This window comes from Eurosta solidaginis, chromosome 3 (assembly GCF_040869045.1).
Source record: "Eurosta solidaginis isolate ZX-2024a chromosome 3, ASM4086904v1, whole genome shotgun sequence".
NCBI classification, from domain to species: Eukaryota; Metazoa; Arthropoda; class Insecta; order Diptera; family Tephritidae; genus Eurosta; species Eurosta solidaginis.
In genome coordinates, this window is record NC_090321.1 from 240457721 (window position 1) to 240529809 (window position 72089).

General features: G+C 36.8%; 2 protein-coding genes across 2 annotated transcripts; both read right to left on the bottom strand.

Moving 5' to 3' along the window:
- Nucleotides 1–10955: 10955 nt before the first annotated feature.
- On the bottom strand, nt 10956–11342 carry Lcp9 (Larval cuticle protein 9). The gene is made up of 2 exons (XM_067777209.1): nt 11321–11342; nt 10956–11228 (listed from the first exon to the last, which is right to left on the bottom strand). Exons 1-2 carry the CDS (start codon nt 11330–11332, stop codon nt 10956–10958), a joined length of 285 nt encoding a protein of 94 aa, XP_067633310.1. The 5' UTR covers nt 11333–11342.
- A 5874-nt stretch (nt 11343–17216) lies between these two features.
- On the bottom strand, nt 17217–18055 carry Cpr47Eg (Cuticular protein 47Eg). The gene is made up of 2 exons (XM_067778117.1): nt 17970–18055; nt 17217–17684 (listed from the first exon to the last, which is right to left on the bottom strand). Exons 1-2 carry the CDS (start codon nt 17979–17981, stop codon nt 17334–17336), a joined length of 363 nt encoding a protein of 120 aa, XP_067634218.1. The 5' UTR covers nt 17982–18055; the 3' UTR covers nt 17217–17333.
- Nucleotides 18056–72089: the final 54034 nt, after the last annotated feature.

Consider the following 72089-nt stretch of genomic DNA (forward strand, 5'->3'; position numbering starts at 1 on the left):
GTTCGTGTACTCCGGTAAACGGGAGCAATCTAGGTGTAAGGTACGGTAATCAAGGTAGGGTTACAGTAGAAAGAGAGGAAACCTCGGGAGGGGCACTCTGGTATACTAGACCTAAAAACTTTTCGAGTAAAGGCTATATGAATAGACAACTATCTATTAAAACCGCACCTGGGTCGTGAGCTAAGTTTCGGACCGGCTGCATTAAAACGTAGCCCAATGAAAAAATGAAGACCACGGCAAATTTTTGGATTTGTGAACGTTTATCTGACACCTCTGAACAATTATATAAAAGAAAAGCTTCCCGGCTAGCTAAGGCTCTCGTGAAGTCAAAGGGAATAGAAAGCGAAAGCCAAAAAAAACCTCGTTGCTAGGTAATGTCGCTCACGGCTTTGAACGAGCGTCCTACCGTGACTAGCATTAAGGCGAGGTTTTTCAATATCTGTACCTACGCTTCATTAAAAGATATAGCCAGAAAGGATAAGTGAACCCTTAAGCACAATTTTAAATAACGTATTAACGTTGCCCTGCCAAAATATCAAAATCAGGCTTAACGTTTTTGCCGTCAAGGTGGGCAAGGAAGGATAGCATTTCTGAGGGAGGGTGATCGAATATCGCTGCTGCTTGAAATATGTTAATTTAGGTTGAAGCAAAAAAAAAAAAAAAACCCAACAAGTTTCTTGGCCTCCTCCAGAGTTATAGCACCAGATGTGCAGCCTCTATCTTGTACAACTATCGAGTTGGATCATTAACTTTTGGAAGCAAAGATACACTCATGCCTGTGTGAAGTGAAGAAAGGAAAGATAAATGTGAAATAGCTGCTCACAAATAAGTCAGCTAATGATCTTTCTACACATCTGGTCACTCCGAGTAATCTTCGATCTAACGATATCACTAGGGAGTGGTAGCGAATTACTCACTCGGTACTTACCGCAATTGTGGTCATAATAGGGTTGAAGCGACCTCTAAAAGGAAGCTGTAACGATTAGGAACGTAGTGTGGTCTCGGTGAAGAAGGGAACTGATTAAAGGCTAAACTGCGGATGAATGCTTAAAATGCGATGAATGTAAGTGTAACTGAGATGCTTATACGGAAGAGAGACAGCTTGTAAAAATAAGGGGTTCCCCTGAAACGATAAAGAAGACCGGGAAACCGACATACTGAGCATCATCTAGCGGTTTAATGAGGTAAGAATGTGCAGCGTTAAAGAACTCCTAATATAAGAAGCGCCTAAAATCAACAGACCCGAGGGCTTGGGGATACAAAAAATCAAAACGTGCTTAAGTTATGGATGGACCACGAATCCCCATTGTTAAAGAACGAGGGATATGACGAACCCGCTACCTCGATGTCTGACCATGACATATATTATAAGCTTTTATTTATTTTCACTTGGCTGTTGCTTGTAATCAAATCTTGCAAGTTAAATTTGATACACTTCCCGGTGTCCGATTGAGCTGAAATTTTGATCGCATGTATAACTCCATGACAATGCAATATTACTTTGCGAGAATTCGATAAATTAATCGATAACAGAATTATCGGTAAAGATTTGTGCTCACAAGCAAAAAAGGCCTAAGTCCCAGACAAACCCGGCCTAGCTACAACGGTACCTATCCGTGGAGTCTGAGACATAAGCGATTGTTACTTGTAACCATAGGTATTTGTATTGCATATTAACGAACTGCGAGAACCACGGACACAAACCGCTGTAGCAATTCCATGCCATTACTACGCGGGTATGGAATTCACCATGTCATTTTATATGAGAAAATCTATATATATATATCTATATCTATATCTATGTCTATATCTATATCTATATCTATATCTATATCTATATCTATATCTATATCTATATCTATATCTATATCTATATCTATATCTATATTTATGTCTGCATCTATATCTATATCTATATCTATATCTATATCTATATCTATATCTATATCTATATCTATATCTGTATCTATATCTATATCTATATCTATATCTTTTTTTTTTTTTGTTTGCGGGGAGGCTGAAAAATGCCTAATGCACCATAATTGCTGCCGTCGCAGCAACCGTGTGTCCGTAGACTAAAAAACAGCCCCGTTCTGGAACCGTCGCCCACCCCGGCACCACTTTCGCATTACTTCAGGGTGGCGTTCCATATTTCTCATTTTTTAAGAGCCTACTGTTGTCCCTGCGTCCAGGTTCCCGCTATTTGCTCTGAGTGTCCATTTAATCGCCACTGCTTCGCATGCGCATTTCTCTGCGCTCCCTCTCAGCATCCATCAGGCGTGTCATTACTATAAATGCCATTTTGCTCACTGCAGTCCAGCATTCTTTCCTGCTGCATATATGTGAAACTAAATTTCTCGTGGTAGGTTCCTCCCCAAAGACTCCATGCAAGGTGAGTCTTTCTTCGTGGAAACGGGGGCAGTAGAACATGACGTGTTCTGCGTTTTCTAACTCTGTGGTACACATTGGGCAATGAGGATCTTCCTCTATCCTACGCTTCCATAAATACTCTTTGAAACCGCCATGTCCACTCATTATCTGCGTGAGATGGTAGTTCAGTTCGCCGTGCTTCCGCTCATTCCATTGAGCTACGTTCCAAACTAGTGTGAAAGTCCAACGCCCTTTACTCGAGGCCTCCCACCGTTCTTGCCACTTAGCTATTGTTTGTGTCCTTGCTCTTTTCTTGTCTTCTTCAGATGGTCGCTCGATATTAGTGTTATACATATCGGCCATTTCGCTTGCCAGTAAGTCCACTGGGATTTTCCGGGTTAGAACCAGGATCGCGTCGTCGGACACCGTCCGATAAGCACTTGCTATTCTTAAAGAAGCAAGTCGGTAAGCTGCTAATATATATTTTTGATGGGTCTGTTTAGATCCATACCACACTGGTGCTGCGTATAGTATTATTGAGCTGGTTACTGTGGACAATAGCTGACGTATAGCTTCGCTCGGACCACCAATGTTAGGCATTATTCGCATAAGTGATCCATTAACTTTGGTAATTTTCTCCCCCACCGCTCTGAAGTGCTCTTTGAAAGTTAACTTAGAGTCAATGTGCACTCCTAATTATTTTAAGGAATCCTTTGAGGTGATTTGATGATCCCCGACAGTTAATACTAACTCGTTCGCCGACCGTTTGGAGCTTACTAATACCACTTCCGTCTTTTGGCTAGCCAACTCCAGTCCTGTATTGGTCAGCCATTCCTTTATTCTTGCTACGGCGTCATTACATAATGCTTGAAGCAGGTCCAGTTTCTTGGCCACTACTACCACTGCAATATCATCAGCATATCCCACAATTTGCGTGTTTTCTGGTAGATCAATCTTTAGCACCCCGTCATACATTACATTCCAAAGCGTTGGACCGAGAACAGATCCCTGTGGGACGCCTCCTGTGATTTTGTACTCGTTAGCTCCTTGATCCGTGTCAAAAAGAAGTACTCTGTCTTTAAGATAGCTACCTATAATTCTGCGTAAGTAAGCTGGAGTGCCGAAGCTTTGCAGCGCTGCCATTATATGCATCCAGTTCGCAGTGTCAAAAGCATTCTTGATGTCCAACATAATCAGTGCACAGAACTTCCTTTTATTTTGGCCTCCAGAAATAGCTTCTCTAGCTATATTGACGACTGTTTGTATTGCATCTACGGTGGATCTTGATTTGCGAAATCCATATTGACTATTCGATAAGCCACCTGGTCTTTCTAGAGTCAGCTGTAGGCGCTCACTAATTATACGCTCGAAAATCTTCCCTAGGGAATCCAGCATACAAAGTGGCCTATATGAGGATGGTTGGTCCGGCTGTTTACCACGTTTCAGCAATAGGACAAGTCTTTGTCGTCTCCAAGGGCGAGGGAACACGCCTTCTTGCATACAGGCATTAAAAAGATCAGTAAATAATGTAGCCCTAGTTGTAATCGCGGCTTTAAGGGCTATGTTTGGTACTTCGTCGGGTCCTGGGGATTTGTTATCAGCAACTCTTTTTGCAGCGTCCAGCACCTCTTGCTCTGTAATTTGCGGAATTTCCGTACTTTCTAGATCCTCGCTTGGATAAGTCCAGCGATCTTGCGCCGGGAAAAGTGTTTCAACAATAATATTCATCAGTATCGGGCACGTAGGTTGCTGTGATATCGGTCCTTTAACTTTGGCCATCACAGTTCTGTAGGCTGATCCCCAAGGATCTAGGTCGACATTATCCAACAGTTCCCTAAAGCATAACTTATTGCTCTTTTTTATGGCATTTTTAAGTGCCTTTCTTTGTGCGACATAGGTGCTATGTAGCTCTGCATATCGTGGTGATGAGCGTGCCCTCTGCGCTATTCTTCGTGCTTTGTGGCATTTTCTACGCTCTTCCGCAATTTCGTCATTCCACCAATATACCGGAGTGCGCTGTGCTTTTCCGCGACTTCTGGGCATGGCAGCATCACATGCCACACATAGCAACTTAGTGATTTGAACCGACTGGTCTTCCGCATGCGATTCTCGTACTATGGCGTCCTTCCAGATAATGTCAAATATTTGTGGGTCGAAAAGGTGCTGTTTCCATTTCCTAATTTGTCGATGTCTTGCTGCTACCGTTCGTGGAGTTTCGAGCAGCTCTACGCTAATAGTTTTATGGTCGCTGTGTGTGTAGACGTTGCTTATGGACCATTTTGCTCGTCTTGCTATTTCGCTGCTAGCGAAGGTGAGATCTTCTGGTACCTGTATCGAAGGTATATATCCCTGGTTCATTTAGGAGTTCTAGCCTCAAAGAAGTAAGACTTTCGAGGAGAACTCTCCCTCTTTCGTTGGTTCGTCTACTTCCCCACACAGATGACCATGCATTGAAGTCTCCACACACTAAAAGCGGGTGTTTACCTCGTGCTTCAATGGTGATCCCGTATATCATGTCTTCGAACTCGGCGATGGTCATGCTCGGAGGGGCATAGCAACTGAAGACGTATATACCGTTGATTTTTGCCCACGTGAATCCTGCTACCGTTGGCGTCATAATTTCCTGTAGGAGAAATTTCCCTGGTGCCCAAATTGAGGCTTTCCGTGCTGAATCTGAGAGCCAACCCTGCTCCTGGCGATTTTTGTATTGTTCAGAGAGTACCACTGTGTCATATCCTCCTTCATAGACTGTTTGGGATAATAGCTCTTGGGCTGCCTCGCAATGGTTTAAATTGAGCTGCAATACCCTCATGAGACAGTCATTTTGCTGCCCTCTCGTTGTGGGCATTTAAAACTGCCTGCTGAATGTTGTCCCCCACATAGCGCGCATTTCGGTGCATTTTCGCAACTTGCAGCCTTATGACCTTCCTGGCCGCATTTCCTGCATAGGCTAGACCTATCTACAGTCTCCTTACATTTCTGAGCTATATGCCCGTAGCCCCAGCACCTATAACAGCGTTTTTCTTGCTTGAGCTCTCTAATTCGGCAGGAAACCCATCCTACCCGGATTCTTTGCGTATTAAGAACCGCCTTGGCATCATCCGCTGTAAGGCTTATAAGTGCCGACTTCGTGCCACTGTACCCTGTGCGTATGCTTTTTATGGCAGCCACATCTGGAAGTTTGATGTTGCATTGCTGGTGGAGGGCGTTGCAAATCTCCTCGGCCTTAGTAATCTCATCGAGATCTCTGCACTGTAGCGTGACCATTTGGGACTTTGTTATAACTTTAGCCGAGTCCTTTAGTACCGCTTCAATTTCTGCTTGGTACGCGCTTCTTTTCCCATCTTGCGATTTTTTCAGCTCTAGTAACAGCTCTCCTTTCGCCGTTCTTCTAATCGTTTTGACGTCATCACCCAGGGATTTTAATTCGTCGCATCTTCTCACTTTACGCAATATGTCGGCGTACGTCGCATCCCCCGCCTTGGAAATGATGATTGCATCCGGCCTAGCCTTAAGTGATTTTTTCTTGCTCTTCTTTTTGGCTAACTGCCACTCTCCCGTCTTTTGGGCTGCAGTTTCCTCTTTCCGCTCCGTCTCCTCTTGCGTTTCTTGCCGTCGTTTGTGACCACCCATATATATATATCTATATCTATATTTATATCTATATCTATATCTATATCTATATCTATATATATATCTATATCTATATCTATATCTATATCTATAAGGACTTTTATTATTGGTTAACAAAATTAACTAAAAAGTAAAAAATAAATTGACTGTAAGGAAGTATAACACTTTATAAGTTCATTGTAACCTTTAACGATAATTAGGCTTCTTCGTCTGCGACAAAAAAATTCCATATTGTACATACATAATTAACTGTCAAAAAGCTAGTTAATGAATGTAATATAATAAAGATTACTGCTTAGTGTTGCAGCCCAGGCGGAGCATTCTAGGATTATTTCGGGACCATTGCGAGATTGTTTTCTAGATAAATCGGGTCTATTTCGGCATCATTTCGGTATTGTTTTCGCCTTCTTTTTCCGACAATTTTCGAATTGATCATATTTAAACTCTTGCGGGACCAATTAACAATCATAGTTGCATCATTTCGGGAATGGAAAATTTTAGGGCTATGTCGAGATCATTGCGGGATAGTTTTAGTACTACATCATTTTCTTAATATACGTCGGCCTATATTTTTTATGGTATACGTACATTATTTTGTGGCTGTCCATAAAAGAAGGACCCCATAGTAAAGTATAGGCTTTTCTTCGCTCTCTCTTACACAAGGAGTTTCAACGACAACTTAATATCTAGTAAAACTGCTAGATATTTTGTGTTATATTTTTCTAGTAGGGTTACCCCTCGAAGCTTAGGCTTAGTCCATTTAGGAACCTTTCATTTGCTAGTAAGTATTTTATATCGGATGCCCAGTCATGATTGTTGTTGGGCATCTGCCGCTTATGATGGCTATAACGTCATCTGCATACGCCGTAAGTTTGACCAGTCCTCCGTCGAACCGCCTAAGCAATTGGCTGATGACGTACGTCCACACCCACATTGTAACGTTTCTCTGTTGAAATTATTTTTAGTTTATAATATAAATGTATCTGAAGATACCTCTCTCATGATCAAACTACTTTTAACATCAGCCAGTATGCTTTATTCTATTCGGTTCTTTTGAATTTACTAAACTATAGTAATTTAATAAAGAGATTATTGTGAAAGTCATCTAAATATCTTCAATACACTATTTTGTCCAATAGCATTATTAATCTGCAACAAAAAGTTCTACAGCATTGGTTTGAATGATTCCACAGACGGTACAAGAAACAAAGCAATTTTTGAAGTTATGAAGTAACTTTTGAGAAAAAAAATATTCATCCGTAAATACATAAATTATTTTTTAGATTTTCGGCTATGAGCTAAATTTTGTAGATATGGAGTGGAGGTTGAAAGACCAAAAACAAAAAACCAACGTCAACAAGACGCTTGTATTTTTATCGACAAAATTTATTACCCTCAGAGTTATGCAATAATTTACTTATTTATTGGTTTAACTAAAAAAAAAAAAAACACAACGAAAGTAAATAATTCTAAGCAGTGAGATATTGGTAACATTTTATGGACTAATTTTTTCAACGAAATTTATTTCATTTGTTTAAGAGCGGTGTTAGTTTTACCAGACTAATTATGATGCAGTTTTCTGGTTTTGGCAAATATAAACACAAATATAGTGCATATGACTGCTTACATATTAAAATATCTGAATCATATGAGGAGCTCCAAGGCAAAACGCAATAAGTGCGCACCTAACTAAGTTTTTGAGATACGATTTAACTTCACTATTTAAAACCTATCAGAAGAAAAATCAGAAAACTAAGCCATTCTCGTATATTCTCAAAATTATGTTTTATACCTAAAAGCAATAATTTTCGAAACTGTTTATGTATTTTAAGTTTAAAATTTTATTTTCTTTATTTGAATGAGTACTAGCTGTAGAGTATCTGTATGCACCTTAAGGACGATTCAGTGAGTAATTTAGGAGTACACTTCAAAAAACGCTAGTACTCTATAAATAATGTAAGGAATACTCCTTTGGGAGTATAGGACTGCTCAAAATCTAATCTGTATTCATACAAAAAATGTGCTCCAATTAACATTGCGATGTCCTAGGAGAGGAGTAGGTGATCCCACTCTCGCTTTGTTTGTGAGTATTCCATAGAGTAAATACGTGAGAGTACATTCCAAAGTACTTTCACTGTAGTACTCCATGGAGCACCCACAGAGGATCATATGCCAAAGTACTAAAGAGGAATTGTGTTGTCGGAAAGAATTATCGGAGTGAATTTAATTTAAAATGAAAGTAAATGAAGAGGGGCAATACAACTTTTATATTTTATACTACGAATATTCTTATGTTATTTAGCATTTGCGTGAATAAACTAATATTTCTCTATACATACTATAGTATGTATACATAAAACCAGTGCGCTGTTGCATTTTATCAGAGCTGCCAAAGTAAAATTTTATTATCAGTTATTTGTATGCAATATTTTACTTTTGGCAACTCTGTTCGATCGTTATCGTGTTGTGATCACGATCGTTAAAAACGAGCAATGATCGGCTGATGGTGGTCCGCAAATGCATTGCAAAGGAGTATTGTTAGAGTACTCCAACATGAAGAAAATGGAACACGTAATCCAACAATTTTTGCAGGGTATACGAATATTCCACAACTGATCCTTCAATCTATCCAATTTGCATGTCCATGGCCAGGATGCCCTACTCCAACTTGGAATATGATTTCAAGGTACTTTGTTAATTCTTAAGTTCTTAATTATTCCGCACCTCCTGTTATCGTTCGAATCGTTTAACTCTTGAATAAATAACTCAAATATTCCATATAGAATAAGGTTCGTTATTTACACTACTACTATTTCTACTAGTACTTTACAATTAAATTACTTACGTAATTCACTTACCATTCCTTAACTTACCCTGCTTTTATACTCTAAGCTGCCTCGCTTGCATATTTCTTTCAGTGTCTAGAAATTTTCCGAACATCCGTCCCGTAAAGCTTATTTATTTCTCCTTTCTGTATATCAAATTGCATTTGGCTTTATATATGTATATGTGTTAGTAATGCCGTCTTCGCACTAAGCTGTTGATTACATGTATGTGTGACAATTTTCTTTCCTTCTCCGCTCTTAGTTGCTGTTTACATGCATTTGTGGCTGTTTTCAATTTCAATGTTTGCCCAACCTTTATTTCTAGGGGCATAGTGACGTATCGGAACTACTAAACACATGCTTATGCATATGAGTAAGACGCATGTATTTTTATGGAGAATGGTAGAATGAGCGACACTGGCGCCATCTGATAATGAAAAGTAGCCATCTCCCAAATTTTGCTCCAAGTAAATCATAAGAAGAAGAATTTGACATTTGCTTTGGCTAAGGGTGTTGGCACACTTTGCAAGTGAAATTATTTTTCCCAATGGTTGGTAAATTTTCTAACATTTTTCGCAAATAAAAACTGCAATATAACAAATGAATAGGACACAAAATATGTTAGCAAGTATTTTTGTTGTATAGGGAGAATGTTTTAACAGTGCTTTGCGAAATTTTGTATATGAATGGGCAAGGCGTAATAAACTTCAATTGCCAAGTCTGAAGTTCCTTCATATTTACAAATGCAACATCTTGGTTGATTGTGGCGATGTTATTGGAATGCATAAGCCTGTGTTAAACGCATCTATATGAAAAATGTCATTGTGTCATTGCCTTAAGTTTAAGCGCTTTTTCTCATTTATCTAGGAACTTGTTATGAGTCACTTATTGCGTTTTGGTTTGGAACTCCTCATGTGTTCTACCTACATGCGTACATATAAAAATAGATATGTATACCGAATAGAACTATACATATAAAAATGTTTTTGTTCCTTATTCTTATGATTATCAAACTTTTCCTTTAAATCGCCAATGCAATCTTATCCATTAGCAAGTTTTAAATTTTTGCAAACAATCATAAAGTAGTAAATCTACTATTTTTATTTGGGTATAAATATGCATGTTTCAGTACCTCGAAGCATCAGTTCTTCAACAACTGTTTAATATAACAACACAGTGAACCAAATAAACAAAAAAATGAAGTTCCTCGTGAGTATTAAATTACAATATTTTTTTGTAAAACAAATTTTAAATGATCCTTTTAACTTTACCTAAGATTGTCTTCGCCTGCATTTTAGCCATCGCATACGCCAACTACGATGCTAAAGTATTGAAGCAAGAACAAGAAGTTGAACCTGATCATTTCCAGTATATCCTTGAACTCGATAATGGTGTAAAACTCGAACAGAAAGGTCACTTAGCTGCTAAAGATGTATGGAAAGTGGACGGTAACTTTGCATTTGTTACGAAAGAAGGTGAAAAAGTCGATTTGGCATATACAGCTGATGAGTATGGTTATCACCCAGACCCAAACAATAAATGGATCCATCCAATTCCTGAGTATATCATCCGATCCATTAAATATATCCAAAACCATCCATATTCAGCAGAATAAGAGAGTTTTGAATATAGTTGTTATTCTTTTTGTTTTTTAAGGGAGTGCTAACTGAGATAAATGCACAAATGTGATAAAACTAAAAGCTTTTCTTACTGTCTTTTATTTTCAATAACATAAAACTATAGCTAGAGGGAAAACTTGAAGCTAGCGAAGGGGAGCTAGCGTTCTGTGCGAAGGACTGAAGCGGCATTAGATATGCTACCATCGACCAGAACTTTACGAAGAAACTCTAGAACCTTTGATAGCGCGAAAAGAACTTCCTTGTATGCTGATATATGTCTTAATTTAAGCTCCCTGCAAAGTTAAAAATACTTTGCCAACTGACGTTTATCAACAGCATCAGCTCCGGAAGGATTTGAAAAGACCTCCCTGGGCCATTCGAGATACCCAGATTTAACCTTAAATTTTAACACAAATCTTTACAAAATGTTAAGATATTTAAATATTTCATTCTTTTATTTGTTCATAACATAATATGAAGTTTACTATGAATTATTTACAAAAAATCTCTAATGCACAGTATCAACATGTGGATGATAACCAGTCCCGTCAGCTGTATAAGTAACCTTGACAGTCTTTCCCTCGGGAGTTACATATTCATATTCGCCGCTGACAACCCATGTTTTCTTATCCTCTACTAACTGACCCTTTTGTTCTGCTCTAATTGAATTATCGAGCTCTAGTATGTAATAGAAATCTTCTGGATTAACCTCCCATTCATTGCGTAAAACTCTTGCTTCTTCATTGGCCAATACATTAGCACATATGCAGGCGAATATGATCTATGATAAAATATTTAATAAAAGTTAATTAGTAATTTATAAATATTAGTCCTTGTTTTAAATATTTGGAACTGTTTTGTTGAGATACTTACGACAAATTTCATCTTGAGTTTATCTGCCTGAACAATACAATCGACTATGCTTTCAGCCGTACCTGATGGCAATATTTATATAAATCTCAAATAAAAACATTGGTGCAGTTTTGACTAAAAAGTGTAAGCAAATCTTTAGCTTAACAATTGATGTTAATTATGTCGATTAATTGTCACGAATCTGTACAGCATTGTTCTCACGCCATCTTTCACAAAATACCATCAAACGTGCACTTAATTAATTGCCTTGAGTTACATTCTAACTTTCTCAGTTAAAAGATTTCTTAAAAAGAAGAAATTTGCATTTAGAATGTCGCTTGTAGATTTCCAAGAGCTGCCAATCAATACTGCTTTTATTACGGAGTAAATTATTATAATTTATTCGGAAGTTCCCAAAGGCCATATCAAATTAAAATAAATGCAAGGCGCGATAACCTCAGAAGAGATTTTAGGTGGAGCTTCTCTTTCAATGTGCGTCGTGCTGCTTTTTAGTTTTTCCTATAAATTGGCGGGACTGGACCTTCATTTTTACACCGACTCTGAACGGCTTCAGCGAGAAACTTTTCAAGGCAGAAATACATTCGAAGTGTGCTAAGAAAAACTTTTGCTTAGCGCAAACCCTGGATTTTCGAATACAGAGATTCTATATATGTGGTAGAGGAAGAGGGAAATGGGAGAGGTTAAGTCGAGATGACTTATACGTAGGGACCTCACGTAGACTGAACGCCTCCATAACGTTGCGTTGTAATTTTTATTGAAAGTGTAATTTGAAGAGGGGGGGGGGGGGGGGAGAAGTAGGGGACGAAAGGAATGGAGAAAGATAGAACGACCAAATTTCAACTGTGGACAAGGAAATATCCGTCTGCTTAAGGCCAATACCAACATGAAACGTCAAAATGCATTTACTATTTACTAAAGGAAAAATAATTTTCATTTCTTGTATAGTTTGAACACGTCTTGTTTCATTGTATCTTATTGATGGATGAGGCGGAGCTGCCATGGTCGAAAAGTGTTTGGAAGTGGTATGCTGTTTGGGGAAATACAGAATGTAAGCGTAAGTGTAGTCGCTACATTGAAGTTAAATATACTTGGTAGATGTGATATGAGCGAAATGAGACAGCAAATTAGTTAACTGAAATTAACGAAAGCAGAGAGCCAAATCAGTGATACATAAAAGAGAAAGTGAAATGAGTAAGGAAAATAAGTGAATTTAAATAAATGAAGTAGAAGAAGAGGAGTGAGATAAAGCGCAATATAAGAACATACAATGAACGGAAGGAAGAAAAATAACAGAAGAGAAAATAAAAAAGAAATAAAAGAAAGAATGATGAAAGGAAAGTTTAAGTTTAGAAGCCAAAATCAAAGCCGAACCCGAAACGGAACGGTGTGCTATCAACTTTGTATATGTGTCTTAGCGACGATGTTATCGATTTGTTCTCGAAGTCGTATGAACTTGTTATCGATGACAATTGTTATCGGTTTGTAATCGGAAACATATCGAATTACTATCGAAATGTTGTCAATTATTTATCGAAAAGTTATCGATATGTTACATAAACGGAATCGATTTGTTAGCGAAAATTCCTAAATTTGTAGTAGAAAGTGGTCGTATTCTTATCGAAAATTTATCGGGATGTGATCAAATGTTATATTTTATTATTGATTTTTTATAGAAAGGCTATCTATTTTTATACTCAGTTGAGCAGAGCTCACAGAGTATATTAACTTTGATTGCATAACGGTTGGTTGTACAGGTATAAAGGAATCGAGATAGATATATACTTCCATATATCAAAATCATCAGTATCGAAAAAAATTCGATTGAGCCATGTCCGTCCGTCCGTCCGTCCGTTAACACGATAACTTGAGTAAATTTTGAGGTATCTTGATGAAATTTGGTACGCGGATTCCTGGGCACTCATCTCAGATCGCTATTTAAAATGAACGATATCGGACAATAACCACGCCCACTTTTTCGATATCGAAAATTTCGAAAAATGGAAAAAGTGCGATAATTCATTACCAAATACTCATTAAGCGATGAAATTTGGTAGGTGAGTTGAGCTTATGACGCAGAATAGAAAACTAGTAAAATTTTGGACAATGGGCGTGGCACCACCCACTTTTAAATGAAGGTAATTTAGAAGTTTTGCACGCTGTAATTTGCCAGTCGTTGAAGATATCATGATGAAATTTGGCAGGAACGTTACCCTTATTACTTTATGTCTGCTTAATTAAAATTAACAAAATCGGAGAACTACCGCGCCCACTTTTTAACAAATTTTTATTTTTTTTTATTCAAATTTTAAAAGAAAAGTTAATATCTTTACAGCATATAAGTAAATTATGCGAACATTCAACTCCAGTAATGATATGGTGCAACAAAATACAAAAATAAAAGAAAATTTTAAAATGGGCGTGGCTCCGCCCTTTTTCATTTAATTTGTCTAGGATGCTTTTAATGCCATAAGTCGAACAAAAACTAACCAATCCTTGTGAAATTTGGTAGAGGCTTAGCTCCTAGGATGATAACTGTTTTCTGTGAAAAAGGGCGAAATCGGTTGAAGCCACGCCCAGTTTTTATACACAGTCGACCGTCTGTCCTTCCGCTCGGCCGTTAACACGATAACTTGAGCAAAAATCGATATATCTTTACTAAAGTCAGTTCACGTACTTATTTGAAGTTACTTTGTATTGGCGTAAAAAATGGCCGAAATCCGACTATGACCACGCCCACTTTTTCGATATCGAAAATTACGAAAAATGAAAAATATGCCATAATTATATACCAAATACGAAAAAAGGAATGAAACATGGTAATTGTATTGGTCTATTGACGCAAAATATAACTTTAGAAAAAAACTTGGTAAAATGGGTGTGACACCTACTATATTAAGTAGAAGAAAATGAAAAAGTTTTGCAGGGCGAAATCAAAAGCCCTTGGAATCTTGGAAGGAATACTGTACGTGGTATTACGTATATAAATAAATTAGCGGTACCCGACGGATGATGTTCTGGATCACCCTGGTCCACATTTTGGTAGATATCTCGAAAACGCCTTCACATATACAACTAAAGGCCACTCCCTTTTTAAACCCTCATTAATACCTTTAATTTGATACCCATATCCTACAAACACATTCTAGAGTCACCCCTGGTCCACGTTTATGGCGATATCTCGAAAAGGCGTCCACATATAGAACTAAGGCCCACTCCTTTTTAAAATACTCATTAACACCTTTCATTTGATACCCATATCGTAAAACCAAATTCTAGAGTCACCCCTGGTCCACCTTCATGTCGATATCTCGAAAAGGCGTCCACCTATAGAACTAAGGCCCACGCCTTTTTAAAATACTCATTAACACCTTTCATTTGATACCCATATCGTACAAAAAAAATTCTAGACTCACCCCTGGCCCACCTTTATGGCGATATCTCGAAAAGGCATCCACCTATAGAACTAAGGCATACTCCCTTTTAAAATACTCATTAACACCTTTCATTTGATACCCATATCGTACACAAAAATTCTAGAGTCACCCCTGGCCCACTCTTATGGCGATATATCGAAAGGGCATCCACCTATAGAACTAAAGCCCACTCCCTTTTAAAATACTCATTAACACCTTTCATTTGATACCCATATCGTACAAACAAATTCTAGAGTCACCCCTGGTCTACCTTTATGTCGATATCTCGAAAAGGCGTCCACCTATAGAACTAAGGCCTACTCCCTTTTAAAATACTCTTTAACACCTTTCATTTGATACCCATATCGTACAAACAAATTCTAGAGTCACCCCTGGTCCACCTTTATGACGATATCTCGAAAAGGCGTCCACCTATAGAACTAAGACCCACTCCCTTTTAAAATACTCATTAACACATTTCATTTGATACCCATATCGTACACAAAAATTCTAGAGTCACCCCTAGCCCACCTTTATGGCGATATCTCGAAAGGGCATCCACCTATAGAACTAAGGCCCACACCCTTTTAAAATATTCATTAGCACCTTTCATTTGATATCCATATCGTACAAACAAATTCTAGAGTCACTCCTGGTCCACCTTTATGGCGATATCTCGAAAAGGCGTCCACCTATAGAACTAAGGCCCACACCCTTTTAAAATACTCATTAACACCTTTCATTTGATACCCATATCGTACAAAAAATTCTAGAGTCACCCCTGGCCTACCTTTATGGCGATATCTCGAAAAGGCATCCACCTATAGAACTAAGACCCACTCCTTTGTAAAATACTCATTAACACCTTTCATTTGATACCCATATCGTACAAAAAATTCTAGAGTCACCCCTGGCCTACCGTTATGGCGATATCTCGAAAAGGCATCCACCTATAGAACTAAGACCCACTCCTTTTTAAAAAACTCATTTACACCTTTCATTTGATACCTATATCGTACAAACAAATTCTAGAGTCACCCCTGGTCCACCTTTATGTCCATATCTCGAAAAGGCGTCCACCCATAAAACTAAGGCCCACACCCTTTTAAAATACTCATTAAAACCTTTCATTTGATACCCATATTGTACAAACGCATTCTAGAGTCACCCCTAGCCCACCTTTATGGTGATATCTCGAAAGGGCATCCACCTATAGAACTAAGGCCCACACCCTTTTAAAATACTCATTAACACCTTTCATTTGATACCCATATCGTACAAACGCATTCTAGAGTCACCCCTGGTCTACCAATTATTTGAAGATGGTGTTCACGCAATTAGCCAAGAATCGGTTGTAAAAAGTATTTCATGAGATGTTTGTTCTGGATTACACCAGCCTGCTTTATTTCCTTTTCAAAGCTGCCCTACTCTGCTCTGCCTTAACCTGCTCCGCACTTATTTTGGATTTGATTAACGGACCTATTATGAAACAGATATACCTATAAAACTTCAATTCAAGACCGATCACTTTCGCTTTCGATTATGAGCCGATAATAAAACAAGAACTTCTCGGTATCCATTGTTACCGTTGAGAAACCTTCAAAGTTTTTTTCAGATAGCCCGAAACTATTTGGTGCTGGTAAAGTTATCTCTTTAAATGGGCAGGAAAGTCATTTTGAAAACACTTTGAATGTCTTTGGGACAGCCAACTAGTGCTTGGTGGAAATAAATCTGCTCGCAGATGCTGTTTGAAGTTGACATAAAACATGTAAATAAGTAGAACGTGCCTGACTAATTTGTAAAAAAAAATGAAATCGTAGCTCTACGAAAATCGGCAGAAAAGCTCGGCCTAGATTCCTTTTAAAATAAAAAGTACACTTTTTATCTTATGCTACATCTACAGGCCGTACTGTTTTGGTCTGCTATGTGTTTTCATTCCGTATTATTTATTTAAATGGAGATCAACCTTCTAAGCTATCTTGGATGTCCAACAAATCACTCCAATGCATTCTTCGCTGAGGTAACTGGCGCCAACTGGTAACATCAATGCAACTTTAATAGTTTTCCACCTCTTTTATTCAGAGAAGTCTTGGCCGATACCTTGCTCTACTACAATAGACGAGTTCTGAAAAGAATATCTTCTTGGAGGGAGTATTATCATCAAAAAGCGCTTGAAGGCTTCTTCTGAGGATAAGTTTGAAAGGGACTCAATCAAGCTTCCTTTGATTTTCAATATTAATTCAACGAAGCAATTAACTCTTTTTCGAAAAAAAAGTAGTTGTTTGTTTTTTTTTTTTAAGAAAATAAGCAGATAGTAGGGAACTTTAGTTTATTGCGAGTCAACTTATAGTTATTTTCTCATTAGCTTCTTTTCCTACTGGGTAGCTAATGAACTTTCAATATCATGCGTTCCACCTTTTTCCCCAAATAATTTTTCAAAATTCAATCACATTTAGTCATTATTACAAAAGAGCACACAATAATTTCTTTTTTTATCCTAATGACTTAGAACTCATTTATTATAAATAAAATATATTTATAATCAAAGCAGGGCATACTGGTATACGAAAAATAATCAGTTAATAACAGCACTCAAACAATTAAGCTTTTTCGGATGGTGGTGGGTGAGCCTCAATGTAAGCGATGGCCTTAAGTATGTGCTCTGGGATTGGTGGTGGAGTTGGTAGAGGTGGGTTAGCACTAAGAACGTGGTAGCCATTTTCATCAGCAACGTATTTTATAGAAACTTGTTCGCCTTCGGGTGAGGTATATGAGTATTGACCTGTTTCAACCAAAGCATCACCGCTGAGATGACCCTCTTGTTGCGACTTAATAGAGTTTGAGAATTCATAGAAATATTTAAAGCTATCTGGGTTCACTTCGCTCTCATTATGGATGACATCAGCTTCTTCGTTGGCATAGGCGAAAGCCAAAAGGCAGGCAAGGACGACCTGCAAAAACAAAAAAGAAAAAACAAAAAAAATCATTTGCTGTTGATTAATACAACACTGATATGCACTTATTATTTATCATTTAATTTGTTCATTATTTTTTATTTTAAATTTTTAGTATATAATTGTAGACTTTAAAGTATATTTTTTGAAATAACTGCTGGGCTCTTGTGTTTTTAATTTAAGAACAATTATAAGTAGAAGGGTGAACACAGAAATTATTTCCAATATCCCAGATTTTGGTCTGGTTTATCTTCTGTTATATACTTTTTCCAAAACACTCACAATGAATTTCATTTTTTTATTAGAATTTATGTGTTATCACTTTGATTCGCTAAATCAAACTAATTTAAACGTCTACAATATCGTGGGCTTTTATACAAAATGTACTAATTACTATTGGCATGCCAACAATCAAATTTTTATTTAAATATTTTGTTTTAAAACAACTCACTAATTACCATCTATCATATGGATGACACTGAAAATACAACTTCATCGCATACTAAGGCAAGCGTTTACTGTCGTTTTCTTTGCTAAATTTTTGTTTGAATAACAAGATTGCAGTAAAAAGTTGTTCTGTAAAAAGTAGCTTTTGCATGTGCTGTATTGTCTAGTCACTGAGCTAATACGTCATATTTAAATTAATTTACATATTTTTATGTATCTTTGCGTAAGGGCGTTAAAAAGTTAATGAAGCTGCTGCCGCATAATGGAGTGGTGAGTTTAAAAAATACAGTATTTGTCAAATAGGTGGATACGGTTGTAACAAATCTTTATTGGCTTAAAGATATGCTTAATAGTTTTGGGGTTGGGTTTCCCAATGACAAGTATAATTTTTGATCTATGACATAAGTCAAAGGTTCAAGGAAGTGCTCATAAATCAGTGAAAATACAAAAAAAAAAAAATCACCGCCCGTTTTGGGCCACGTTAGACCTGCAATTCAGTATTCGAAGATTTCACCATCTGTTCATTTAACTGCTTGAGTTTGAGCTGGAAAATCTGTATGAGTTGATGGGCCGCGACCGTGGTTTCGTACCTAAGGTTAGGTGAGGTTTAACTGGCCGGTCAATAAATACCTCATATAGACTGAAAGTGTCCATAGTCTTACCCGAATTTGTTTGACGACCAAACGGAAGAACCCCAATCCAGTGCCAGGCACATGTTATAGAATAACTCCGTCCTCTTGGCATATACTAACAGTTGTCTGGGACCCAGCTTAATTGCTGCCTCGAGATCTGGAAATTCTGCTGCCCCTAATAGCTGAAGCCTTAACCTAGCGAGCGCAGGACACAAGCACAGAACGTGCTCAACCGTTTCTTCCTACAGCTCACACTTCCGGCATTGGCTGTTACTGAGGAGACCTAACTTATAAGCATGTGACGCCAGAAGGCAGTGTGCAGTCAGTATGCCCTTCGTGATCCTTAAGTCTTCTCTCTTCAGAGATATGAGCCACTTTGTGACTCTAATATCGTAGACTTTGCACATGATCTTAGAAATTTTGCAGCCCCGCGTTTTTGTCGATGCCTTTCCTGGTTGATGGATCATTTGCAACTCCTGTCTTCTTTTGATTTCTCCAAAACGGATTGGGACGACTATCGTCGGGTCAGCGAGTGTTGCACCCTCCTTTTCTAACTCGGCCTTTTCGTTACCTTGTATCCTTTTATGACCGGGAAGCCAGTAAAGATGTGTGGTCCGGCCTAAGCGAAGCTTCTTTGCATTCCAGAACACATCATGATGAAGGTTAAAGTTAACAGAAAGGGTAGGGTCTTCTGTACACTCTACCAATTCAGAAATACGTAGATCGTTACAGCTGGAATATCACAATAGAAATTCTGGAGGAGGTTTATTTATTTATTACAGTATGAAGTCTTACAAATTACAATAAAATTAGTTACAATACACAATTTAAACAACAAATATATATAGTAAATTTTTAATACGAAAGTGTAAAATTTAAATACATAATTGTATTTTTATAAACATTATTCGAAAAATTTATGTTTGTATAAGTATTCGAATGAAAATATTTTCTAATAAAATTAAAGCAAATTTATTCATGAATAAACTATTTCTGAATAACTTTTTGGTAGATATTTTATTTTTGAATAATTACATACCACATGTAGGACACCACACAAATAATTTTAAATGAATATCTCATAACAAACATAGTGACTCAGCATACAGCCACACACAGAGACCTAGCCTTCAATCTACAGCCTACTCAATTTCAGTGACATTATCTAATTGGTAATGTTTCACAATGAAGTAGCAGCCATTTTAAACCTAACCTAACTATCACAATTGGCAGCCACCGTGGTGTGATGGTAGCGTGCTCCGCCTACTACACCGTATGCCGTGGGTTCGCACACCGGGCAAAGCAACATCAAAATTTTAGAAATAAGGTTTTCCAATTAGAAGAAAATTATTCTAAGCGGGGTCGCCCCTCGGCAGTGTTTGGCAAGCGCTCCGGGTGTATTTCTGCCATGAAAAGCTCTCAGTGAAAACTCATCTGCCTTGCAGATGCCGTTCGGAGTCGGCATAAAACATGTAGGTCCCGTCCAGCCAATTTTTAGTGAAAATCAAGAGGAGCACGACGCAAATTGGAAGAGAAGCTCGGCCTTAGATATCTTCGGAGGTTATCGCGCCTTACATTTTTTTTTATTTAACTATCACAATTTTTATATTTTTATAAAAAATATTTTTCTTATCAAGCTCAGTCCCGTTTGAGGGTAGCCTGAAAGTGGTCTCCTCTCTAAGTATACATGAGTGTGTTTACTTTATATATAGCGAAGATTATCATTTAGGTGGTCCGGGAACTCACCTTCCTTAATATTGTAGACAAATTTCACAGGACAAAATAATACTTTCTGTTTTATACTCAACCAATTCATTGCATCTATCAACTGCCGTACAGGTTTGTTCATTGGTTTTTTTAGTATACAGCGCATTACCCGATATTCCATTTTCTGTAACTTTTCGAGCTGAGCTATAGGAAATATTGTGGAACAATATATGAAGTGGGGTTCAACTTTACCTCTATATACCAATGTTTTATATTTTCTACTCAGATATATGCAGGATCTTTTCAACAATCCAATTCTTTGTGTAATATTTCTTAATGTATTTTCTTTATTCTTATAAAATTTGAATCTATTGTCATTATCGTGTTTAATTCCTCAATATTTTCACCCTGAATTTTTTGCCGATTGTTGGCGCTTGTCGCTCCTGATAAAACCATAAAGCTGGGCTTCCTGACAATTCGTTTCAATGTTTGAACACAGCCATTTATATAACGAATTAAGATCTTCCTGTGTTTTAGCGGCGGTATAAGGTAGATTTTTATCATTGATCGTTAATAATGCGTCATCGACATAGTGAAAAAAAAAACCCAAGGTTGCGACACCTTGGGTCGTTAGGCTAGGTCTATAATCACGTAGTTGTTAAAGGCTAACTAATAGCTAATAGTCCTCTCTTTTCTTGTTCATATTCCGATTCCTATTCCCATTCCAATTTTTTTCTTTTTCCTCTTCTTTTTCTATTCTTTTTTTTCCTACATCTTTTCCCATTCCAGTTCCTACTCCTACTACTATCTCTATTCCCATCCCTGTTCCTGTTCATATTCTCAAGCCTACTCCTAATCCTGTTCCTAATCGTATTCTAAATTTAATTAATATTTTTGTTAGCACTCAAGCACTTATTCCTATTGTTATTCACATTCCTAATCCTATTCCTATACCTGTTCCTATTCCTATTATTGTTCCTGTTTATATTCCTATTTCTATTTCTATGCCGCTTCCTATTCCTATTGCTATTCATTTTCTTTTTTAATGCAATTTCTCCTCTTATTTCCTTCCCTTTTCCTATGCTTATTCTTGTCTCTTTAATCCTATTATTTTTTCCTATTCCTTTTACTGCTTCTCTTATTGTTATTATTAGCCGTGTTTTTTTTACACGTATATACGTCTACGTTTGCGCGTAAAAAAAGCGCTTTTTAATACTGTTTTCACACAGAAACTTAATGATCTCATTTCACCTTCTAATGGAATCGTAATTTTTTTTGCTTTCACACAGAAGTATTTGCTCGATTAGTATGAAGGATGAAATGTCAAGCGAATAAAATGACAATGCTATATGACAGACAATCATGACGGAACGATACAAGGTGGCAGCGTGGTGACATACCTACAAACAAAAAAAATTCCATGTACTTGTAAATTCGATGGACAAATGTCAAAATCGTACTGTTGTAGTTGATGTATCAAATCAAATAAAAAAGGTTATAATCAGCTGTTCGATGCGGCCACCTTGTATCGTTCCGCCATGCAGACAATGGCATTTACTTTGACAAATGACATTTTTAAGCACTGAACACACCAAAAACTAAGAAGCGGAAGGCTGCCTACAGATTTGCATTGTGCTTTTAACTTCATTAGGCATTCGATTAGCTACTAATGAAATAATTATAGATTCGAATTTTGTAGGAAAGATTGAGCTCAATAAGCGTCTTAATGTAGAAAACTGCCTTTATTATTCAATAAGCCGTCTGTGTGAAAACAGTATAACGCTTAGCAGTCCATATAAAGTTTAAGCGTAAACGTATATAGATGTAAAAAAAAAACACAGATATTAAGTATATATATTCCTGCTGAACTAATTCTACCACTCCCTTTCTCTTACTCTCGCTCTCACTAGCTATCTACCTCTCTTTATCCATTGTGCAGTGCTGAAATATGTAAATCTTAATACAACACGCTTCAACGAATGTTTCTTTGTCTGTGTGGTGAATAAGTGCAAGTTAATGTTTTTTTTCAGTGTTCAAAGTTACTTAAAGCCCCGTCAGATAAGCAGTTTATCATATAGATGCGTTTAACATAATCTCATGCATGATGATTAGATTGCACGTATCTTTAGGGAGAACGGCAGATCGAGTGACCCTGGCGCCATCTGTCATGAAAAAGTAGCCAATTTTCAACATTTGTTGTAAGCAAAACATCAGAAAAAAAAGAATTCGACATTCGCTTTGGCTAAGGATACTTTCACACTTTGCATAATAAAAAATATTTTTTCCACACATGTGGCGATGTAACTGGATTGCATAAGATGGCGCTGAACGCATAATTGTGGCTCGGCCATTAGGCAAAGGTTTAAAATAGTACCAGTTATGATGTGCATGATTATATAAGCGCATGCATAATTAAATATCGATAGCGTTTAGTAGTTTATTAGTGATTAATTTGTTAAATATTTATCAATATCTAATTAGCATAAGATAAATCGGTTATTGGCGAAAAACAAGATATATAAAACCATGTATTCAAAACAATGAACCATGAATATGAAGACATCATATAAACATTTGTATTAATAAAAATACATTGTGACATTATTTAAAAGTAGAATGTTATTTTTCACTTCCTGATCTTTTACTTTGTGCAGAGGTACATACATATTTTTAAATGAGTTATTCGATTTTTCTTTCTCCACTTATAATTAAAACTAGCTTCCAAGTGTACAGTTAAAGAAATAAAATAAATGCAAGGAGCAGTAGCCTCTGAAGAGATACAAGGGCGAGCTTCTCTTCCAATTAGCGTCGTGCTTATTTTTCTTAAATTTTTCCTAGGCATTGGCGGTACGGAACTACATATTTTACCCCGACTCCGAACGGCATCTACAAGACCGATGAGTTTTAACTGAGAAGCCTTTCATGGCGGAATTACTGTCGGAGTGCTTGCTAAATCACTGCCGAGTAGCGACCCCGCTTAGGCAGACTTTTCTCTAATTGAAGAAACTTGTTTCTAAATATTTGATGTGGCTTTGTCCGGAAATCAAAACCAGGACCTTCGATGTGTTATAGGTGGAGCACCCTACCACAACACCACGGCGGCCTACAGCTCCTAAACAATTTCTAGCAAATATCAGATAATTTGTGTATGAATGCGTACAGTTGAATCATATATAATTATAGGAAAGACAACGATGCATCAAATTTGTACTCAACGAAAGACTTAAGAAACAAACCTGTTGATAACTAAGTGTGTGAATAAAAATGTAAAAAATAATACTTTGTTAGAAAATTACTTTCTTTTTGTGCACCTGCGGTCGACTTTCGGCTAAGAGCAAAACACTTTTGGTAATTAGCATACTTGTTTTGATTTAATTATTTATATAAGTATGCCAGTTTGAACGATATAGATTTGAATGCTCATTAGATTAAGTGTATAGTAACAAAAAGAATATGTTCTGATTGTTTTTAATGTCCTATCAATTTTGTTCTTACAAAAACTGTACGAGTCAAATAAGTATAAATTGAGATTGAAATTGAATTGCTTTAATTAATATGTATAAGTAAATGAGAAGCTGTCTCTTTGTCGTCAGTGGTTGGTGAGTAAGGCACTCGACTTTGATGCACAGCGCTTTCAATTTGATACGCATATTGAACAAATAGACTTCAAATATATATTTTGATCAATATTTTGGTCAATATATTTGAAGTCCATTAAGGAGTTAATTGTCGCATTTTGTTTTATAAATATTTTGTTAGATATTATATACATTTTTCTTAAAAAACATTGTGGCTGAGCTATTAAGGTATTCCATTATCAAATTAAAGAAATCGCATAAAAGGTGATCACGCTCTCTGGTACCTCGTATAGTTTCTGAAGGTGTTGCTCGACGTCCGAATTTCGACATGGCAGCATATATGCAGATCCTATTCATGACGTGTGTCAATGTTTTTTCCAGCGTTTTTTTCCTATATTTGGCGTATAGTGAAAGTTTGGTCAATGGAAGATATACCAGGTATGAAGCTGAGCTACTAAGGCTCACTTAGCCGGTTCACATTAAGGACTTTATATGCCATTCCAGAAAGACTGAATCCGTGATAGCTTGCTCAAAGCATACCTGTATTCCTATTGTCAAACGTGCATACGCCTTATTAGCTCCTCTACGCAGTGTTCGAATAGCTTCGCAGTCAATCCTCATACACGGGTAGGGCAAACCTAACTCAAACATAATCGATTGCGGGTGTCAATTGACTTTATGGCCACTACAAATTGCCACAAAGTCAATTCAAGTTATGACTATATAAAATTGTCACAATGTCAAATTTAAAATGGTTAATATATCAATTATATTAAATTTATGAATATCCTGCTTTTCCGAAACGCACATAAAGTCAATTATTATTTTTTTTTAAAGTGGCCATGAGATAAGTTATATTATTTCGTTACTCCACGTATTAAAATTTAATAACTGTTGATTTACTTTTTTGTTTTTATAAAAAATTTTCAGATACGGCACTCGTTTTCCTATATTTTGGTCTATTGAAACTTCGGATAAATAACTGAAATTCGGAACAAAAATCTTTATTTGAAGTGGTCCAATTGATACTATGGACTTTCCAATAATGCATTTGAAACCAAGTCATGAACTTCCCAAAACTCGACTATTACTCAAATTTTTATAAGTATTTAATATAAATCTGCAAAGAGCTTCAAGAAAAACACAAAAATGAAATGGAGCAAAATAGAAAATTATCAAAATAATATCATTTGAATATGTTGCTAACTGCAGCGTAAATATAGTTAAAAAAACTAAATAACACGGTTTTAAATAATATGGAACTAAAAGGTTAAAAATAATGTTCAAAATAGGTTTTAAAAAATAATGAACGAAAAATACTAGTGTTATGGTGGAAAGAGCGTCGGGCGCTCGATGTAAGAAAAATATGGCACAGATTATTTTTAAGTTTTTAGTAAGATATGAGTTGTGTTTTTTATGCGCATTACATCAACACCATTATTTTATCCTTACACTACTCTCCGCTAAGTGTGTGCGTCCACGACTCATCGCAACCGATCATTAAGCTATAGGTTATACACTGTGGCCAACAGACGTTCGGGTCTCTATTAAGCACAACTCGTATTGTAGCAAATTATTTAACCACTGCCGCGAGTCTTCAATAATTGCCGCTAGATGGTTCTCCTAACTCTCATTTGCGCGCCTAGCCTAGAAGTTACAAACATACAAGTGAAGCTAATTAATAGCCGTATTTTTTTTACACGTAAACGTCTATACGCTTAAACTTTATATGGACTGCTAAGCGTCAAACTTTAAATACACCTCTGAAATTGCTGCGCATAAAATGTGTACTACTAAATTTCAATACTTATTATACTCCGATGTTACTAAAATATGTGTATTTGTTTCACCCTCTACACTAATTCTATGTATTCTATGTGTGTCCACAATTCATCGCAACTGATTTAGCTATATGCTATACCCTATGTTCATCAGAGGGTTGTGTCTCCGCTTTTCGACACACCCTGTGGCTGTAGCTAGTTATTTAACCACTGCCGCTAGATGGGTCTCCTAAGCATTATCTAAGCGAGGATAGGCGTTTTTTTCACGCGCAAACGTAAACGTATACGCGTGTATATAAAAACACGGCTAATATAAGTGTGTTAAAAAAGTATGAAGAGAAGTTGCAGTATGCTCAGAAGTAATTTGAATTGCTGCTACCCAACGAATAAGGAATGAATTGCAATTGTGTCGCACGAGTAGCGCTAAATGTAAAGGCTCCATTACTGATACTTAGCATGGACCTGACTTGGCTTGAGAACTGTCACTAACAGTTCTGTTAAATGAACATTGCATGTTACTGATTACTCAAAACAAAGCAACACTTAACTTGACTTAAGGCCCCATTACTGATACTTAGCATATACTTGACTTGACTTGGCGTAAACTTGGCAACTTAGCCTTGATTATACTCCAATTAGCGCATACAATCTGGCATCATAATCAATCAATGTCAAAATGTATGACAAAATGTCAAAATGAAATGGAAACAAACAAATGGCGTCTCAAAATGTAAACGTCACTTAGAACTTACATAGAAAATCAAAATTCAACAGACTTCTAAGTCAAGTTAAGTGTTGCTAAGTTTTGATTAATCAGTAACATGCAATGTTCAGTTAACAGAACTATAAGTGACAGTTCTCAAACCGAGTCAAGTCTATGCTAAGTATCTGTAATGGGGCCTTTAGAAGTCTGTTGAATTTTGATTTTCTATGTAAGTTTTAAGTGACGTTTATATTTGAGATGTCATTTGTTTGTTTCCATTTCATTTTAACATTTTGTCATACAAATTGAGTGGAGTATAATCAAGGCTAAGTTGCCAAGTTTACGCCAAATCAAGTCAAGTCTATGCTAAGTATCACTAATGGAGCCTTAAAGCACACTGTTTATTAGACAACAAGAAAATTGTATAGTTTTTTTTTTTTAAATTATTTTAAGCCTCACGAGCATGAATATTTTTCAGATTGTTCTCAGCGAGAGTTTACTGTACACGATGTTCAGTATACCTTTGATTCATAGTTCATGAACCATACCATCACACATGCTTCATAAAATGTATGTAGGAAAAAATTTCATTACCAAAGTCATTGAAAATGGATTGTCATTTAAATGTCATTACTTGTGATATTTATGCTTATGTGGCAACTAATATGACAAAGAAGCTGCAGGAATTCACAAGTTATGTATATGTATATATGTATATTAGAGCGGGTCAAATTGTATGGATGGATTTTTTTTTTTGATCAGGAGTATAGCAAAAGCGTAATCTACAGATGATTCTAAGAAAAATTGCTGAATACGCGATAGCTCTAAGTCCGATTGCGAGTCCCCGATTTTTTTTTACAGCTAAAATAAGTTCAGAACATTTCCAACAATTTTCATTCAGACACTTTTCCTTTTTTCGAATTCATTTTAGTAGAAAAACATTTAAAAAAAACCTATATTTTCAAATAATAAGCAAAAAACACAATTTTTATAATTTTAATGTAATTTATTTAAAAATTATTTGTTTACTTAGAACTGACCTTTTTAACGTAAAAGTAATGTTATGTTATTATTTTTTAAAATCTTTTTGCTCTCAATTCGTGGTTCATTTTCACGACTTTCTGCTGTAACAGCCATAACACCTTCACGTTTTTTTTTTATATAATACGTTTGGAAACATATGTTAACAACTATATATATATTTCTGTTCCTTTTATATGCATTGGAATATTTAGATGATTTAGTGTTGGCTCATCATAATCTAAGAATTGTACCAAGTGATATCTTCGAAAAGAGCTGTTGCTAAACATGAAGCAAATCTATATGAAACACTGAATTTGTCACACATCATAGCAAAATATATAGCATCGTATAGTTGAGTATAATATCCTCCTTTCATTGTAAGAAATACTTTTGCAACTGCTTCATTTGCAATTTGCAATCTGTTCTAAGTGGTTCGTATTTTGGATCATCACTAAGAGTTGGCATTTTTGGTATTGTTGTAGGTGTTTCTTCTGCAATGTCATCCTCATATTCAGGTATTGTGAATTTTCTATCATTATGTTGGTCCATCATAAATTCTTTTAAGTAAAAAAAAAATAAATGTAAGGCGTGATAACCTCAGAAGAGATCTAAGGCCGAGCTTCTCTTCCAATTTGCGTCGTGCTCCTCTTGATTTTCCCTACAAATTGGCCGGACGGGACCTACATGTTTTATGCCGACTCCGAACGGCATCTGCAAAGCAGATGAGTTTTCACTGAGAGCTTTTCATGGCAGAAATATACCCGGAGTGCTTGCCAAATACTGCCGAGGGGCGACCCCGCTTGGAAAAATTTTCTTCTAATTGAAAAATCTTATTTCTAAAATTTTGATGTTGCTTTGCCCGGGAGTTGAACCCAGGGCATTCGGTGTGATAGGCGGAGCACGCTACCATCACACCGCGGTGGCCGCCCGCTCTTTTAAGTGGTTTGGTATTAAACAACATGAGGATTCTGTTGCTTTTAACTTGCATTTAGATTTTCCAGTGTAAAATAATTCATTTGTTGATTGTACGAATGCTGTAAATTCCTTTTTCTGTGTTTAATGCTTTTTTCACTTATTTTTCAATTAAAACATTTAGTTTTCTTAGAATCCTACATCTATCAATTAGTTGAATATTCAATTTATTCCAAATTTCAACCAATTTATCAATTACATGAGGAGTTAAATTTTTATGCGAAAAGATTTTACTTTGAATTTTAGCATGATCACTTAAAATATAACAAAATCTTAACATGTCACGACCAGACGGTAAATTCAGATTATTTAATTTACTTGATAAACCAAATGAAATAATATCGTGTTCAAGTATATGTGATAAAGTGGATTCAGATGATGTAGAAGGATTTGGTTCATCTATTTTAAATTTAAAAGCAAAAAGCTGTAAAGAAAAAAAATGTTTTCCATAAGAAATTTGTTAAACATGATAATATAGTTGTTAAAAGTTAATTTTAGCTTAATTTCTCATAATTTAAGCCTGATAGCCAAAAAAAACCTCAAATCCTCGAGTCTGGAACGGAGACCTCTGCCTCTTCGTCCAACCAAAAAAAAAAACCGCAAGTCCGGAACGGAGACCTCGGCCTCTCCATCCGGAACAAACAAAAAAACAAAGAATAACACAAAAATGGTACCACTCTGGAACGGAGACCGTTCCAGCCTTGCTGTCCATCGATTATACATATATCACGTTCTGAACTTCTATATATTAGAGTTACGTATAAACCAATGGCAAGAAATATTCACTTCTAACTGTTCATAACCGCAAATTTTTTCATCTTAGCTCAGGTGGCATGCTAAGCAAGTCGGAAAGGATTCCCGGCCATTTTGTGTTGCAGACGAACTCCTCATTTAGATTAAGTTTAGTGTGTAAGTCTTATATTCATTTTTCTCGTTTCAGCGGAGGTCATTGGCGGAAAACGATGTTGCGTATCGCAAGGGGACCGGCATGTTTAGGCAGGATGCCTAACTTTTCCGAATCTGATTGCGATCCCCCAATGCAACTCTTCAAATCGATACTCGATACTCGGCTTAATTTATAACCACCCACACCATCACCCTCATGCAAACGGAGGATTTTGCGGGTCAACGGTTGTAGCTTTCTATACAACCGGCCTCTTGGATTCTAACAGCCAACCAGCTAACATCTGCCGCCAGCGATCTCTGCGGTATTTTGCGTTTATTCAGGTAATATTGTAACTATTGATATTTCTACCCTTATCCAATAAAACATTATTATTATAACGAGGAAAATCCTCCTGTTTTCTTATTCCAGATCGACCCGTGTGCGCCTACCCACTGCCGGTTTCAGACACACTCCGGCCGAACATTTCCAACCGCTGTATTTAAATACATGTAGATCGAATTTTCAAATGCATGAACCTCTTCGGTGTCTGTGTCAAGATTTCAATAATCACTGTAATAATATTGATACTTGCGACACACTTTACAGTGTAAAAAAATATATACTCACTGCCTTGAACTCATATCTGTTTCAAATCACATGTTAAATTAAATCTGTTACCTGCTCCAGTTACTTTGGGCAGGTGGCTTGGAATCATGTCCTTTCCAACCTCCCACACATTGCAGCCCTACTCATTGTGTGTTAAATATACATCAGTTGCTCTAAATCACGTCCATTCCGACAGCACTAATAATCAATAGTTACTTTGGGCGGGGGCTTGGAATCACGTCCTTTCCAACCTCCCACACATCACAGCCCTACTCATTGTGTGTTAAATATACATCAGCTGCTGGAAATCACGTCCATTCCGACAGCATTAATAATCAATAATTACTTTGGGCAGGTGGCTTGGAATCACGTCCTTTCAAACCTCCCAAACATCGCAGCCCTACTATTGTGTGTTAAATATACATCAGCTGCGCGAAATCACGTCCATTCCGACAGCACTGATAATCAATTCCGTTGCTCGGCATCACAGTCCATCCCGACAACTGATTCAATAATATATGTATATACATATTTTATAATATAATTTTGCTCACTATGTATGCTTGTTAATTTTACACTGTAATCCGCATTTATATTCATTCATTCATTCATTCATATTTAGTCTGATTAATTGTAAAATTTGTAGACTAACAAATAAATAAATAAAAAAATAAATAAATATCTCTACTAAAATTCAAAAACACTATAGATATTAATACAGATTCTGAAATGTTCGTAAAATACTTTTAAAGTGAGCCCAATATGATATTTTTCCTATAATTCTATCAGAAGTTATGAAGATTTTTTGGCCAAACCCTACATTCATATGGCAAAATATCTATTTTGCAAAAGTGTCTCCAGCAATTTTTCTAAGAATCATCTGTGGATTATGTTTTTGCTACACTCCTGATGGAAGACAAATTTGACCCGCTCTAATCTATATTTATTATCATTTGCCACTAATTCTCATTACATAACACACAATGGAAGAACTATTTTCAGATCTAGTAAGTAAGTTCAGTGTTGTGCCATATGCATTTTTCATGCACGCGCAAACATAATTGCACTTTGACCTAGTAAACAAACTTGAAATTAAAAAAAAAAAATTTATAAAAAAAAAAACTGTGGTAGAATAATAGCATGACATCTCTCCACTTTAATTGTGTCAGTCGGCATAGATTGTATGGCTAAACGATTAACCTTCTTGATTGCTATTGCACTGCACTTTGCATGTTACTTGAAGCTTGTGCTGCATATGCACACGTTGCGTCTTGGTGCCTTTTTTATTGCTATTGATTTGCGCAAATATTTGCAGATATATTCGCCATGTTCTTGTTGTTGAAACAAAGTAAGAATGCAAATACTTGTTTTGAATTTAATAACCATCTTTGATGGACCTACATACATACATATGTTTATATCCGTAACTCATCAGCATTGCGATGGCATCATCATTGTCTAAATAATGCAATAATCATAAAATAAACATTATGAACGAGCAAAAAACAAAGCAGAAATATGATGTTTGTCCAACTCTTTTCGCATTCAAAGAACCTCACACCCATATTTTTATACCCAAAACCCAGCAAGCATTTTGAGACATATATGAGTCTTGAAGGGGTCCAATTCCATAACGTTTATGCACATTAAGAGGTTGGTCTATGGCCGACGTAGTGTAACAACAGACCGCTGGCCTAATGAAAGGTGCTGGGTTCAAGGCCCAGGAAAAGCAGCCTCAAAATCCTTTAAAATATGCATATTAAACTAGTAAATAAATATTTAAGTGGGGCACACTTCGCCATGGCTTGGCAAACATTGCGAGTGTACTTCTGTCATGAAAATTTCTGAGCGAAAATCCATCTATTTGCAATTGCTATTCGGAGTCAGCATAAAACATATAGGTCCCACCTCGTCAACTAGTGAGAAATTAAGAAAATAAATTGTCTGTACACAGTTGACAGAAAAATTTCAAATTTATATATTTAACGATAAATTGACAAAGTGCGCAAGCATACAAAAGCAATGCTCTTAAAAAACAGCACTGACAAGCTATTGCATACATCCTTGTACAACTAACTTGTCATGCGTTACTGGGTTATTGTGCGGTTTGCAATGAATCAAATGCTCGAAAATGCTAAACGCCACTTTTTAAGCTGAGCATCAACACTATAGAAGGGGTACAAAATGAATGCACAATATTATTGCTTATCCTGTTACGAAATTAACCTCATATTTCGCACATATTTATGGCTCATATAAGAACTCCTTTATTTTGAGCATTCTCAAAATGTTTACTGGGATCTGTGGATGCTTATATTACATTTCATTCATAACTTTTTTCACTTCTATGCTCATAGCCAACCTACCATGTAGCATTTGTTGGTATACGAGATGTGTTCAAAAAGTATCGCGAATTTTGAATTTTCGCGGGTTACGTATATTCGAATTTAAATTTTTTTGTGGCGTTATGTTGTGGCGTTATGTTGACCGATGTCTATGTGTGAAAAACGAAATTAAATGCGCGGATGCATTCCGAATGTTGACTGTGGCATACGTGGACGAAACGACGTTTATGGGTGGTACAAAATGTTCTCAGAAGGCAGAGAAGATGTGAACAACGAAGAGCGTGCCGGTCGCCCGAGCACTTCAACAACAGACGAAACAATTGATGAAGTGAAGAAAATGGTAATGGCCAATCGTCGAATCACCGCTAGAGATGTTGCTGAGGACCTAGACATATCGATTAGCTCGTGCCATTCGATTTTTATCAATGATTTGGGAATGAGACGGGTAGCCGCAAAATTCGTACAAAAATTGCTCAATTTCGACGCGACTTTTTGGCAAAAAAAAAAACAAAAACACACTAATGATGTCGCAGCCACCGCATTCCCCAGATCTAGCCCCCTGTGACTTTGTCTTGTTCCCTAAACTGAAGAGGCCAAGGACGACGCTACGCTACGATTGATGAGATAAAGACGGCATCGATGGAGGAACTGAACAAGATAAAAAAATGATTTTTTGAAGTGCTTCGAAGATTGAAAAAACCGTTGGCACAAGTGTATAATATCTCATGGGGATTACTTTGAAGAGGACCAATAGATATTCATGAATAAATAAATAATTTTTGAAAAAACACAAAATTCGCGATACTTTTTGAACACACCTCGTATATATGCATATTTGCAACCGGTAGTGGCCATTGGTAAAGAGCACTTGATTACCTCAAAATATTTTGAGGATGACATGGAAGAAGATTGACAGGAAATAGTTTTTTGTACATAAATAGAAGGTAATATTTATCGAGAAAATATAATTAGTGCTCAAACGAAAGATAGATTTAGAGATTTTGTATACAACATAGAAACTTAAACGTACACCTAAATTTTAATTCTTATTTTTGTTTCAACTGTTTATTCCTTTTAGGATGTTTCTAAACCTTTATTAAATTAAAACCAATAAATCTTTAATAACATAACCCTCTGTCAGTCATTTTATTCATTTTGTTCCTGAGAATGGTTTCGCATTGAAGTCATAAGTTAGACTAAAAATTGCACTAAATATTACAAAATATAGAAGACAGCATTAGTTGGCAACATTTAACTTGCTAATCAGGTTGAGGAGAACTGTTCTGAACGAGTTTTCTAAATATAAAGATCGGCGCGCACCTACCTGAATTCGTTTTTCTGATATTTCATTTTCGCATTGAACTAATTAGATTTAAGTTTCAGGCTTAAACGAATTTTTTACCAATCAATTTCCTTAAATAATTGGATTTATAAGCTGTAGCGATACTTAAAACTTTTTGTTACTAATAATAGAAATTTGTGCTCTCAAAGCACTATACTTACACTTTTCCATAAGAAACTGGCGTCTGTGTGATCCAATTAAGATATTGCCTTGAAATTTGATATACCGCATTTTGGAAGGATTCTTAATAAAATAATTTCATTTCATTTGTATAATCTATCCATAGTTATCGGATCGTAGTTTTTTCTATCCTTAAAAAACAAAAGTCATATTTAATTTCTTTTCGAATAAAAAATTAAAAGTCCGGAAATATTTTTTTCTGATGTACTTTTATTATAAAAGGAATAACAGTTAAGGATCTTAATATAAACATACCAATATCAGCAGACCAGGCGGAGGTTGTTCTTCCCTTACTTTGGTCTAATTGTAAAACTTAAGAAGTCCCTTTTTCAAACTCTCTGCATCTCTTTCTCCCTCTTCGTATTTTTCTCTCCTTTGATGTCTCTCTCTCTCTCTAACTCAATCTGTCTCTCGAGCTTCGCCTCTCTCTTCCTACCACGTTCGCTGTATCTTTATATATATTCGCCTAAATCTATCGCTTTATCAGTATCTCTCTCATTCCCTCGTTGTTCCTTTATCTCGTTTCCTATGCGAAATATTAATGTAGGCGAGTTATAAAACATTGATCTAGATAAATAAGATGCTTTTCGCATAGATCGGTACTACCCAGAAAATTAGTGTCCTAAATAGGTACTAACTCATAATAAAGACAAAAAGCTGTCATATGTGCAGATGCATCTTAAATCAGATTTAATAGGATGTATTGGTTTCTGGTCCAGTTTTCTTCATTTGAAATAATTTAACATCTGATGTGGTGGAGTTCTTTCCCTGAACGCTTGTTTGAACCAGGGACCCAAGTATTATTTCAAAGTTTGATTGCAAGTAAGAAATATTTCAATGGAGTGATTCGTTGTTAATTTATAGTTGTGCGAAGTACAACTTATGATTTGGTAGTACATTAGAAACATAGAAATCTCACATAGCTTGGCTTTATTATGCAAAAAAGCATAGCTTTATGAGCGGAGTTAACGACTGTATTTCGTAAGTTGTATAAATATATATAAATATCGTAATTGAATCCATAAGTTTCGCCGAAATCTTTACCACAAACGTAGCCGTATCTTGATGTTAGCCTTAAGCCTAGCTTTTAGTGTAGACCATAGTAACCGCATCCTTTCCCTTCCCTCTACATCAGTTTTCAAATGTAAGAGGCACATCTAAATATGAGAAACTAATTTTTTTTTTAAATAAGCCTTCTAAATACGAATTAATTTGCATAATATTAAAAGCATTCAATTGGATTATTTTTAATAAACACTGCTTACCTGAATCTTATTGACTATTTCATGTAAATACTTACCAAAAATGTAAATAAATGCACGTTTGTTCTTATTTGTTGTGTAAATGTTAACTAAACGCTTTCGGCATAAATAAACAAATTTTGCTAAATATTAAGTCCAAATTATACCTTATAATTATAAGATCCTCAGCAACTTCTCTAACGTTGATTCGACGATTGGCCATTACCATTTTCTTCACTTCATCAATTTTTTCGTCTGTTGTTGAAGTGCTCGGGCGTCCGGCACGCTCTTCGCCGTTCACATCTTCTCTGAATGTTTGTACCACCGATAATCAGCGACAGTCAAGCTGCGCTCAAGGCATTATCGTCAGTTGAGATTAAATAATCAACAGTCCTTAAGTGCGTAGAGAGGTTAAACAGTCTAGGAGTCAATAACACCATCCATCTAGCATGGGTACCTGGACAGAGAGGAGTGGAAGATAACGAGCAAGCGGACGAGCTTGCCAGGTTGGCAGCGACCGAAAAGCCAATAGGACCCGAGCCCATCGTGTCAATAGGGTCACATACAATAAGGGATGAGTTTAGACAAAAAGAGGCGTGCCTCAAAGAACAACACTGGCGCGAAAGTCCAGAACTTCGGCAGGCAAAGGCACTAATAGGAGGGTACAACTCAAAGCGATATAAAGCTATGATTAACCTCCCAAAAATAGCCTTAGTATTTTAACATGCATACTCACAGGTCATTGCAGGCTAAAGAGCCATATGCATAAATTTGGCATATCGTCTAGTAGCCTCTGTCGATTCTGTAATCGCGAAGATGAGACTGCATAACACATCCTGATGGAATGCGATGCAATCGCGAGACGAAGACTTAGGATCCTAGGATCATCGAAATTAGAAAGTAGTCACATACACTCTCGAAAGCCGAGAACCAACTCAGCTTGAATGGGATGTTGTAAAGAGAATGAGGGTACAATAGACCAATAGGTCGCAGTGCTTAACCTCACAACATTTATCTATCTATCTAAGTCCAAATTATTGTTAATTTATGTACATGTGTTGACCAAATGCTCAAGAAATGTGTGATCAAATCCCACGCTTTTATCTACAAGACCGCTTAGCAACAATTCAACAAAACAACTTAACTCATTAACAGTTAGGGGCATCAATGTTTTGCATTTTATGGCGGCGATATATCAAAACAATGCAAACAAATTAAAGAACAAAAATAAAAATAACAACTAACCAAACCAGATACGATGAGCACGTTTCCATGCATGCGCCTAATCACATCACAACTTAATTCTTTTGCATACTAATTTTGAATGAGGATGTAATTGATTTTATGCTGTGTGTGGGGGTTCAATTATACACACCTAGACCAAGAGTTTCAGTATAAGTAAAATTTTTTTCAAAAAACATCCGCACTTTTATTTTAAGAGTCCGAAAATAAAAGTTAGATCCGGAATTTTATTTTTGAGGACAAGTAAAAGTCCGATGCTATAACTTTGGAGCGGCTACATATGAAACGAATTTTTAACTAAGATTCTTCTTATTTTTTTTTCTCTCAGTTCTGTGTCTTGGCGTTTGGGGATGGATTTCAAGTTGACACCATATATACGGATTTCTTTAAAGCTTTTGACACAGTTTCGCACAAATTTCTTCTGTGGAAACTAGAAAACATGGGCTTTCACTCAAACTTTCTGTCGTAGCTGAAGTCCTACCTGAAAAATAGTATCTATTTTGTTGAAAACTAAGTATTATGAATTCTCGGGAACCTCGGGTATACCACATGGTAGCATCCTTGGTCCTATTTTGTTCTTAATGTTTATTAATGATGTTGGCTCATGCTTAAACAATTCGAATTATTTGCTTAATGCTGACGTTTTAAAACTCTTTCGGAGAATCTCCTGCACTTCTGATGTGCTGCGTCTGCAAGAAAATCTAAATGCTATTAATAATTAGGCCTTCCAAAATAATATGTCACTCGATATTAGCAAATATTGTCACATAACGTTTACGAAGTCAATGAATGTGGCTAATTTCGTGTATTCGATTTCAAATGTACCTCTTGCGTCAATTAATGAGTTTCGCAATCTTGGCGCAATTTTTTGCTCATCTCTTACTTTTGGTAAACATGTTAATTTTCTCATATCAAACGCTAAGTTGAAGACTAAAAGCGTAGCTTAAGATGTAAGTAATGAATGTTTGTTGTAGCCTTTTTTGGTTTTAATAATTATGTTTCATGTTATTTCTAGTCCTGAGGATGACTTCAGACTGAAGTCGAATTATTGAAAAATAAAAACAAAATAAAATACACATCCAAGTGTTTTATTTAAGAAAACCCGGCGTTGAGCTCAACCAAAAATTTCAGTTTTTCTAAACACTAACGGCCAATAACGAGACAAAATAATATTATATATTATACTAGCAGACCAGGCAGACGTTGTTCAGCCCTAAATTTGGCCTATCTGTATGCAGATTGCTTTTTCCGTCTAACTCTGCCCTACCCCGCTACACTTTTTCCTAATCTTTCTATTCACTCCTCCCTCCGTCTTTTTCGCTTCATCTCCATCTTCGTCTCATTCTATCTCTCTCTTTCTCAGTCTCCTTCTCTCTTTTCTCTTCTCTCAAGTTTTTCTCCTTCCTCTTCATCTCTTATTGCCAGTCCCAGTGGGTGGTATGTATTCTGTTGCACTCCCACTCCGAGTCGCAGTCTCAGTCCCAGTCCTAGTCCTAATCCCAGTCCCTGTCCGTCTCTGGTATACTTCCCGGAAAAAAGCATCGTAAATATTAATATAGGCAAATTTATAGACGAAATTTCAGGCAAATCAAATAGGACGTATGTAAATAGGTGTGTGGGTATAATTAATTCTTTTCTTTATTTCGGCTTCGCATGCATATTTATCAGTTTTGCCATGTAGATGCGAATAAATCGAATATCACAATGAACTTTAGAGCTCTCAGCAATAGCTTTCATTTGATATCCATAATACACACACATTCGAGGGGTATCCAGGTCCATGTTTTGGCCTATATCTCGAGACCGTTGTCACCCAGCGGTGTAAAACTTACTCTGCACTAAAGCATACATCAATCCATGAGGAGATTGGGGTCGCCAGAGCCTCGTCTGGTATTGAAACAGGATTCGCCGCGGATAGGTGAGGTTGACAATTGGGTTTGGAGAAGCTATATATTGCGCTGGCAACCTGAAAGGTTGCGCTGCACAGCCCCTTGAATCTGGTAGTTTAGTCGCCTCTTACGACAGGCATACCTACCGCGGGTATATTCTGATCCCCTAACCCGCTGGGGCTATAGCACTCATCAAGAGTTTTCATTTGATATCCATATTGTATAAACACATTCTAGGGGTACCTGGGTCCACGTTTCGATCTCAAGACCCTATGCTCGTAGCGAAAAAAAGGTAGACGTTGGCAGATTCTCAGACCTACCCAATATGCTTACAAAATTTGACGAGAATCGGTTCAGCCGTTTCGGAGGAGTTAAGCCTTTAACACCGTGACAGAAGAATTTTATATACCTATTGAATTTTTTCAAAAAAAAAATCATAACTCAAGAATGGCTAAACCGATTTGGGATTTCAAAATCAACTAACCATCATCAAAATGTACACTTCTTTTTATATATATAGAAGATATATCTAATATATCACCGCAATTAGAAAAGTATGTGAACCCTACTAATATTTGTAAAGATTTTGCCTATTATATGCATATGCAAATGGATGTATGTGTCCCATGGCGTTCCAAGGTACTCAACCGATCTTGACAAAATTTTCGCAGTAGGCTTATGTGGTCACCCGAAAATTTTCTGACTATATAAAATTCTGGAAAAATGGGGCTGTGCCACACGCCCAGGCAATGTAGATTTCGTTTTGCCAAAAATTGGAGTCTGTAAACTCTAAATTATTGGTAATTGAGTATGTGTATCTGCATAAGACTTTGAAAAAGTAGACGGTGCGATGATTCTAATTAAAAAAGATTAAATTTGCTATATCTCTGCAATTATAAGGAGCAGATACCCAATATTTAGAAGAGAGATTCTATATGAAATTTGGGGAGAAGATGCGCAAGTGCGCAGGAGTTCAAGTGAGTGGGATCAAGGGTGAGAGTGGAAGTGGGAGTGGGAGTAGCAATGGGAGTGGGAGTCAGAGTGGGAGTGCTAGATGGAGATGATGAACAGTATGGAGAAAGAGAATTACAAACAAACTGGAACGAAAAAAGATGAGAACTCGACAAGGAAGGATAAATGGAAAAGAAGAAGTAGAATAGGATGAGAAAGAGCGTAATAATTATTTGAGCATCACTTCTCAAATGTACACACAAAAAATTTGTCTGGCAGGGCAACGTCTGCGGGGTAAGCAAGTTTAACATAAACGTGGGCGTGGTTCTTAATGGATTTTGTTCATTTTATCGCTTTACCAACTCAAATATCACATTTGGTTATTGTAGGCGCATTATTTCATTGAACAATCAAGCTTTTTGTATTTTCAAAATTAAATTTTACTCATTTTAAATATCGATGGGAGAAGGGCACAGATTAGCTCAATACGGTATCCCAAAAATTTACTAGAGCCATCATGTTAGTAGAGAAGCGGATGGAATTTGCTAAAAAACCAATATACCATGTATGCTATGCACTGCTGATTATAAAAAAACTGTTAACACTTTTCACAAATGATATGTTGATATTTTTCTTCATAAATATACTTTTTTTGGTAAATACGTTTCGTTTTTCCAATTTATTATACCTTCCAAGTCATAAGTCTTTTAAAGATTCTCTTAAGTGTCGCATGTTTTAGTGATGACCACTTCATTCGAAACGAATTCTTAACCGCCCAGCCTTTCTTTTCAGATTAGAAAACAGGGCATATCTGGTTAGGGCTATGCGGATTCACCCGTGTGCCGTCATGAATTCTTAAAATGGAACAGCACATTTAACTTCGCCAAATGCGGCCACTTCTGCTTCAAAACGGTATCGAATACATGCCAATGCTCTGAAAAAAGTTCACCAGAAAGCGTTTTGTTCTCTGTAAGGTATTCTACTTATGTGAATAACACCGTTAGCAAGCAGAAACCTACTTCCTTTGTTTAGAAGTACATAATGCAGCACGCCGATAACTTTTCCTTGCCCAAGTACAGTGATTAAAGCATAGCACATACGGCGAATAAGAGACTTTTGGAATCGCCGGATCGACACACGAAAATCAGTTTTTTTACACTCATGACGCTGTCTGCTTTCAATAGCTTTCAAACACAAACTTTTATGGTTATATATGGAATGTGCGATGCTGACGAAAGACGCCAACTTATAGTCTCCCTTATAAAAAAGTCCTAAGGCGTTGAGGCGGTTATGCAAAAATACTTTGGTAGGGTCAATTCGCTTTGATGCTTGGACTTCGGCATACGTTTATGTAAATCCACCTTTATGGTGGCCATCAAAATCGGTTATATTTATTTCCAATACTGCTAGTTATATCCGCTTTTTATACGGACATGGTTATTTAATTTCTGACTGAGCTTTAAATTCAGTCCTCATTTTGAAGCAATAAATAAGATTTGGTTTCCGTTATATTTCGATTTAAACCTAAATTTATTTAATGACACTCCATTATTTCACAATTAAATTAATGAATATTAACATTAATAATCGATTTTTTATAAAGTATAAGACATGTATTAAATTATTTTATATGTAAATTTGTAGAAATCCAAAAAAGTAGATTTTGAATTCGCATTGAGAACATATACTTAAGTACTCACATAAGAATTATACTTGAGTTTGAAAATCTTTAATTTTTTCCATAACCGCAATTAGGGCACCAAATAATTTTTGAAATTATCTCAAGATATAATTTTGAAGATGAGTTGGCAAATATTACTTAAAATTCGGAAGCAGAGTACCGAAATATATATAAGTTAAATATGCAAACCACTTTTTTGGAGTGGCAGTTTTATCTGTCGTTATACTGCAGCAAATCGCACTAGCTCCGATGTAGCGCAGAACTACCGCATTAAGGGACAGTACTAGTTCAAATTATGTTCCTTCGTAATAATTAAACCTTTCATGAAAATGAAATGGTATATTAATTTCGTCATGAATCCCAAAATTGTAAGTTTTTAAATGAAAATAGATAGACCCACCATTAAGTATACCGAAATAAACAGGATGAAGAGCTGAGTTGATTTAGCCATGTCCGTCTGCCCGTCTATCTGTTTGTATGCAAACTATTACCTCAATTTTTGAGATATCTTGATAAAATTTGGTGAGCGGGTGTATTTGGGTGTCCGATTAGACATTTGTCGGAATCGGCCTGATCGGACCACTATAGCATATATCCTACAAACAACCGATTTTTTCAGAAAAAGAGGATTTTTGTCATATCTTCCTTAATTTATCAGATTGAAGCTTCAAACTTCACCATATACTTTCGTATATTGCATATATTGTTGTCTGAAAAAATCATAGAGATCGGTGGTATATATATATAATATAGGGGACACCCCCTCCCCCCCTAAAGGTCGAGAATTTATACATGAATACCGCTTTATAAAAATAAAACAAAATTTATGAAACAAGACAGTCCCGTCCTTACTTGTTTTAACTGGCACTTTTTAACATTGTGACTTCCTATGAAATGTCAAGCAGATCTTTTGAATGCATTTATGTTGTTATTGTTGTAGTGAAGGACACTCTCCAAAGTCCTTGGGGTGTGTTACCGATGTTGATGGTCCATTGACGGATGCATTTCTGGTACGTCCCGGCAGCAAGCACCACTAGCCCAAACATCTCGGCAACTATTTAGTATGACCACATGAAACCTTGAAGGCCATACCGCCCTCCCACTCCATAGATCCATGAGGAACTTGGGGTCGCAAGACCTCTTCAAAAGGTTGCGCTACACAACACCTTTAATTAATTTGATATTTTAGTCGCCTCTTACTACAGGCATACCTTCCCCGGGTATAGGGGGCTTAGCCTAACCCACTGCATTCCTAACTGTTTCTGCCGTGGATGATTATTAAATAGTAACTACCCCTGAATAATTTATTTATGTATATGCTTAAAGCTAAGACGTCAGTGCTGAAGGTACAGGTGTGGCTAACAAATGCACTGCTTATCACCATTCATTACACCTGTAGCAACAAACTATCGCTCTGCACTACGGCCTCTAATATTTTCTGTAGGTCAGTTAGCTTGGACTAGGAATCGTTTGAAGACATTTTTTTAAGAGGCGCATCACTTATTATAAGGTGTGCCAATATTCACACTTTAATCTTCAAACGAATTAATTTGAAAACATGGCAATTTAATTCCACTAACCCCATTATTATGGATATTATAATAAATCAACATCCAAAAGTGTAAAAGCGAGAAATCAATTGACGTTAGCACGCATGAGTGATAAATGGCTTGTAACCACGGTTGTAACCACGGTTGCCACTTTGGTCCATTTGGACAAAAAATGGTCTTTTCCAACCCTATTTGGTCCGCTGGTCCTTTTTGTCAATTTTGGTCCTTTTTAAGCTGTAACCAAGATTTTGCTACATTGGTTTATTTTTCATTGAGTTAAAAATGTACAACATTGTCCCCCAAATTTTCCACACCTTTATTAACCCTTATATACTTTTAAATTTACCTCAATGGATTTCTTACGAAAAAAATTGCTGTCATCAAAGTGTAGCAGAACAAATGGCACTTCATCCGGCAGATAGTTTAGAAAAGTTTTGGATCTTGAAGCAAACCAATTTTCGTTAATTGTTGATGAAACCAGCGGCCAATCAGAAAATTTTGTTTTGGTGGCTAGATATTTTGATCGGTTATCAAACACTTTGTGTGATAGATTTTTGTCACTATTTGAGTTTAAAAAAAGTTGTTGCAAATGCTCGTGCAACTCAAAGAAATTTGATGGTGTTTTGCCACTGATGAAGCCATTCTTGAATTGAAGTGCACTTTCCACTTCCTCAAGTTATGCATGCAAGCATACCGATAGGTGTTGTGAGTTTGTGAAGCAAAAAGTACCCAACAAAAAGTGACCCTTAAAAAATTTTTAAAAAGAAATCCTATGTAAAAATTTTGAAAGTGTTACTTTTCGCTTGGGATGTAGTTCCTTTTTTTCTACCTTTGTGTCTGGAAGTTAATGGCGTTTCTGCCATACCACTGTCAAATTCAGTATTAGTTACAGAATTAAAAGTTTATATGTATTTACAATGATTATATGAAAATATTGGATATTAAAAAAATTTCAGTAAACGTAATTACAATAATCAATATTAATATTTTTATTGGTGGTAGGGCAGAAATATATTTTGGAAGCGATTACTTTACTAAAGCTCAACGTAGATCTGATATAAACGCTTTGTGCCAAATTATTCCCTTTCGTCATTACACATTTGAAACCTTTAAGACTTTTTATGATAAAATGTATACAATCGATATCTGGTGAAATTTAGTTTAAAAATAAAAATTTTATGAAAATAAAACTGAACTAGTTTGGATTTCGGGATGGGGTTTCTTTAAGGTTTTACGTTAAAAGGAAAGTATGAGTGAGTGAGGGTACTTTACCGCAAACTGAAATCAAAGATTTTACAACGAATTCAACAAAGCCAATTAAAGAATACAATAATTTGGTCAATTTCTTTGAGTTTTGGTTCTTTTTTTCGATGAATTTTGGTCCCAAATGAAAACATGGTGTGGCAACCGTGGTTGTAACTGGCGATTGGTGGCGCATGTAATTTAGGGTTTCGGCATTAACATTCCGCATGTTCCATCAGAAGGCACACAGTAAAGCTCTACTGGCTAAATGAAGTGTTTATTTATTTGTTGAATTAATAACATGTGTTACAATTTTCTATACTGGTTAAAAACAAAAAAAAATTTAATTGATTATTTACAGGAATTGTTAGAAATAACATTAATGCAGTGCATACTTCAGGAAAGCTGCAAGACATATAATGGGTTTTTTATTATTAATATATAGAGCCCCCTGTACAGACTATTTCGTCTCTGAAAGTGAACCAAACAAATCGCAAGTATACCGCCGAAGCAGTAACATCGTTTTGTTAAAAATGTCGCCATAATTACACATTCGTTTAAGTGTAAAACGGTTTTGTGAAAAAGAAATGTGCTATGTAGAGTAAAATTTATAGATTTTGTTCAATTAAAATTAACTTTTTGTCTAATTAAAAAGGCATTCGTGTATAAAAAACATTAATAATATGTAACATTAAAATTGAATTTGTAGAAGATAATGGAGCTACAAAACAAGACTTTAAACTTTGTATAATGGAAGAAAAATGCTGTATGAAATAACGGAGCTACGAAACTGTAAAAAGAACAGTAATGCTACTTTCCTTCATCAATTGCCTTTACTGCATGTGCGATTAGTTCTACGTAACATCAAAATCGAAAGTTAAAATAAATACATAAAATACTACTAAAAAAAAAATTTGTAATCTAGATAAATAAAACAGTTATGGACAGCATTTAATACAAAATCTTCGCATGAAGCTACATGGATAATCAAAAGAGATATATCTATTACTCTGGATCTTTTTAAATTGTGTATGAATACAACTTGACATGAGACATTAACTGTAAATTGGAAAAATATAAACTAAATTGGACAAAAGTACAAATATTGGATACGATAAAAGTTTAATTTATTATATGAACTATTCATATAACGGGGTAGAGATTATACCTTACATATAAATTGTGATAACATATAAATCCACAAAAGACAAAAAGTACAAGTAACGGGATTGAAAATACCCTTATCATATATTACTGTACAGTCATGTACACATGTAACCGGATAGAAATTCACATAATACATAGTTAAATGTACGGTTATGTACATATATTCACATTTTACATATAATTACTACGCTACATAAACCTAATATATACCAGAATGAATATAAATTCATTAAAATATAACACCTGATATGACGAAAATTTATTATAATTACAAATTTACAATTAAAAAATTAATAATCTACATAACGAAAACAAGTCACCACTGGGAATTATCGAAAACGCTTAATTATTTAACAAATCAACACGACACATGATGACTAAAGTAGTATTTCTATGACAATGGGAGGATGTCTGGAGGATGTCTGAGGCCACTGGCTTGGGCATGATGGGGGTAACACTTGCTGGATGGGAGTGACTGACATAAAAAAATAATTCAAACGAAGAATTACAAATCTTGAAAAGCACATGGTAACAAGCCATATATTTAAAAATTACAAGAAAAAAATTTGTGCTACGGGTTTTTACTTTGCGACATGTGTTAGCTGCGTAGGCACGTCTAAATGTTGCAAGTATATTACCCTTATACGTTTGTTAACCTGGCGATTTAAGAGGCTATTTAAGAGTTCTCTTGCCATTTATTGGAATTGGAAGATTCAATTCCCAAAACGGGGGGAAAAAAAAAGTGAACCGAAAAAAAACTAAGAAATTCCTCTTACAAATGATTCATATACGTCTTTTTTACATGATGTATATTGGAACGATTTTTCGTCATATCTTGTCAAATTTGGTTTTGAGACAAACCGGTTTCCCTTTGACAAGGGATGACGGAAAATCGTTCCAATATACATCATTTATCCACCCTGTCGGAAAATCAACAAAACAAGATAAGTCTTTTTTACATATCTCAACAAATTCTAGACCCTTTTTTTAGTAGATCAGTGTCATTTAAAACTTTAAACTAAAGTGGAAGGCTGTAAAACACTGAAATTTTAAACAATTTTATTTATTGGAATGAAACGCGATCTCAGTTGGTTTATAATTATGGCCAATACTCAATAAAATATATTCACTTTGAACAAACTTTCCAGATCTTGGAGATGCTCATCTTCGCAAAGCTCATCAAAATGCCGTTTTACCTTCCTCTGACGAGTTTTAGTAAATTCAGCGGTAATGGACGATTTTTTTCCTAAACTTTTTGCTTCTATTTTGAAATTTTTAAATTAATGTCGATACCTTTCCAATCCTGCTGGACAAATTTTCAAACGTTTTAAGGCATTTGATTATATTGAAATTGTATTGTGGTCTTTTGTTGTGTCACTTTGGATTTTAATCAGAACTTATAACATGCCAAGCTAATATAAACGCACGCAAGTCATTTTCTGTCAAAAATGTATCATGCACATACAACTTGTATGAGAGCAACCCAAATTGAATTTGCTGCGTGAAACCCTAACTCGATTTCCAATTTTTGTTCTGCGTGACATTTAGATTTGACGTTTGCACACATGCTTTACATTGTCGCAACGCATGCTTATTTGCGTTAGGGAAAAAAACGCCGGTTGTTTGCGTGCGCTAAAAAACACAGTGCGGTTTTATTAGGTTGGCATGTAAAAATATACTTTTCAAAAAAAATTGTGTTTTTGACCTCGCGGCCTTTTGGATCGGGCCCTCTTGGGTGGGGGGCCCGTGACATTTTGCCACCCCTGCCACCTTATTCTTACACAACTGCGCAGCATGATTCTGGCAGTAATTCTGAGATATTAGCCAATATTTAGCCTTATCCCACTTATCAGGTGTTTGCACCTTAATTGAAATGCACAAGGAAAGTAATTTTTTAAGTTCAGAGTTAATTTAGAAAATTTGTCTAAAATGTACGAATTTAATTTCATGTCATGTTAACTAAGAATAAAAACGATAACTTGCCAATTTGCAATTAGGCCGTAATATAATAAAATTTCCATTGGTGGACTCTCCTAAGGGTAGATATAATTTTTTTACCACAAAGCATCCAACATCAACACCACTGTACGCCAACTAACTTTAGGTACGCTCTTGTGCTTATATTATATTTATAGCAAGATGAAGCAGAAATAGTGTGCTGTGAGCCTACTAAGTAGGCAATGAGCACAAGGAACTGACTAAGCTGTAGGTCAGCAAGTTTGTGTTTTCATTTCTTTGAGAGAAAAGTGTGCCAGTCACTTCAAAACAGGTAAAGTCTTGAATTTTACTTTCACCTTCGTTCGTGCATTAGTTAACCTTGAAATGAATGACGTTGAGAAACTTAATGATGTAAATTTAGGCACACACGTACATACATATATATGAGAGGCCGTCGAAATGAGTGAATAAAAGCGAAACTTATAAATATATCCGTAAAATTCCGGTAAAAAATAAAACGGCAGCAAAAGCTGGGCTTATCATTTTTTCCCCTTGAAACATGGATTTATAGTGTTTTTTTCATAAGAAGCAGACATTACGAACAGGATCACTTCGGGATTATTTTAGGTATCATTTTATTAAAACTTCAAAACCATTTCGAGATTATTTCGGAGCGATTTTGGGGCAGCTGAAACATCCTGTCGGTTACACGTGGGGACTATCTTTGGAATTATTTCGAAAGTATTTCGGGGCCATAAAATAATTCCAAACCATCTTTAAATTGTTTCTAATTGGTCACGAAATAGGCTCGAAATCAATCTGAAGTGATCCTGTTTCGAAATATTCTTTCAACTATCCTTAAGTTATTCCGAAATGATACCTAAAGAAATTCCCGAAGTGTACCCGAAGGATGTTTGAGCTGCCGCAAAATTTTCCCGAAGCAGTCTCGAAATGGTTTCCAAGTTTTCCCAAAATAGTTTTGAAGTTTTCCCAAAAGCACCCTGTGGTCCCGAAATTCTTCCGAATTGAATGATCCAGTACGTCTGCTTCTCATTAAAAAAACGATACATACATGTTTCAAAGAAAAAAATGACTGCCGTTTTATTGTTTTACCGCACTTTTTACGCATATTGTCTCGATTTTATTCATTCTTAAAATAAATACCTCCATTGAAGACAGAGGGATCCATCGCGGCACAGTGTCTTAAGACCTTAGTCGCCATCTCTTAAGAGCCTAATCGCACAGTATTTCGCAGGGATGTAATAAAATGCAAAATTAGTATATAAAAATACTCAGTAGTATACAACTAAAACTTTGGTCAGATAAACACCAAATTATATACTAACAAATGTTTTTAGTTTTAAGGTCTAAAAAATAGGAGAGCAGTCAGAGTTGAAAAACCACCAGTATATCTATATAGTTTTGTTTATTGAGCTGCTCTAGCTTACGCCAGGTTGAAATATTTTACGTCATTGTGCCTAATGTGAAGCTTTCTTACTTCGATTTGCTTTATATTTTGCTTCATGAGAAAATTTCTGTACCAGCTTTTTTGTGAGAGCAAAGATCAAATTGTCAGTTGTCAAAAACAAAATTGTAATTTATAAATTTAACACCCATGATGCAATTACCAGGTGACTGACGTTGGCAGCTTCTCTTTCTAATCCGCCATCTTGAACTCCCACTCTGAAATTCAATTTGCCTCTTTGCGAAACTACTTTTTCATTCAGAGGAAAAATCGTAGTAAAATCCACGCAAATAAATTTGCCTGGAAAATTATGCACCGGCATCACTTTTTTCTCTAATTCTATTTTGTGTTGACTTTTATATGATTCGATGTTGTGACAATTTTCATAAAATAATTTTGTTTATCTAACAAAATTATAGAAATTTGAACATTTTCGATACAAAATGAAGGTATTTTGTTGAAAATAATAATTATAATACATATTTAAATAACTATTCTCATTTGTTTTTCTTTTCCAGATGTTTTTTCTGTTTTAAGGCGTCTTCCCAAAGTACTCCTTCTTCAGCCTGTCGCAACATAGTCGAAAGACGAAACTATCGCCTTGCCAATATTTCAGATGTAGCAAAATTTAATTGCCAATTTATTGGTGGGATATCGTCCTATAGGCTATATTTTTATTTGGCCAGGTACACCTTTGATAACCCTCGCGTTAAAGTCGGCAAGTGTGTTATTATATACAAGTAAAAGTGGTGGTATATAGTGGCAGAGGAGCGCTTGTATGTATGTGTATTGCAAGCGTTTGTACAATGCAATATGCTTCGTCGGTAGTGCGTAGATTAATGTTATAACGAACTACCCCCGGATCCCACACCAAATTTAAGCTTGTCTACTTCGATCTGGGAGCAATAGTGTTAGATTACACATTGTAATGCGGTCCATCATAAAACCTACAAATAGTTTATGACTGAGTGACCTTGCCCTGTTTTAGCCTTAAACACATCTTCGTACTGATGGTCAGTTTACCCGCAGGCTATTCAATGGTGAATGACGTTTAGAAAGTTTCATACTTGTGTGCACTCTGTTTAGCCCGACAGTTTAGGGGTTGTTGTTATTTTTGTACCGAAAAGAACACTCCCCGAAGGCCTTGGGAAGTGTTATATGTTGATGGTCTTTTGCCGGATGCAGATCCCGTACGTTGCGATAACATGCACCAGTAAGGTACTCGCCCCCCGACCATCTCGGGAAAGATTTGGTATGACAACATGAAACCTTCTGAGTCGTTCCGCCCTCCCTCCCCCTAGATCCATGAGGAACTTGGGGTCGCCAGAGCCTTGGCTGATAAAGAAACAGGATTCGCCTCGGGTAGGTGAGGTTGGGTTGGAGAAGCTATATATTGTGCTGGCAACCCGTTCAAAGAGATGCGGGGGTAAGCTATCCGACGCACATTTTCAATTTATCGTTGAAATCCATCGTCATTCCAGAACAATGGAAAACGGCAAGAATACTTCCTCTTTTAAAGCCTGGGAAACCAGGTAACGAAGGTGAGTTGTATCTACCGAAATCACTCCTTTTGCTAGTAGGGGAACATAAATTACGGACTGAACCAGGAAAACCCCATCATAGGACGGTGCTCGTGGCACTCGACCTGCCGAAAGTTTTTGACACCGTCAATTACGGCACGCTACTCCAAGACATAGAAGGGGTGCATCTTCCTCCTTGTCTAAAACGATGGACCTCAAATTATCTGAATGGTCGGCAAGCATCGGTTCAATTTAGGAACGAAACTTCAAATTCTAGTATAATTAAACAGGGGGTGCCACTGGGTTGTTTCCATCCACGAACCTGTTTTACTGATTTCTACATATCAAAGCTCCCTTCCACACCAAAATTAGTTACCATTATTTCCTACGACGGTGACTGCACGATAATGACAACAGGACCTGGTCCTCCAAAAAACGAGTTAGTTTATAGAATAAACCGCTATCTCCCCTGTATTTCTGTTTTCTTCGCCTCGCGCGACCTGGCACTATCACCGACCATATCCACGGCCACTCTGTTTATGACGTGGAAGGAAGAGATGACGCAAATATTAGACTTCATGTTGATGGTGTTACGTTATCAAATGTCAGTCACCTAAAGATCTTAGGGGTAACGTTCGATAACACAATCACCTTGAAGTCACATGCCACCGAAATTGTCTCCCAAGTTCAATGCCGCAACAAAATTCTCAAGTTGCTTACCGGCAGTACTTGGGGAAAAGATAAAGAAACGTTGCCAGCCACTTGAAAATCGATTGGCCGCCGCTCGTCTGCTACGCGGCATCAGTTTGGTTGCCTAGTCTTAAAAACTCACACTGGAAAAGGCTGCAGGCCTGCTAAAATGCTGCACTCAGAACTGTCACGGGATGTCTTCTTATGACCACTGACAGCATTATATAGTAAGGCAGAATATCTAAAAATTAAAGAGCACAACGATATGCTGAAGGGACAGTTTTGCTTAGTCACAAACCAGGAAACTCTAGCAAACAACTGCTTGATCTATCCCGGCCTCCAAAAGGGTTAAGGAAACATCTCCATAAGATGAGGTAAGACACCTACATACCATGGAGCCCTTAGCAAAATCCATACAGAAGCAGTAAACGCTTTTGCTGGGTCGCGGCCGGTGAACCACGTTATCAATATACACTATCTTATCCTTGCAGAAGAAGAAAGCATACCACCAAAGGAGACCCGAAGCTCTCTTTGGCTTTGGACCTCTGCACACAGTTGGGCTATAAGCATATTGGTTGGAGGATAAGCATTTTGAGACTCCTTCTCGAAACATCCACGGGGAATGCTTTTTTTGGCAGAAATATACTCGAATCGCTAATCAAACCATTGTCGAAGGACGACGCCGTTAAGTAAAAATACTAAACATTTGTTTCTAAAGTACTTTGAACTGGATACCAAAAATTTCGTTATAGTAAAAAGACACATTACCTATTTACCGCGGCAGTCGCTTTGGCCTATATTCACTTCTTTAATAAACAAATTACAAAATATTAGTTTCGTGCTTTGCTAAAAAAAGTATTAGATGTAATACTATTTTACAAAAGGGCCCCTTCTTTTCTTCCCCTTTCTCTCATCCTTCGTTTAATATGGGAGTTTTCAAAATGAGCTGTCACTACATATACCACCTTGTCGTTATTACATCATGTTCAACACCGAAATAATTCATACAAGAAGGAAATAGTTGGGACAGTTCACAAAATCTCCTATTCGCCGTACGTGCTATGCTTTAATAAAATATTATATTGGAAACCATGGAAACAACTTATATCATAAAATTTTACATGAACACGACACTCTTGTGAGTTGCCCAATTGGTTACAAAATGGTATAGATTATCCATCAACTGCCTGAGCATCCTGATGGCTAATTGGTAGCGTCTTAACAGTGTTTTGACAGGATGTTCAAATGTGACGTCACATGCGGCTGGCTATCTTCAGCGGGTGAAATAAAGAGAAGCTGGGTGATACCACGGCATTGACTTTAGAAATCAAGTGATCTGTTCTTTGTGTTATTTTTACGTATATGCTGAAGATATCACACTTGTCTTACCCACAAATATATAAAATAATTAAGGAAATACAATTTTGGGCCGCAGTGTTTTCGTTAAATCACGAATTTTTTTTTTGGCAAATTTCTCATAGCAATTCATCATGAGTGGTTTTTGATGTTTTTATATATTTCTTTAAAACGTGTTTCATGTGATGTTACTTCATTTTTCTTTATTTTTTCAGCTGCTCTACTCTGCTTTGACCTTACATGTTCTGCTCTGATTTGCTCTGCACTTATTTTGTGTTAGATAAACATACCTTATGTTTTTATATTATTGCTTCTGCATAAACGCCTCCAATAGTTGACCTCACCATAGAGAACCAAGTACCTTTATGTCATGCCTGGTGACATTTTAATCATTTGCTATGGTTAAACCTAGATGTTTTTCTATTTTCAACAAGTTAGAGGCTGATATACATATTTATGTCCGAAACCTAAAATTGAATTCTTCTAGGACATCCCCTCTTTAAAAAACACCACTTGACTATAGGTAAAAAGGACATTTGGCTTACTCTATGTTTGGTACCGGATTCCTGCTATTTGTATGGCGTAACAGCGTAATATATAGTTGACTTGACTCTTGACTGCAGTATAAATATATATGTGAACGAAGAAATTAAAATTTTAAGAATAAAAGAACCTGATGAGTATTTTATCTTTGGATACTCAAAATTTTTTTTTTGATATAAGCTTATGGTATTCGGCCTAATTTTATATAAGACAGAAAACTTTTTTAACGATAATTGAAAAAAGTTGATGGTTTTATTATAAAATATGATTAAAAATATCTTTCCACTAATTTTGGAATAGTATAGAAACATTTAGTAAAATCCTTTAATAACTCTGGGACAAATTATAAATAGTCATAGTTTAATTAAGAAAATTCAGAGTTTTGTGAGAATGAAATTGTGGTGAACAAAATTTCATATCGACAAATCAAAAGAAAAATCCCCACTAAATACGAATTTTGCCCTATCGGGTACCACCTCTTCAAGGAGAATGTTGTTGTTGCAAACTGATGTTTTTTATAAGATTCTCTTTTGAGGTCAGATCATTGTGCCATTGCCATTGCTAGATTACTGGCAACGTTTTCCGAAAGCTTGAAGACAACGACATATAGGGCCAAATAATAGTGATTTATCACCATATACCCATAACCAGATAAAACAGCTGATCGAACTTACCTTATGGAAATCAATTGCCGTGTTCCAGTGAGTTTTACAGCTCCGTGTCACGCTCAGTTCTCACGGGAATGCTCTGGATCATTGAGAGACTTGAGAAGTAGATGTCGTGAAATTTTCGCACACGTGAAATGTGATAGGCAGATGTCGCCGCCGTTTTTCATTTAACTCATACGGCGAAAGGCTAAGCAGCAACATCTATTTTTGAAAAAGTAGGTATATGAGAGGCCGCGTTGCCAACCTAAAAAGAAGTAATTAACAAATTATCTTGCTCACAAATTGAACCAGACTTCTATCTGGATTTATCAGGTTCAAATCGTTGTTGTTGCATTTACATGCAAAATTATTTATCTGGCTCAGGATTTTATCACCGGATGATAGCTAATGTAATCGATTAATGGTGCCATACCATAACGCTAACGCCGTAACCATACCATAGCCAACCAATTGGTTTTTGGTTTCTCGCCATATCCATAACCTAAAAATATTTGAGTTGGTGAATTTAATAACTTTTCGTAGATTTTATTCATTGTTTTGGATACGTTATGACTAAGAGACTTATTTTTTGTGGAATATGTTTAAAATTGTTTGCGTTTTCTTCATTTTTATGAAATTTTCACGCTTTTAAGGTTAAGGCACCATTAATCGATCACATTGGATATGGTTATGGATATGGGTATGGTTACGACTATGGCGTTAGGGTTAAGCAAGTTGGTCCTTAAATCAACATTTCAACGAATTTGTATACGGAAAAGGGCTAATATGGGCTCCAAAAGCCGTTGCAGACAAGTGTTAATTTAGATCTTCAGCGAAAACCAGTTTAATGTTTGGCTGGGTTCATTTGATATCAAGAGTATGGTGGATATATGTATGTGTGTTGCTATGTATTTCACCATTAAAAGCTCATCATTTATATACCTAAAAACATGCGATTATTAAAGTTGCTTGCATACTTTTAGGCATGCACTTCAAATGTAAGCATACCCGTGATTATTATCTTCAAAAATAATTGTACTGACAAACCGACATACCTTTATGCTAAGACGGTTTGAATAAATCTTGTTTTCCTTGAAGCGCTTCGAAGCATTGTGGGAATATCGCCAGAGCATTAGCCTGGTAAAGCAATAAATAAATCTATAGTATTATTCTAAAACACGGCGCTTAGCTAGGCTAAACTACAATACGTACATAAATGAAATATATATCAAATGAAAACTTTTCATGAGCATGTTTGCAGACAATTATAAAAATTTAAATTGGTTAATTTGTTCATGAGATATTAGGTTTAAAGTTTGCTTATTTATCCCTGCATTGTTTTTGTAGAGTCAAATTCTAATTAACAAAAAATCATACGTACTTACATACATACTAGAGGTTTACGCCGATCACTTTATAGGCGGCGGCGGCGTAGGCGGCGCGCCGGCGTACGCCGGTGTTCTTACTTTAAAAGCTTGATTTTTCTATTTAAAAAAATAAAATTTAGGAAAGGTTTTATTTATATGTATTTAAGGAAATCAACGTGTTGGCCATTTCGGAAAGATCCGGGGGTTTTGCATCAAAATCTCGCAGACCGTTCAAGCATTTTCAGGAGTAGCTCCTTGCGAATGGATTGTCCCTCGTTCGCTTGCTCCAGAGAGGCTTCGAACCTAACCCCGGTCTTTGGAATTGGTACTGCTGCGTCTGCTGAAAAGAAATAGAGATACATATACTTTTGCCTGTATATTTCGTGCAAAGCGTAGTTTCACCTAGGGTTAACTCCTAATAATCGTCGCGAACACAATTTCTTCAAATCATTTGTCGCTCCTTGGCGGTCACGTACAAAGGCGAATTAGGGTTGCTATTAATGGTCTATTAACACTCATGACTCTCGTGGCACAGGGCGCCTCCAGTTTTTTCGGCTGTTTTTAAGAGCTACAATTCCCGATGTGCGAACAGTAGGAATCCCACCGCCAGTAGCTACCACGCCTCCTGAGCCTCACGCCATATGCCAGTACAAAAGCTATAGGACTGCGACTTCGAACTCATACCTTCGTCGACGTCACTTTCCTAGAAGCTCTAGGTGTAGCTCCGAAGACTTTCCAACGGATGCTTTTGTCGCGCTATGCTGCCGAGCTACACCAGAGAAACACCTTGAAACGTTAGGGAGTGACTATTCGGCCAAGGATGCCGCCCTCGAAATCATAAGCAGTCTAAGTGGATGTCATTGCGACATGGGTGAAAATCGTATAATCCTCGGCGCATCTACATAATTAAAATTTTACAACGACCCTGGATAAAATTTTTAAAATGTAGACCAACGATTGCAGACGTTTGTGTTCACAACATTGATTTCAATAGTCTTCGTTAAATTAAATTTAGAATGAAAGTCGACGGATTTTAAGTTGAAAGTTGTTAACTACTGTTTTCCGGCCTTACGATATAGGAGCTCATTATGGATGACCGCGTAGCTTCAGTTTTCAGACATGTTCGACTGTCCACTACGTTAGGGTAGTATCACACACGGTCATTAGTTCCACTGTCTTGGGAAAGCTTTTGCTTCACCACTTTGAGTGTTCTTGCGAAGGACAAAGCCTCACTTGGTAGATATATGTGCCTACGTAATCACATTTTTAAAAGGAGCCGTAACGTGTAGGTGATATTTAAACTTGGTTGATAGGCTTTAATCAATGTGATTCACTCCAAGGGACTAGTTTTGGATAGGGCCGCCAACTTTAGGAAATGTCAAACCGGGAGCCTTGGGTGTTGAAGGATGAAGTGTGAAAATCAAAATTAACATTTCAGACGCTATTGTATAGTTTCGCAAATAAACAACAGATGTTTGAATGCAAGACTTAGTGATTTTTCAAAACGTTCTCATAAGTACATATATCCTCATCTTAAGTATGAGGTACGAATAATTTCAAAGGAGTGTTTATGCCACTAGAACCTACAAAAGGATTTTGCATCACTGATTTCGCTTATTCTTGAGGACAATTTAAAAACATGTTCGCCTTGGGTCATTTTATTTGAATTAATTGTTCGTTATTAATTTTTTCAAAAATGCAAAGTGAGCATATACATTTATTTTATAACTTGTCTTTTAGTGTTTTGTTTTAATAACTTGCTGAGTTGGGTGACGAAAAGTCCGTGTTAAGCTGACATCGAAAGCGCCTGTTATTTTAAATAACTTTTGAATAGTTATAAAGAGTTAAATTTCGCAATTAGTTTCTTATAACTGGCAGTGATGCGCATCCGTTGATACCACTTTCGACTATATCCGACCAATTTTCGACATGAACAATAAATGGCCTAAACAGTCTTAAACGAGTAGAAAATATAGAAACGCGCCGGACGCCGCGCCGATATTTTTGACATTCGGCGGCGGCGTGCGAAAAACGACCAAAATCGGCGGCGGCGGCGTTTATCGGCGGCGTTTATCGGCGGCGTATATCTCTAATACATACATATGTATTTACATTTTAATTTTATAATGGCCGATTCACATAAACGCTTTTGTAGCTTCAAAGCGAAGAAAGGCAAGGCGTTTCGTTGTTACCCGATTATCGGGGGATACATACTAGTTATAATATTAATTTTTGAAAATTTTGTTTTCGGATCTGAGCAATTCCTTTTCCATATGAAAAAAGAAATAAAATAAAATGATGTCCATAAATTTGTAAAGAGAAAAAAATTGGAGTTATTGTAATCGAGAAAGCACGAATAGGTTGAACTTGTAGGATTTTATTATTTCTCCAATAGTTTCATCATGCAGCTCGAACTTCCTACACCGGCTGTCTCTTAGTAGTTGGTGTGCAGGTAATGCCAAACTCAGTGCCTTGTCGTTCGTCATGACCCTTCAATACCCTCTTTTTACTCCTATTTGCACTCTAACACACTTTTAGATGTTGTACTAAGCGAGATGAATGATTTAATGGTCGCCTGACTACCCCAGTATCTCCGTTGCTCTGGTCAGTAAAATGTTTCTAGCTCTAAAGCTTTGATGTGCAAATTGGCGTATATTGATGTTGCATGGTGGATTCCAATGCTCCTGGTATACTGATCATTTATAATCTGCATATTTCTTTCAATTGAACTAAGATCCTCCATGATTTCTTTTTTGAGATTTTGTTAAAAGCCCAGCATTCCTAAGAAGATTCAAAGGCGTTCTTTTTGTAATAAATCAACGTCTTAGTTACTCTTCTATAGGGTTGACCCAAAATTTATGTTTAAGAATTCTTCGGAATCCTCTAGGGTTTCTAAAAGCTTTGCCTGTGACAACCTCTCTAGGTGAACGGTTATATTAATATATATATACTTGATCTGGATATCCTCCATAACGTACGCTCCATATTCTGACCTAAACTTAATGTTTTGTCAAGTATATTACTCAATGTTGGAACAATATTTGTAGGAACACCCCTACTGGAAATTTGTAAATTACTCTTAATTATCTAAACAAATAAAGATTGGCCTCTATCTCTTGCGTCACCACCTCCTCCCAAAGTGTGATGCGCATTGGCATTCGAACCTATAACGAACGTTTTATTCTGGTGGGGCCCCTCTCTGTAAGCTATGAAGCAGAATGCCAGGATAAAATCCGAAACTGCGTGCCCTGAGCCCAGAAATCTTGCTTGCCGACTAGAAACACGGTTGCTCCAACTGCAAGAAGAACAAACGAACCCTACCCAAGTTTAAGGATGATTTCGCTTGACGCCACTAGACTGTGTTGAAGTTCATTTATTGGACCCTTAGCATCGTTGAGAGTGTGAAATAAATAAAATCTTTTTAAAGTATACGAAAGGATACCTGCAGTAATGCAGGGCAACCACTAGGCATGATAATTGTTATTACCGTTACCGCCAATACACATTGTATACCCTCGGCATGCCATTTGAGTTAGCGTCCTGTCACACGTAGCAAATTAATACATTGACAAATATCACACCCTTGCCCTTACCATATGGGCGTTCTGCTACACACTGCATACTTTAAGATATACTTTTTCTCAGCAAACCCAACATTGTAAATCAAATGCCTTGAAAAATATCCACCGAACAGGCTTGATAATGGGCATGGTAATAGTGCCATGAGAAAGTGATTGTCGAATTGGGTGCCTTGCCATTGCTAGAACACCAGTGAGAGTTTAAAAATTAGCCTAAATATTTTGAAGACTCACATATGATATAAGGTCCCTGATTGGACTAAGCCTAAGCTGGGAGGGGTAACCCGACAAGAAAAATATACTTACCACAAGGTATCTAGGAGTTATACTAGATAGTAAGTTGTCGTGGAAACTGCATGTGGATGAGAGAGAGAAGAAAGCCTCCGCGGCACCTACTCTAAGCATGCAAGAGAATGGTATGATGCACGTGGGGCCTATCACACAAACTCTGTCAATGGGTATTTACGGCAATTGTCAAACCCATACTTTATTATGGGGTTCTTGTTTGGTGGACAGTCACACAAAAAAGTACGTATGCCAAAAAACTTGAAAGGGTATTCTGAGTATCAGTGATTAGCATAACGAGATGGTTCCAAATTAATCGGAGTGGAACCGCCCTCTACCTCTGCTTTCATAGGCGGGTTCCGCTAGAAACACTTTCTTGGCCGGGGCATCATCTTTCATTCGCATAACATGGCCTAGCCAGCGCAGCCGCTGCGTTTTAATTAACGCAGGCTGTCAGATTACTGCAGCGTTTTTCAAGTGGAAATTATAGCAGTGAAGAAAGCAGTAGAAATTCTGAAGGAAGCGTGCTTAAGCTGCAGTCGCGTCAATTTATATATTGATCGTCAGGCTGCGATTAAGGCAATCATCTCACAAAATACTTCATCAAGAAGTGTTCTGGAATGCAAATAAGCATTGGAAAAACTTCGCTCAGGCCGGATCATACATCTTTACTGTGTAACGAAAAGGCCGACGAGTTGGCAAAGGAGGGTGCAACAATAGCTGAGTCAACGATAGACGTCCCAATCCGTTTGGGATAGATCAAAAGCAGACAGGAGTTGCATATGATCCAACAAGCAAGAAAGGTGTGGACAAAAGTGCGGGGCTGCAAAATTTCTAAGATCATGTGCCAAGCCAACGATATAAGACTCACAAAGTGGCTCATATCTCTGAGGAGAGAAGACTTAAGGATCGCGAAGGGCATACTGACTGCGCACTGCCTTCTGGCGTCACATGCTTATAAGCTAGGCCTCTCAGTAACAGCAAGTGTAGGAAGTGTGAGCTGCAGGAAGAAACGTTTGAGCACGTTCTGCGTTCGTGTCCAGTGCTCGCCAGGTTGAAGCTCCAGCTATTAGGGGCGGCAGAGTTGCCAGATCTCGAGGCAGCAATTAAGCTGGGTCCTAAAAAACTGCTAGTATTTGCCAAGAGGAGGGCGTTATTCTATAACATATGTCCCGGCATCTGATTGGGGTTCTTCCGTATGGTCGTCAAACAAATTCTGCTAACACTATGGACACATTCAGTCTATGTGAGGTCTTTAGTGACCGGCCAGATCAAGCTAACTTAACATATGACATCCATATTATGTATTTTATGTACATATATATTCACAACTAATAACACTAAATTTTTATAGACTAATACACATTCGTATGTGTAAACAGGAATCAAAATTTCAATATATAAACACTAATATTTTATTAAAACAACAAGGCCGCGGGCGCTGATGGATTGCCTGCGGAGCTATTCAAGTTCGGCGGCGAGGAGTTGGTAAGGTGCATGCAGCAGCTTCTTAGCAAAATATGGGCGGACGAAAGCATGCCCGACGGTTGGAATCTAAGTGTTCTTTGCCCAGTCCACAAGAAGGGGATACTTGTGCACCAATTATCGTGGAATCAGCCTTCTTAATATCGCATATAAGGTCCTTTCAAGTGTATTGTGCGAAAGATTGAAGCCCACCGTGAGCCGGCTGATTGGACCTTATCAGTGCGGCTTCAGACCTGGTAAATCTACCATCGACCAGATTTTCACAATGCGCCAAGTCTTGGAAAAAACCCGTGAAAAGAGAATCAACATACATCACCTCTTCGTCGACTTTAAAGCCGCCTTCGAAAGCACGAAAAGGAGCTGCCTATATGCCGCTATGTCTGAATTTGGTTTCCCCGCAAAACTTAAACCGCTGCGCAAAATAACGTTGAGCAACACCATCAGCTCAGTCAGAATTGGGAAGGACCTCTCCGAGCCGTTCGAAACTAAACGAGGTTTCAGACAGGGTGACCCCCTATCGTGCGATTTCTTTAATTTGATGCTGGAGAAAATTATACTAGCTGCAGAACTTAACCGCACTGGAACAATATTCTATAAAAGCGTAGAATTACTGGCATATACTGATGACATTGATATCATCGGCTTAAACACCCGCGCTGTTAGTTCTGCTTACTCCAAACTGGAAAAAGAAGCGGTAAAGATGGGTTTGATGGTGAATGAGGACAAAACGAAGTACCTGCTGTCATCAAGCAAAGAGTCAGCGCATATGCGCCTTGGCAACCACGCTACTGTTGGCAGCCATAATTTCGAAATAGTAAATGACTTCGTTTATTTGGGAACCAGCATCAACACTAGCAACAACATCAGCACTGAAATCCAGCGAAGAATAAATTTTGCCAATAAATGCTACTTTGGACTATGTAGGTAATTGAAAAGTAAAGCCCTCGGCGAACGAAAATCATACTCTAAAAGTCACTTATCGTACCCGTCCTACTATATGGAGCAGAGGCATGGATCATGGCAACAGCAGATGAAGCGGCTTTGGGAGTGTCCGAGAGAAAAGTTCTTGGAAAGATTTATGGACCTCTACGCGTTGGCGATGGCGAGTACCGAAGGAGATTTAATGATGAGCTGTACGAGCTCTACGCAGACATCCACATACTCCAGCGAATTAAAACGCAGCAACTGTGCTGGCTAGGCCATGTTATGCGAATGAAAGATGATGCTCCGGCCAAGAAAGTGTTTCTATCGGAACCCGCCTATGGAAGCAGAGGTAGAGGGCGGCCCCCACTCCATTGGAAGGACCAAGTGGAAAACGATTTAAAATCCCTTGGTGTGACCAATTGGCGCCGTTTGGCGGAGCGGAGGAGCGACTGGCGCGCCTTGTTGGACGGCCATAACCGTTTAGACGGTTAAGCGCCAATTAAGTAAATAAGTGAGTAATATTTTAATAATCGTAAATCATGAAATTGTGTCAATTTGACTAAAACCAACTCACTTAAGCCCTGATTGTGTTTCCGAAATAAAAAAAACGTTACAACTTTTTTGTTTCCAATTTTAATATCTTAAATTTTATTGCACGTTTTAAAAGCGTAGAGCTATATAAGAAATTGGATATTTGTAAAATTTCAACACACTCGTTTTATGGTTAAAAAATACTCGTAGGTAACTACCTTCCATTAGTTTTCCCACAAACTAAAATTGAACGAAAACTTTTGCAATTTGAATGCATAACCGAAATTCGTTGAAAGATGAGAATTAAAATTAAATAATTGTAACAACCATTGAAAATATAAAGTTGAAATTGCATTGCACTTAGCACACAATGAATGACTCTAGTTTAGAATGACAACAAAAAAATTAAATATAAATTATAATAATAAAAAAAAATAAGTTCACAAATGTCATAATGAGCCGGTAAACAACCGCATCAACACGCAGAATTATAAGAAGTAACCGACTTTTTTCTTTTTTTGAAGATGTAGAGGAAAACTAACTTCTCAAAGAAGTATAAGCAAAAAAAAAAAAAAAAAATATATATATAAAAAATTTTAAAAATACTTGTAAGGTTATGGAAAATAAAGTGGTAGAGCAAACGAATAGCTGCTTTTCGCTTCCCAAGCTAAAGCGGAAATAAAAAATTAGCAAAAAGCAATAACAACAACTTTAAATGAACAAGTACTTATGTAAGTACATCATATTAATTTGCTGTTTTTGCAGGGAGGGTAAGTTGGTGGCGCAGTTAGTACGACTCAAGAGTGCAAATGGCAGTTGTAAGCAGTTAACGACAACAAAAATAGTTCACGTATCTTATAAATTATAATCACACCAGCCCACTTTGGCTTCGCTGCCAAAAAATTGACTGCAGAGCTTTGTATTTGATTGACTACTACTTTGGTTGAATACTTGACTTGTAGTGGCTTTGCTTACCCATCTTTGGATAGACAACAGATTTTTCTTTCAGTTAGGTGTTTAGTTAATGGTTAGAAAACACTAGCGTTTAACTGATTTACATGATCAATGGCAAACATTATGAAGGTGTAACGTATATTTTTGTTTAAAATTCTTATATTGTTGTATACATATTTCTTATCTCAGAAGCGTGTGTAGGGGTTGTTCGAAAAGCTTAAACCACAAATACTTTAATTTCAATCAATTGGATCTTCAACATACTTAGTGCCAGGAGGATCTGACTGAGTAAAGGCTTTTGCATTTTCGGAGGGGTTAAGTTACTTTTACTATCCAGGTAGAAAACAATCTTGAAAAATCTGTTCACTAACTGGACTCTGTCTTGTTATGTCCTTTGATAGATAGCCTGCCTATGGCATAGATAGCCTGCAGTATGGTGAATGTATATTTACCTATTTAAGGACAACCTTCCATAAGAAAGCCTAGTTTTTATATATTCTGACTGTATAGGAAATTCTATTTAGGCGCTGAAAGGGGTCTTTGTATTTTTTCAGAATATTTATTACATTAAAATAAAAAATAGCTTTAAAAATTTTGTTTTCATACATTATGCAATAAAGGGCAATTCCTGTTTAGCAAGGCCAATTAATACGCACGGTAAGTTATTATTCCTCTTAAAATAGCATTATGCAGAAACCTGTTCATAAAGAACCTACTAACAGCAATGTTCATAGCTTTCACACAATTATAGATTTCTGACGCTCCGCGAATAACACCTCTAACTCGAGAAAAATTGTTTGACATTTTTGACTATTTATTAAAAATTAAAGTTCATTCTTGAAATTGGTAAAAACCGGAGATAGATATCTTTATTACTTTTTGCGCTATGAGCAATCAAAATCGATAGTAATGTGCCGTATAAGGGCCGTCATGCGAAAGCTAGAGCACACGAGCCAATCAATATACCTGCTCACCGGGTAAACTCAATAGCATTCGGATTAAGGGCCATTTCTCACCGAGCCCCACATATAGAAATCATGTTCTATATAAAAGTATATACATATGTATGAAGCAGAAGGTAATTAAGAAAAAGTTATACAACAACAAGACGTGGCTTTGTTCGATCGATTACAAAAGGAGTGCGAGATCGTATCCCGTACCGAGAGAAAAGGATTTGAAGAGATTTATAAGGTACAATCGAAACAACTGTCGGCTTATTCGTCCTGATGTCATGTTGTTTAAATTTTAATATTAAATAAAAACGGAACCCATCTATTTCGAGAATGAAAAATTACACTGATGATGGCGCAACGCCAAAATCGGTTTGTCTCCAAACCAAATTTGATAAGCACCTACACTGTTGAAATTTCAACAATTCTAAAGTAAGTACTAATTTTAAGGAGGATGACGAAAAAAAAACTAAACATTTCTTTCATCCGTGGTTAAGGATATGTACCTTAGAACCCCAAAAAGTGGTACTTTTTAAGCAACCTGAGTAAATTAAATTTTATCTGCGCCGGCGTTTTTAAAGTCTGGTCCTTCTTACGACCCTTTCCATTAGAAAAGTTGATCAGTCCAACAAATCCCCTCAAGTTCCCTCAGCACTCCTAGTTCAAAATTTATTCGCCTTTTATAGCGGAGCCAATCTACGACACTACTAAGAAACCATCATAAATGACATACTTTCTATAGATTGCGATGAAAAGGAGCTTTTGGAGCGTAATCTGTCTTTTACCTTTGGAACTTTTTATGTTTTTATTTATGAAAAGATTGCCCAATGTAAATTTGTCCCCATTATTTTCCGCTAAACTAACGTTATAACTGAAGCTCATGCTGTTCTCATGAAGGCCTCGTAATATCAGCAACATATTATAATTTAAGATATAGACTGACTGTTGCATAGTTATCGTTTGAATGAATATGGTTTTTGTTGCTATAGCAGTGCTTCGCCCCATACAAAAGCCGTGGCTACTCACAAATTGCCATCAATATCCTGTTACAGTAACCATATCAAAGTTGAGCTAGTGTGACGCGTGTCTAACTGGGTGTGTTGATTTTCTTTGCGAGTTCAGGGTAATTGGCTTTAAGAAGCAGTCCTACGCCGTTTTGGGGATTCTTCTGAAGGCCTATTTGTGTTTTTTATACTCAGTTGAGCAGAGCTCACAGAGTATATTAACTTTGACTGAATAACGGTTGGTTGTACAGGTATAAAGGAATCGAGATAGATATAGACTTCCATATATCAAAATCATCAGTATCGTCCGTCCGTCCGTCTGTCCGTTAACACGATAACTTGAGTAAATTTTGAGGTATCTTGATGAAATTTGGTATGTAGGTTTCTGAGCACTCATCTCAGATCGCTATTTAAAATGAACGATATCGGACTATAACCACGCCCACTTTTTCGATATCGAAAATTTCGAAAAATCGAAAAAGTGCGATAAATAATTACTAAATAGGATAAAGCGATGGAAAATGGTAGGATTGAACTTATGACGCAAAATGGAAAACTAGTAAAATTTTGGACAATGGGTGTGGCACCGCCCACTTTTAAAAGAAGGTAATTTAGAAGTTTTGCAAGCTGTAATTTGGCAGTCGTTGAAGATATCATGATGAAATTTGGCAGGAACGTTACTCTTATTACTATATGTATGCTTAATAAAAATTAGCAAAATCGGAGAACGACCACGCCCACATTTAAAAAAAATTTTTTTTTAAAGTCAAATTTTAAAAGAAAAGTTAATATCCTTACAGTATATAGGTAAATTATGTCAACATTCAACTCCAGTAATGATATGGTGCAAGGAAATACAAAAATAAAAGAAATTTTCAAAATGGGCGTGGCTCCGCCCTTTTTCATTTAATTTGTCGAGGATACTTTTAATGCCATAAGTCTAACAAAAATTTGCCAATCGTTGCGAAATTTGGTAGAGGCTTAGATTCAAGGACGGTAACTGTTTTCTGCGAAAAAGGGCGAAATCGTTGAAGCCACGCCCAGTTTTTATACACAGTCGACCGTCTGTCCTTCCGCTCGGCCGTTAACACGATAACTTGAGCACAAATCGATATATCTTTACTAAACTCAGTTCACGTACTTATCTGAACTCACTTTATATTGGTGTAAAAAATGGACGAAATCCGACTATGACCACGCCCACTTTTTCGATATCGAAAATTACTAAAAATGAAAAAAAAATGCCATAATAATATACCAAATACGAAAAAAGGGATGAAACATGGTAATTGGATTGGCCTATTGACGCAAAATATAAAAAAAAAAAAAAAAAAAAAAAAAAATGTAAGGCGCGATAACCTCCGAAGAGATCTAAGGCCGAGCTTCTCTTCCAATTTGCGTCGTGCTCCTCTTGATTTTTCCCTACAAATTGGCCGGACGGGACCTACATGTTTTATGCCGACTCCGAACGGCATCTACAATGCAGATGAGTTTTCACTGAGAGCTTTTCATGGCAGAAATACAACCGGAGCGCTTGCCAGACACTGCCGAGGGGCGACCCCGCTTAGAAAAATTTTCTTCTAATTGAAAAATCTTATTTCTAAAATTTTGATGTTGCTTTGCCCGGGAGTTGAACCCAGGGCATACGGTGTGATAGGCGGAGCACGCTACCATCACACCACGGTGGCCGCCAAATATAACTTTAGAAAAAAACTTTGTAAAATGGGTGTGACACCTACCATATTAAGTAGAAGAAACTGAAAAAGGTTTGCAGGGCGAAATCAAAAGCCCTTGGAATCTTGGAAGGATACTGTTTGTGGTATTACATATATAAATAAATTAGCGGTACCCGACAGATGATGTTCTGGGTCACCCTGGTCCACATTTATGGCGATATCTCGAAAAGGCGTCCACCTATAGAACTAAGCCCCACGCCCTTTTACAATACTCATTAACACCTTTCATTTGATACCCATATCGTACGAACAAAGTCTAGAGTCACCCCTGGTCCACCTTTATTACGATACCTCGAAAAGGCGTCCACCTATAGAACTAAGGCCCACTTCTTTTTAAAATACTCATTAACACCTTTCGTTTGATACCCATATTGTACGAACGTATTCTAGAGTCACCCCTGGTCCACCTTTATGGCGATATCTCGAAAAGGCGTCCACCTATAGAACTAAGCCCCACGCCCTTTTAAAATACTCATTAACGCCTTTCATTTGATACCCATATCGTACGAACAAAGTCTAGAGTCACCCCTGGTCCACCTTTATTACGATACCTCGAAAAGGCGTCCACCTATAGAACTAAGGCCCACTCCTTTTTAAAATACTCATTAACACCTTTCGTTTGATACCCATATTGTACAAACGTATTTGGTCCACTTATATGGCGATATTTCGAAACCGCGTCCACCTATAGGACTAAGGCCCACTTCTTTTTAAAAGACTCATTAACACCTTTCGTTTGATACCCATATTGTACAAACGCATACTGGAGTCACCCCTTGTCCACCTTTACGCCGATATCTCGAAAAGGCGACCACCTATACAACTATCACCACTCCCTTTTAAAACCCCCATTAATACCTTTAATTTGATACCCATATTGTACAAACAAATTCTAGGGTCCCCCTGGTCCACCTTTATGGAGATATCTCGAAACGGCGTCCACCTATGGAACTAAGGATTACTCCTTTTTAAAATACTCATTAGCACTTTTCATTTGATACCCATATCGTACAAAAAAATTCTAGAGTCAAGCCTGATCCACCTTTATGGCGATATCCGTAAATGGCGTCCACCTATAGAACTATGGCCCACTCCCTCATAAAATACTCTTTAATGCCTTTCATTTGATACACATGTCATACAAACACATTCCAGGGTTTCCCTCGGTTAATTTTCCTACATGGTTATTTTCCTTTATGTTGTCACCATTGCTCTCAACTGAGTATGTAATGTTCGGTTACACCCGAACTTAACCTTCCTTACTTGTTTCTACATATCGCTGAATCCTCAGATGCCGTATTTTCTCATAATGCGTGCAGATATGACTTCTTAAGCCCCTGTGAGGGGAGGGGCTGTGCGCTCAGTTGTCTGTTGACATGCCCAGATTTCAGGGTATCCAGCAGACACTGTTTGTTCAGCATTTGATTTATCTCTCTTTTGGGAAGTACACTGGCCTCACTGTGTAAATGGTGTTGCGGGGGGGGGGGGGGGGCATGAGAAGCATGTAAGCGGTAGGTCAATTGCTTTTTAAGTGGCAATGATCGTTTCTTTATCTTTACCCCATCGTCGTAGATGTCCAATATGGTCGACATTTGTTTTGCCCACGTTGTAAGTTAGGTCGCCAAGAATTTGGTCGGTGACAATGTTAGGTTCTGAGAGGTGAAGACAGTTGCTTAGACAGTTTCGATATATAGAAGTTAAACAAAAGTGGGGATAGGACACATTTAGGTGTTACGTTCCTGAATAGCACCGATGCCTGCCTACCAGGCAGATAATTTGCAGTCCATCTATTGGGACTAGGAGGAAGAGGAGACCCTTCCAAGCCTTGCAGTAAAGTCGCGTGATTTACTGTATCAAAGGCTTTTGATAGATCTAGCTATACAAGTACTGTTCTGTGGCGGGGTTCTCGATTTAATCCGCAGTTTATCTGTGTGTTGACCGTAATTTATTTGTCGCAGTTACGGATCGTAAAACTTAATACCGATCCTGATCGAGTAACAAAGCTAAGTATTCTTATGTAAAGAACATATAATGTATACACAATGCGCCGCCATAAAAACTAAAACGAGGTCTATTCGGAATTTGGTAGACGTGAGGGTGATGAGTAGGAGAGAAAGAGGCCAAGTAAAAAACGTAAAGGAGAAATATTAACTGGAAGTAGAACGGTTGAAAAAAGAGATGAAGAGAATGTAATAGAGAGATAGTGGGCAGAGAAAATAGGGAGCAAGAGGAAGCGGAAGGTAAAGAGAAAACATAGTGAGAAAGGAGTGGGAGAGAAGCTGATAGGGAAACATATGGAAATGATGGCAAAAAAAAGAAGAAGGCCAGAAATAGCGCGAATTGAAAAAACCAAATGGATAGACGAGAAAGTGGAAATCCTAATAAAGGGAAAGAAGAAGATTATTGAAAATTAAAAGGGAAAGGGTACACCCCTTCGAAAAGGGGGAATTAGATAAAGTAAAATAGAGGTGAGTGTAAGAGGAAGACGCCGAATGGGTAGGAGTCCAGAGAGTGAGTAAGAGAAATAGAGACAAAAAGCACGTTGAAACGCAAGGGGACTGGAAAGAAGAAGAAAAAACAGAGGAGCAGGATCAGAGGATAAAAGTGAAAATAAGAGGGCAGCTAAAAAGGTAAAACCAGAGAGAAAGGGGAAAAATAAAACGGAGTAGGGGGACTGAAAAAGAGAGAATGAAAGAAAGCAAAGAACTAAGGAAAGAGAGAGGAAGAAGAAAACGAGGAGGAACAACGAGAATAGGAAAAGGAAACAAAGGTGATAGCCGATTACAACTAGGATTTCCCATAAATAATATTGGTGAATCTTAAACGAATCACTGTTAATAAGATTATGGAATATCGAATCTATGTGGGATCCTCACGGACCAGCCAGTTCAACCCAAGTGAGGTTGTTTCATCTTTATCTTAAGTAGATTAAGGTTTTTTAGTAAATCGCTAATGATATATTTGCGAAGGTAAGCAACTCAAAACTAAAAATTTCTATCAAAGAGATAAATTTTTGCTTCACCATTTCAAGGAAACTTTATTCATGATTCATGAGAAATCAGTTCTTGCACTAAAGCTTCAGAGCTTCATATATGCACCATAAAATTTGCATAAAATTGATTTCTATGCCAATCGTGCAAGCACTCAACAAAATTTCAATCATCTTGTTACTATCATAGAAAAATTACTTCATTAAAGAAGATATTAAAATTGTAAAGCAAATTATCTCAAACCAAGGTGAGTATTTTAAATCCGTCTGGTTGTTTAGAAAAATTAGTACTATTTAGCGATTATTAGTTCAAACGGATTAGCATCGTTTATAATTGAATTGTTTGCAAAATTGTATAAAAAAACATTCAACTTTAACATATGCACATGGTTATGTTTTTAGGATTTTTATTGCTGCCATGCACTTTTGCACTTAGCCGCATAATCTATGCAGGAGCGGTGCGATAGTTGCAGCGACGCCTGCGACGAATTCATTGTTCTTTTATATCAAAAATAATAAAAATAGCAACTGGGTGAATGAGATGCTTATGCCGTCGTGTCATAAATCACAAATCCACTGAGAGCAGTAAGCATCAGCAGAAGCATCAATACAAACATACAAAATGCAATACCGTCATAGGCAATGAAAATAAAATGACTTAAAATAAGTGTAATGCCACAGTTGCCACTTCAATGCATTTGAATCAAGAAGTAGTATTTTTTACTAGCGCTTCGTTCCCTGGTGACTTTTTATACTTTTCATAAAAATGAAATAGTATATTAAGATTGTCACGAATCTCAAAACTGTAAGTCCTTAAAGAAGGAGAGAAACCCACCAGCAAATATATCAACTGATCACTATGACGATATGAGTTGATTTAGACATGGCCATCTGTCTCTTTGAACGCAAACTAGTGCCTAAATTTTTGAGATATCTTGTTGAAGCTTTGTCAGCAGGTATATTTTGGTGTCGGATTAGACATTTCTTGGAAGTGAACGGATCGGAGCACTATAGTATATTGGGGTTATATAACCGATTTTTCAGTTAACAGTTTTTTTGTAATGTTTTTCTCAATTTATCAGCTAGAAGCTTCAAACTTCACCAAATGCTTTCGTATACGGCACATATTTTTGTCTGAAAAACAGTAGAGATCGATCGTATATTTAGTATAAATCCCATACAACCGATTGTTTAGATAAAAATATTTTCGTAATTTCCTCTACATTTTAACGATTACGTATATATTATTTATTTATCTAAAAAAATCTTAAGGATCGACCATATAGTATATACCCCATACAAACCGATTGTCCTTATTTGTTTCTGATTGACGTCCCACCTGCCTTATGCATTCGAATTTCTCGTATTTAATAGATAAAAACCAAATCGTTTAGATGATTAAAAATACGTCGTCTAACTTTTTCAAATTGTTTCAAAGCCCAATGAAGCCGTGTTGGACCTATTTAATTACCATGATGTATGCCGTTGATGTGAGGCTGTTGAGTCGTATTAATAGGGAAGAAGATATATAATGCCTTCAGGCCAACGTAAATGGTCCGGCTGACTTGTAATCTGTGAGTTCCATGCCATAATAATAATAATAACTGACCTAACGGATTAATACTCTCCAGAGCCCGACCAACCGACACGAGAGGGGCATCCGCATGCCGTACGGATTTTTCTGGTTGGTTAAGCGTCGAGATCTAAAACTTAGCAGCTACAGAATAAAAATCATCAGCTGAGTATCATACATAACAGTTAGAAGTTATACGTAAAAGTGAATATTTTTAGTACGTAAAGAATTAATTTTTTCTAATTTTTATTTTTATTTCACGCCCGCCATGGTGTGATGCTAGCGTGCTCCACCATCCACACCGAAAATCCTTGGTTTACGTCACGGGCTAAACAACATCAAAATTATAGAAACACTTTTTCAATTAGAAGACAATTTTTCTAAGCGCGGTCGCCCCTCGGCAGGGTTTGGCAAGCACTCCGAGTGTATTTCTGCCATGAAAAGCTCTCAGTGAAAACTCATCTGCCCTGCAGATGCCGTTCAGAGTCGGCACAAACCAAGTAGGTCCCGTCCCGCCAATTTGTAGGAAAAATCAAGAGGAGCACGACTGAAATTGGAAGAGAAGCTCGGCCTAAAATATTTTCGGAGGCTATCGCGCATTACATTTTATTATTTTTTTTTTAAGAGTTAAGATAGGTTAGGACAGCTTTCTTTATAGTGAAAAGTGAATCCGTTATATGAAATGAACTCCAATGAGAGTTACGTCGTAAAACAAACAACGAAAAAATTCATTGAACCTAATCAAGCTAAAACATTCATTGACCTAAATGAAACAGCAACACCCTAAACTAAACTTTAAATCACATACCGAGATCTGTGTGACTAGGGGATAAAAGGGCCTTAGCATTTATTAGTCGTTGAGTTCAGGAATTAAATTATGCAGAGGTCTCGAACAAAATTTGTCCGATTTATAGTGGTAAATTTTTCTAAAGCAGATTTTTTCTGTATTAAACGACAAATTGCCTTCTATTTTTTGGTCCATTTATATAAAGGTAGTCCTTAAAATTTTCTTATCATCTTTTTATTTATTTCTTACTTATCTATTTGATTCCAGCGAGTCTTAAATTGTTGTAAACGCAGGGCGTAAGTCGTTCGAAAAGAGTCATTAACGTCATTAACGTTAAACTTTTATGGGAATTTTCTTACAATCGGTATTCTTTATTTCGCTGCTTTTGCAGGATGTCAGAAATTTGTTTTTAATATATTTTAAACCCCCTTTAAGGCAAATGTTCAAACCCGGGGGTCATATTTAAAATTTTTTTTTACGTCATAAATCGTGATACGCTGTAATATATATGTATGTATGTTGCTTTATATAATCAGAACAATAATTCCAGCGAGTGCCTCGGAGATGCATCCAATGCAACATCCCAGGCAACATTATGTCTTTGTGATTGGTGCACATCTTTGCTCGAAGTCACTTTCATTCCAAAAACATAATTAATCAACTAAATGTTACTCAGCGCTTCTTGGAATCGCATTCATTCCGACAACATATTCAGCAATATATGTATTTAAAACGATTCGAAATATTATAAAAAAATATATGCTATGATCTGATTGTTGAGAGTTGCAGCTACGAGAAAGGAATGATACAAAGGAAGCTGTCATTTGAAACCTAACCTTACCCACCAAAAATTAATACATACTACTGTGTTCGGGATGCCGTCCATACCGACATTATCCCCAGTAAAATTCTGAA